Raw genomic sequence first — 72,089 nt, forward strand, 5'->3', positions numbered from 1 at the left:
CAATGCTTGCTTTAAAAGGCGACTAACGGGAGCGGGTTGTCAGGATCGCTGACTTAGTTGATACATGTCATCGATCCAAATTGCGTGGATCGATGCTCATGATATTAATCACTGGATTGTCTGGTCCAGACCGCCGTCACATAACTCGAGTATCTGCTGAGTGCGCCGTTAAACAACAAACTAACCAACCAACCATCATAAAGCTGGAATATTGCTGAGTGCGGCGTTAAACAACAAACCAACCACAACGGTGGAGCTTGGGTAGGAAGAGGCTACAGTAATACCTCGTTGGTATAATTATGATTGTTGCCGCAGTGCTTTCAGCAATGCAGCATTTTGGGCCTTCATCCCGGCGTGTGTGAGGTTGACGTTATCCACATAATGTTCCGGCTTTGGGGTAATGGCGACAACCTGGCCACCCAGCTGCCCCTTGACTAAGTTGGATATGCGGCGGTTGAGCTTCTTGCGTTTGATCTCGATGACGCTAACGTTGTTGGCTCCACGCCATTCAAGCCGCGGCAGCATGCTTGACCATACAATAGTGGCAGCTGGGCAGCGCAGGCGGATGTTTAAGAAGTCCTGATAAGACACTATCAAATAAGTCCTTGGACAGGACTTGACACAGGTCGTTTGAGCCTAGGTGCACTATGATATACGACCTGCATGGGCTCCTCTCGTCGATCAGCTTGTCAATTCGACCCTTTAGGTCCTGCCATCTATAAGGCCGACCACACTACACCACCATCCAGGCCCAGGTTGCTGCGCCAAGGCCCGAGGTAGCTGCGCAGCCTGGCAGCGTAGCTGGACCCGATTATCCAGGCTGGCCCTGTAACCCACAAAGCAGTGATGTCAGGCCTCAAAGTTTGTTTTTTTTCAAAGGAGCCATTTGGCTCCTAATTTTTTTTCAAGAAGTCAAATAGAATTTTAAGGAGCCAAAAGTAATGACTTAACTGAGCTTCTGCATAACAAAACACAAAAAAATCCATTAGTTTGAATAATCAGTTTTATATCATGAACTGTTGTTGAATTTTTTAAGTTTTTCAGACAAACAAGCTTTAGAAACATTGTGTCAGTAACATCATAAGACAAGCTTTAGAACATTACAATACTGGTAATTATGTTATATTTCAACTGTATCTTACAAATCCAGCATTTTTTAATGTTCAAAATAAAAGCTAATCTATAACATCATGTTTCATTCTCCAAACTTATTTACATCAGATTATCAAATGATTTTAATGCATGTTTTCATGAAATTTATGTATTTTTAATTTCAAAGTGCATTTAAAATTTATCAATTTATCTTCCTTTCAATTCAAATAAAGATTTATTTTTAGATTGTGCTCTCATCTGGCCATATTTGAGCCACGAATATTTCAGCCAGTCCTGTTTGAATGTTCGTTTACCAGTGCCAGTGGCAGGTTTTGGTTTATCGAACGAGTCGACAGACGAATTAACACACGAATTGCCGCACTTAAATGTAAAAACTATCTTTTTTAATATCTTATGACAAGAGATATTTATTTAGTCGCCAAACTTAATTAAAGACAAGGAGCCAGTTGGCGACTGACATGAAAATACCTGTAGCAAAATTCTAAACTAGATCGCCATGGTGACCAACTTGGATGGATGTTAGTATTATCTAAGTAGTGGAGGTATTCTGATGTAAGTTTTGAATGCGGCTGATGTCCACCGCCCCAACTGCTGTATATCTGCTGTGGCAGGATACCCTGTAAGGCAGCTGTTGTCGCTGCTCCGATACGGAAGGAATGTGAAGAATTAAGATGAGCATTTATATCGTCTTTAGTTGCCCTTAATGTCTTTCTCAGCGCGGTCTGAAATTAAAATTTTGTTAAAGGCAAAGAGTTTGCATGGAAGAAGAAATATCCACTTGTTGCTAGCCGAACTGTCAAGAAAGATGCCAGGGCTTTCACAGGGCTAAGTGTGGACTGAGGAGCGGCTTGTATAGAAATGCGAGTGCCACGACCTTGCTGGTCCGTCTTCGATGATCTTAGGACAACCTCCATGTATTAAGATAGATCGCTGTCAAAGGACAAGTCGGATAACCAAAATGCCCTTTGTGTTGTGTCTGTTGCTGAGCCAGTCACTACTTCGCTTACCCTGCAAAAGCCAAAGAAGGTTAACAGGTATGCCGACGAGAAAAGTAATGCTTCATAAGAATTGCTACATACCGTGGGGAGGAGCTGCATGATGCGAAGTAATAATTCCACAGTGATAGGTTGTCTTGCGTCAGTGCGCCGAGAGAGCCTGGACATCCTGGCAATGGCCTTCTGCACTAGAAAATGGTTACACATGCCCTGCATAGAATTTAGCCTCTGCACCGATGCCAAGGCTGAGACATAAGAGCGCGCTGTACTAGGTGACCCGTGAAGATCCGGGGTACAATATCCCTTCAGCAACACACGCTTGCCGTAAAAGGCGACTATGCTTGTCAAAAGAGGCGACTAACGGGATCGGGTGGTCAGGCTCGCTGACTTGGTTGATGCATGTCAATTGTCCCAATAGCGTGGATCGATGTTCATGTTGTTAATCACTGGATTGTCTGGTCCAGACTCGATTATTTACACACCGCCGTCATATAGCTGGAATATTGCTGAGTGCGGAGTAAAACAACCAACCATGCAACTAAAATCCACAGACAAGAGATTTAGCAGCATCCTAATTCCAATATCGTTGATCAGCTTTTGCCAGTCAAAAAAAAGTGGGGACACCTGTCGTTCCATCTTGTCTCATCTCGTCTGAGGAACATTCACTCTGGATGTTGACTTGAGTTGTACATACACCTTTCAACATCTGTTATTGTGTGAATCTCTAGATCCGGACTTGAATATTCCAAATGCCAAGTCTGGGCAAACAACATCGTTGTTCCCTTCCATGCAGATTACCTCCAACTCTCAATAAGAAGTAGTCTATTACATAGCTGTTTTGTTTTGCCATGTGTAATTGTCCATGTTGAAAATAGCACTGGTTTCTCAAAGCCCAAAGTTAGCCAAGTGGAAGTATAACATATTCCTGTAGCTGTTACTCTCTCCAGTACATCCGCAATGAGCACGGTGTTACGCGGAACACTACTGATTGAAAGTGCATGATGAAGTGTGTCTCGGTGCTGGTTATTGTAAATGTTGGAATAATTGTCAATGCTGTGGAAGATTTTGTGTTCAGAAATATACATGATGTTGGTTGGTTGGTTGTTAAATGGACCCGTGGAGATTCCGGGGTAATCGAGTTTGGACCAGACAATCCAGTGATTGAAATCATGAGCATCGATCCACGCAATTGGGATCGATGACATGCATCAACCAAATCAGCGAGCCTGACCAACCGATTCCGTTAGTCGCCTTTTACGACAAGCATAGTTACCTTTTACGACAAGCATTGGGTGCTGAAGATCTCTTCTACCCTGGAATCTTCACGGGTCCCACGCTATTGGGATACGATGACATGCATCAATGCCCGTGAAGATCCGGGGTAGAATAGGTCTTCAGCAACCCATACTTGTCGTTAAAGCTGACTATCCAATTGCGTGGATCGATGCTCATGATATCAATCACTGGATTGTCTGGTCCAGACTCGATTATTTTACAGACCGCACGGTCATCTAGCTGTAATATTGCTGAGTGTGGCGTAAAACAACAAACCTAACCAAACCGAACCAAAACATGCATCGACAAGTCAGCGAGCCTGACCAAACGATCCCGTTTACTAACCTCTGTACGACAAGCATGGGTTGTTGAAGAACTATTCTACCTCGGATCTTCACGGGTTCGATGTCACAGGAACTCGATGATAGCGTGTATAACATAATATTATCCTTTTTTATAAAAAAAACCACACCCATCTACATATGTATATAGAGGGTTGTGATATTCTCTCTCTCTGTATATAGAGGGTTGTGATATTCTCTCTCTCTCTCTCTCTCTCTCTCTCTCTATATATATATATATATATATATACATAATAAAATAATAAAGTCCATGTTAGTCCATCATCTTCTTTAAATCAGTTTCAGACATAGTACTATCGCTGTCTCATGACAGCTCTTCAGTGTAACTGACAATGACAGTGGATACAGGATGGATAGGTGAATTACTTAATGATGTTCAAGTAGTCATGTCTGTTGGCATCTTCCTGACTGACACGTTGCCACACAGCTGGAGGATGAACAGTCTGGAAGTGGGGGTTCCTGGCCACATACAGCTCCAGCTCCGACCACTCCACCTGGGCAGACACTGTGTCACATCCACAGGTATGGGGCAGCTGAGCGAAGTGGTGTAGGATCTGTCTCAAGTCTTCATTTCTAGATTGTTAAAGTGAGTGAGTGAGTATTGCTTTACGCCGCTTTTAGCAAAATTCCAGCAATATCACGGCGGGGGACACCAGAAATGGGCTTCACACATTGTACCCATGTCGGGAATCGAACCCGCGTCTTCGGCGTGACGAGCGAACACTTTAACCACGAGGCTACCCGACTGCCCCTGTATTGATAAAGAGCTAAAGACAGAAATATGCATATATTTAAAGATATTTGAAATTAATATTATTCCATTTAAATTAATATATCTGAATGCCCCAAAAAGTTAAAATATATTCTTTCCCTTTTCTTATGAATATTATGATCATTTTATACATCAAAAGAACCCAAAAGATTTGAGGTTTTTGCCATCAACTATTATGTAAAAATACTGTAATTGTGACATATTAATGATTGTTAATTTAGTTTGATTATAAAACATACTGCATGACATGTATCACAAATAGTATTTTATGATGTGTATGATTACCTTACCATTTCCATTGTTAGGTGATGGCCAATTCTTGTGATCGAAGATGTGGCAGGCAGCAAAGGCAGTGAAATCAGCAAGGGCTTTGGAGAACCTCTAATGTATGCAGTCAATCACCTTCTGAAGTATCTGGCGATTCTGTGTCTTCAGGATTTTGATATCCACAACATTGTCCAAAGCGGTGCCTTTATAGACTCCATTAACAAAGAGTCTGTTACATCATGAGAGAATTCCTGAAGCTGAGGTCATCATTGCCTGGAGGGCTGTCTGGGCACATTGCAGCTTGGTCACAGCACTGCTGACATTGATGTTATCCCGTTGAAAAAGCAGGCTCACATTTGACACCTCAGTGAGGGCATCCTTCAGGAAGTAGAGATACCAAATAAGTTTAACTTGTCTTAGCTGAGAGAGTCTTCCTCTGGCCTTGGCCCTGTCTTCTGCCTTGTTGCTGACATCTATATAATCCATATAGTGGATGATGATAAGCACCCAGTTGGGACCCGTGAAGATCCGGGGTAGAATAGGTCTTAAGCAACCTATGCTTGTCGTAAGAGGTGACTAACAGGATCGGGGGTTCAGGCTCGCTGACTTGGTTGATGCATGTCTTCGTATTCCAACATTGGGTGGTCGATGTTCATGATGGCAATCAATGGATTGTCTGGTTCAGACTCGATTATTTACAGACCGCCGTCATATAGTTGGAATATTGCCGAGTGCGGCGTTAAACAACATATACACAAACTTACATATTCCGTGATGTGAATCTATGTAACATTCCCCACTGAACCTACATGTAGCCTTTGAAATCTGAGACATGGACGGTCAGATGGCCATTGTTATGATGACAAGTTGGACCTGGCACCTGGACCTGTAATGATACGGCTGCCAGTGGCCATATTGGAAAATAGAAACAGTCGTTAGTCATCCTCGTAAACATCTACTCTGAAACAACTGGACCAATTGAGCTTACATATAATGAGTGAGTGAGTGCGTGAATTGGGTTTAACGCCGCTTTAACAATATTCCAGTTATATCGCGGCGTGTCAGCTCAATGTGGAGGAAAGCCCGAAGTGATGCAGGTCTCAGACGTTTACCACTTCGGTATAACCCACGAGCACTGGACCCGTGAATATTCCGGGGTAGAATAGGTCTTCAGCAACACATGCTTGCCGTAAAAGGTGACTATGCTTGTCGTAAAAGGCGACCAACGGGATCGGGTGGTCAGGCTCGCTGACTTGGTTGATGCATGTCATCGACTCCAATTGCGTGGATCGATGCGCGTGATATTAATCACTGGATTGTCTGGTCCAGACTCGATTATTTACAGACCGCCGTCATATAGCTTACTACCAAACTGATAATCTTGTTGTTTTACTGCTCTTTGTCGACCTAATTATATATATATTCTAAGTGTATTTATTATTATTGCATCATAGCTATACGGCTGCAATATTGCAGATGCGATGTAAAACGTTATCTCCTTTTCTTATTTGCAAATTGTATTGCCTTTTGTGGTTTCAGACATGAAACTGTTTTTCAATATGCTTCGTTGATTATTCATCAATGTGATGTTATGATGTCATTATATTCGCCGATGCTGGTTTGATTTTGCGAGATCGGCCACTCACTTTTACGCGGAGTCGCTAGCTTTAGCTCACCTTACTGAAATATAGCGTCATTGCCTGTTTATAGTCCGTCGTGGGGGGGCGGTCGGATAGCCTAGTGGTTAAAGCGTTCGCTTGTCACGCCGAAGACCCGGGTTCGATTGCCGACATGGGTACAATGTGTGAAGCCCATTTCTGGTGTCCCCCGCCGTGATATTGCTGGAATATTGCTAAAAGCGGCGTAAAGCCATACTCACTCATTCACTATAGTCCGTCGTGAGTCGTCCGTCGCCGGTCGTGCGTCATAAACTTCTCAGAAAACACTGGACCAAGTAATTGAAACTTCATATACTTGTTCACACCAATGAATGTTTTCCAGATGTTATATTCCGTGGCTGAATAAACATTTTGTTACTAAATGTCATGAATTTTGTTCCTCGTGTAGGCAGTACTGGAGTCAAACACATGTTTTGCCGAATATTTAACGTGATTGATTTGTTTGACCTTTGCAGTTTGACCCTTTTCCTAAATTCACCAACCAGTGATGTAATCTGTATTTGTTTAATAGGTTCGAAATCCGCCGTGGGGGCCTCAAATTCATATAGCAGGAATATTGCTGAGTGCAGTAATAATTGTGACCTATTACGTGGTTAGACAGAGCTTGGTCGGGCGTGACGTACCATACATGATTAAATGTTGTTTGACGCAGGCATGACAGGATTCGACACACGATCTCAACATACACATTGAAATCATTCAACTCTGATTTTACAACCAAATTGTACAAAAAGACAACACACACTGAAGTACCGAAGTATTTAATACAAATGTGAGAAAAAATCCCGAAAACTTACGTACATAGTTGTGCAAGAGAAACACATTCGATGCTGCCTTATTACAAAGTAGTCAGTCCATGCTTGCCGTAAAAGGCGACTATGCTTGTCGTAAGAAGCGACTAACGGGATCGGGTTGACAGGCTCGCTGACTTGGATGATGCATGTCATCGATTCCCATTGCGTGGATCGATGCTCATGATATTAATCACAGGATTTTCTGGTCCAGACTCGATTATTTACAGACCGCCGTCATATAGCTGGAATATTGCTGAGTGCGGCGTTAAACAACAAACCAACATACCAACAAGCAAACCAACCAACAAAGTAGACGACGTATACCGGCATTTGTGCCATAAGGAAGATGACTTGTAAGTTTTTACTTGTTGCACACAAACAAGCCGTTTGAGACATGTTGGTTAATAAAAGAGTAATTTTGTGTCTCTTTGGCATTGGTTCGGTCAGTTTATATACACGAACGTTGATACTACTAAATTTCGTTTATCCGACATACTCGTTAATCCGACACAATTATATGCAACCCTCGATGTCGGATTAACGGGACTTGACTGTATATGGTTAAATGCAATACCTTAAAATATCACTTTTTACAGTGTCAGAAAGAATTCGACTTTATAAACATAGTTTGGTCCCTTCTTATTGGTAATATTTAAAGAGACAAACCAAATGCAATATTACACTTATTTTAACTATAAGAGATTGTCACATCACTGGAAGGTTAATTCAATATGTTAGACATCCAAAACCAATAATCATATTATTTTGCGACATGTATTTCCAAATATCTGTACATCAACTGAAGTATACACACGAACAATGATGCTGTTGTGGCTTCCATTGTGCTGTGTGCGCCTGATTCCGTCACGGTATTACTACCGGGTACCCTGACAGTAACCGCCCGCCCACGTCTTCTCCCGTCAGCCGACCTGGAAACAAGCAATACACACACATTTAATAACAGCTGTAACTGGAGATACAAAGCTGAAATGGTTTTCGAACAGAATTATTCATACAATTATTTGAACCAACTCATTTATTGCTTAGATTAAAATGCAATCAAATGATCTATGTACTGTTTGCATGTTAGAAACTGAATCTACTGTACATTTGTTCTGTGAATGTGAAAAAGTAAAAATATTGTGGAAATCCATATATATATATATATATATATATATATATATAGGAAAATAATAAAGTCCACGTTAGTCCATCATCTTCTTTATATCTGATATCTGAAACTGATATTTTATTATATATAACATGTACACCCGTGAACATTCACCTCATTTTTGTGTGTGTATATATATATATATATATATACATGACCCAGAGTTTATATTATATGGTTGAAAAAATACTAATTACACTATAAATATTAATTGCCAAATATTTAATTTATAAATGCACTCATTACAATATTTAAAAATGTAACAAGTTTTATTCACAATGTATGCTGTATCATTGTCTTTTTGAGAGCCATCGATGTAATTCTCATGCACTTGACCCTGTACAAACATGTATACATTCTTCTGGGTAAATGCTGCATGGATGCGATATGTGTGTCCCTTTTCCCCATAAACACTACAAGACCATTGCTGTTTAAATTATTTTGTATTAAGAAATAACGTAATAGAGGCTTATTCTGTGAACGGTTCCCCGTTACTGTGACATGGACTTAAAAAGAGATAAAAAATAAAATAGTTATGTCAAAATACGTTTACCATTGTTCATTTCCTTCAGCCAGGGTGGCCTCAAATGAATATGTAGCCACGTGGTTTTATTTTTCACGTGTGTATTTGTGAGTGAATGTTGTTAAACGTCGCAGTGAACAATATTCCAGACTTCTGTATATACTCGATTCTGGGCCCGGCACACCAGTGACTGAAAGCTTGAGGGGTGACCTTAACATTCGAAGCGTAATTACACGCCATCGGAAATGTTTCGGGGCCTGCCACTTGATCGATTCTTACGACAAGCGTGGTTACTGGTGTCCGAATCTAACGTGAAACGTGAATCAGCTAAGCAATTCCCGTCAAAGTATTTGCGAGGTTGAGACTGATAACTTAGCCTAGTTAAACGTACTTAGTCACACTGAAGATTTTACGAAATCTCATCAGGACCATGTTGGTACTTTTCTTTTCTCTTTTAAAAAGTCGTAATTACGAGAATAAAGTAATTACGAGAAAAAAGTCGTTATTACGACTTTTACAAATGATGAAAAACCCCGTGACATAATGACAAAGCAATAAATAGAATCTTTTTTTAACTATTTTACGAGTTTTGTAAAGACCTTTTCTCGTAATTACGACTTAATTATGGTTATTACGAGTTTTTAAAAGTCGTTATTACGAATATTTTCTCGTAATTATGAGTTTTTAAAAGTTGTAATTACGACCTTTTCCAATATGGTCCAAATGGGTTTTTGTAGAATTTATATAAAAGGTTTTAGTGAAACATATACCTAAACTCCCATTGGTATGGCGAAAATGTTACCCAACTCACTCATTCGAGGAAGTTGTTACAAACATTCGTGATTAGTCAATCTGTCACATTTTTTTACGTACTTGAGCGATACGAGGACTGTTTGCCCCTGGGCAACTGTCATTTCCGCTGATGCCGTCTGCCAGCTGTTTCCGCCGTCGGTGCTTGTTTCCAAACCTAGGCCAGGGAATGGCGACTTAAGATTTAGTCGACCATTATTATTTCTGAAAACATAAGAATTGACCTATACAGATCGTCAGCATACAAGGGGCCATGGGGACTTACAGTACTCTAGCTGCTGACCAATGTTGGCAAGTTTAGCCAGTGATTTAGAATAAGGACAATTATACTTATTGTGATAAACTCCGGTAGATATTGGGAGCGGCATAACCGTTTGCGTAATCATATTGAGTGAGTGAGTAGCTTTTACGCCGCTTTTTAGCAATATTCAGGCAATATCACGGCGGGGGACACCAGGAATGGGCTTCACACATTGTACCCATGTCGGAAATCGAACCCGGCTTTCAGCGTGACGAGCGAACGCTTTATCCACTAGTCTACCCCATCACCCCTGCATAATCATAAATAATCCATTGACGATTCCAATTATATCATGAGCATGTGTTTATACTGATACCAGGTGTTCGAGAAACACATGCAAAGGCAAGACAGCTGTTCACTTGAACAAATAAGGTATAGGTATAAGCCAGAATAGAACCCTCCCACGTTGTACAACCTTAATTTCTTAAAGACTGTAACACTGATCAAGCAACTGTTGAGAAAGAATCGTTTAATGCTCTTTGCAATCTTCGTAGAAAGCGTATGCCCGATTGTAATTCGATTGTCCTGAACCTTGGAGATAGATATGGTCACCACATTGTGTGACAAATGCCCCATGGATTAGGGAGGGAACATTTTCCTTACGTGTGCCGTGTTTTATATATAGTGGTGAATAAACACGACGTCTCCCATCCGCACTGCGAAGCATGAAACGTGACAACTCCATACTCGGTGACCTTGACACCACCGACGTTACAGCAAGCGATGCAGGTCCGTCAAAATGATACCTTGAACGGGTCGTCTCTCGCGAATACCTTCAGCGCATAAACGGTTTCTCAATGCGTGGGCTGATATCCTCCGCAATCCTGGTTTTGCCGCAGTTGCAGAGGTGGCTTTGGGGGTTCTTTCACGTAGCCGTATGAATATGTCCTTTGCTCTGGTAGTAGTATATGGTCGACCGGATCCACAGTCTTGTAATGGTGCTGGTGCTACGTCGACAAAAACTGGCTACAGCTAAAGATGACACTCCTGTTTGCAGTCGGTCGATAGCGTTGTTGCTTTGGGCTTACGTCAGTCGTGGAATGTTTTCGCCGTTCAATTGCTATAAGATGGTGAGGGCATGCAAATGCAAAGCCAACGTTTTGTATAGCCCAACAAGTGATGTTGCACGTGCACGTCATGGTTGGTGTGTTTATGCGCCAGGCTCTCACATGGTTGTATTTTTGCGATTTTCCCATCTTTTCACCAATTTTCTGCAGTACCTCTTTCTTTCCATACAAATCAATCCCAATCCACGCAGAACTGACCAATTCATTTTTGGTATTAATGTCGGCAACACTCTTACTTTTGCGTTTCATTTGCAGAGTATATAAGGTTTTTTCATTTGATTTATCTACTTTTGTTTTACCTCTGAACTGAAGAATCATGAAATGTAACTAAGCTAAACATTTAATACAGTGAATTTAGAATATCGCTACATTTCAAATTTTAACTGACTGGCTGACTCATTCACTACTCAAATGTAGAACTCTGAAAACAAACCTTGCCCCAGGGGGCGGCACCCGGTAAGTGATGTTAAGTTTATCAAGGGCAGGTAACTCCTGGTATCCTAACGAGTTTGCAAAATTTATCCAATCTTTTCGTTTTTCTTTGTTGCGCGTCTCTGCCTCCATTATGTCCTCCCATGCTGCCTTGTGCCACGCCCTTTCCGCTAGGGCAATTATCCTCGGGAATATCATGTAAAACAGGTTGTCTTGTGTTCGAACCGTCTCGCTCCATAAATGGCCTTGCATTCCTGGAAGGTCAATGAAGTAAATCAATTATATACATTAACCTAATAAATTAACAGGTACTGTAAATCTTGAAATTAATGCAAAAGTGAAATCAATGCGAAAAATGCACGTTGTCTCGCATTCATTCTCACTTTTGTCTCAAATTTGGCTGTTGTCAAGAGAGCCTCCCATCTAGTGGCTGCAGTATATTGGTAAAAAATATTTTTCGAGTATTATGCGCAGAAAAAAATCTCATCCCTTCAGGTGAACAACATGATGAATAAGGAAGAGAATTTATAAGTGCCAACTTCTTTATTATAAGGAACACAACGGGATGTCTTGTGTTGATGAAGGAGTAAGCATGTACTCCGAAACGTTGTCTTTCCTCTTAATAAAGACGTTGATATCCATAAATTCTCTTCCTTATGTGTATCACTTCTAAATGCCATTCAAAGACTTAACATGATAAATATTTCAACACATGCATGTGGGAAAACAAGTATATGGTAGGTGGACCTTCCCAAGAATACAAAAACAAGCAAGGGTTACCAGGTACATTCCCCAACTCAGACCACATATGGGATCTGTACTGCCGTATTATTATATATTTGAACGTACCTCAAGTTTTAAAAAAAGCTCGATTAAAACAATAATGCTTCATTTGAACATTCCGTGAAGATTCGGGGTAGAATTGATCTTCAGCAACCCATGCTTGCCGTATGAGGTGACTATGCTTGTCGTAAGAGGCGACAAACGGGATAGGGTGGTCAGGCTCGCTGACTTGGTTGATGCATGTCATCGATCCCAACTGCGTTGATCGATGCTCATGTTATCATTAACTGCATTGTCTGGTCCAGACTCGATTATTTACAGACCGCCGTCATATATCAGGGATATTGCTGCGTGCGGCGTTAAACAAACAAACAAACAAACATTTGAACATTCCTCCTGCACCTTGCCATGATGACCAACACTACCTAACACATCAAGTATTTTGGCCCGATGGAGTGGAGGAGAGGACCAAGGCGCTACCTCGTTCCCTGGAACATTACAAGACTCACCAAGAACATTTTCCGGTTTTGTAAGTGGAATACACAGGCTGCCGTCCTGGCCACACAGCTCCTCCTTTGTCATGGGGTCGCCATTGCGCCGGACGTCCACGTTCTCGTACACGGTGTCCGGCATGTACCCGAACGTCTTCCAGGTGTCGGTGAAACGGGGGCCCCAGTAGTACCCTCTCTCTTCCGGGTCCGGCTCATACGGGTGGTCAAAATACAGGTGCGTCACGTGAGCCAGAACAACCTGACAAAGCCGGAATAGGTACAATCAAAGATAGAAAAGGAAACAAGAACGGGACTGAGAATTTCATTACCAACCGATCAAAATGCACACTATTGTGTCCCATGATGGTACTTGCTGTTGCCCTGCCTGGAGCTTAGCATTAAGGGGCTGAAACAAGGACGGTCAGCTCGGAGAGGGGTATCCATGTTAAACTGCGGCATGGTATCTCATTTGGCTAGCACTATAAGATCGGCATAAGTCCAAGCAACCACACACGCAAGCACGCAAGCACGCACACACACACACACACACACACACACGCACACACACACACACACACACACACACACACGTGCAGGCACGTCTCTATATAAGTGCAATAATCCTGGACGCAACGTTAAGCCCCATTTCACCTCACCTCACCTATCGGACAGCGACCACGCTTGCTTTGCAATTCGACCCCGGCAGACAACATCAAACGTTTCGGGTGTCATGCGATCACTGTGTTAATTAGGTACACGAATAATAATCATAATCATAATCATAATCACATCATTATATTTAAGTGTGATACACATGATATATCGGAATGTAGTAGACATGTGGTGTTCATTTCAGTCCTCTCTCATTCACCGTCGTATTTACACGCTCCCTGTGTATAACATCCATTTCATCCCAGCCTGAACCACTCATCATATTTACACGCTCCCAGTTTATAACATCCATTTCATCCCCGCCCTGAACCACTCATCATATTTGCACAGTCACAAACGCTGCATACAGAGGATTTCAAACACAAGGCTTATTCGTGCTTTAGATATGTCTGGACTAGGTTTTTCACACATGAATGAACTCAACTTTAGCTTTCATTGCATTGATGTAAATGGCTATTAATGGATATATGTGGCAGGTTACCCTAACCTCTCCGTCAAAACTGTACACAAAACAAGTGCATTATTTGAACCAAACTAAACATACCATTATTCAGTTGATTCAATTATAAAGGACGTTGTCACAGCATAGGTCTGTACAGCACAAAGTATTTTATAAATAAATCGGTGAATCCTTCATAAATCATACTTTTGCCATTTATTTCACATATGCCTCGAAGTGAATTTTGGTCAGTCAACAAGGGATTCAGGAAATCTGGAAAATCGTTTATCCGAACAATATATGAGAAAACAGCCCAGACAGCGAAAGGTCGACGGTTCAATCCCCGGCCGCGTTTCACCAAAAGACGTTAAAAGATGGAACTTAAAGGATGGCTTGGCATTAAGAGGACAAATAAAGGAAGGACTGGTCGGAGCCACTATATTGTCTCCGTGTCGGGTAGCCCTGTTAAACTGTGGCAAGGTATCTCAGTGGTCTAGCACTACAAAGCCGGTATTCGTCCGGGCGAATACTCGAATGCAATTTAGTGGTAGACAGCATAATGAACGATAACTCAGAACAAGATCATCACGCTCTGACACAACTTTGACCGAGGTTCCAAATAGGGAAACCACAGGAGCATAGGGACCCAACCTTTGAAAACCACCTTTGGAAATCAAACATGTGGTTCCACTGGGGGTTTCGGCGAATATTGTCAAAGGGATAGGAACAACTTTCCTTTATTCACTGGAGAATGTTACGAAACGTGGCACTACAAAGAAGTGAAATCAAAATATTATCAGTATCAACAGAACAAGGTTGGCTGGTTGGTTGGTTGGTTGGTTGTTTTACGCCGCACTCGTCAATATTCCAGCTATATGACAGCGGTCTGTAAATAATCGAGTCTGGACCAGACGATCCAGTGATTAATATCATGAGCATCGATCCACACAATTGGGACCGATGACATGTATCAACCAAGTCAGCGAGCCTGACCACCCGATCCAGTTTGTCGCCTTTTACGACAAGCATAGTCGCCTGATACGGCAAGCATGGGTTGCTGAAGACCTATTCTACCCCGGATCTTCACGGATAAGAAGAACAAAGCTTATTCGGAAGGTATGTGATGAGTGAGTAGAGTACTCACCCTGTCGACTACTATTGCTTCTGTTCTGTACGTAATACCTCGAAAAACATACATGTTTGTTTCTTTTGTGTGTTGTTTAACTATATTTTAGCTATATGACCACGGTCAATAAATACTCGAGTGTGGTCCAGACAAACCAGTGATTGATATTATGAGCAACGATTCACGTCTTGGGGGTATACCTACGAGGACACGCAATCTATAGAGTCCCGAGTCTGACCACCCGATCCGTTAACATGTTTTTACATGTACCTCGCACGATAAACATAAGTTGGTGTGGGACTATTCTAACCTCGAATTTCCACGCGGCAGATCTCACACAACTGACATTGTTCGTATTTGACCCCCCTGCCCCCCCTCTCTCTCTCTCTCTCTCTCACACACACACACACCTACACACACACACACACACACCTACACACAGGCCTACACACAGACGCACACACCTGTTTTGATAGTAATCTGACATATTTTCCTTGACCTGTACTGAAGATATCTGGATACATATATGTGTTTCACATTGACATATTATCTTTATAACTTCTCATCCTCACCGACTAACCTTAAATCCTGCGTTGGCAAGTCTGTACGCCCGAGTTGACACACCCCACTCCCATACGTTGTCCCACGCATACGCCAACACGTCCTGACTTCCCAGGAGTTCTTTATTGAAGGGTTCGAACACGGACTCCATGAGACCATCCTCCCATCCTCCGAGATTCAAGTTGTGGAGACTCGTGATGTTGGCAACATTTCTCGTGAAGTGTTCCTTCAGACTGACATTGGCTCTCAACAGCGCCTGACAAGCTGACGAGTTCTTCCACGCGCCACTAGCAACTTCATCACCTCCAAAATGGAAAGTCTTCAGAGGACTGATGTCTTTGTGCATGTCAATAAACATGTCAACTATGTATTTGATAAAACTGTAAGTTGAATTTATACACGGGTTGATGGCGTTGTCCTTGAACATTTGAATTGAGAGATAATCCGATGGGTCTTCAAGGTCGACAAGTCCAAACGAGTCGGCATTGTCAATGTCTCCGATGTCAAGGAGGCGCTGTCGTCTGGCGTGCATGGCGAATATAGCTGCATGCGCATGTCCGGGCGAGTCTACTTCCGGTATGACTTCAATATGACGGGCACTAGCGTATCGCAGAATGTCTTTGTAGTCGTCGACCGTGTAAAATCCTGACCCGGAAGTAGTAGTGTCGGGACCTGATCCAAGTTGGGAAAGGACGCATTTCTCTTCTTCGATGTCATGGCATCTCTTACCTCCAATCTGAGAGCAACATAAATAGAAACATGACAGGATCATGACATGACACGGCAGCACTTAACTAGTGGCCAAGTCTGGATTAGATATAATATCTGGGATATGAATTGCAACTCGAAAACTATTAGAACTGTTAAAAAAAAACAGCTTAAAACGGCACCTATCAGTATCATCTGTGACATATTTGACTCACTGGCTAAATCTCTAAATGACTGACTTCACAAGGCACGGAATGACTGTTCCGGGGTAGAATAGGTCTTCAGCAACACATGCTTGCCGTAAAAGGTGACTATGCTTGTCGTAAAAGGCGACTAACGGGATCGGGTGGTCAGGCTCGCTGACTTGGTTGATGCATGTCATCGATCCCCAATGCGTGGATTGATGCTTATGATATTAATCACTGGATTGTCTGGTTAAGACCGCCGTCATATACATGTAGCTGGAATATTGCTGAGTGGGGCGTTAAACAACAAACGAACCAACCAACTGAATGGCTGGCTGAAACACTGACTGACTTGCTGATTGGTTCACACACTGACTGATCCACTGACATCCTCATGAACTGACTTACAGACTGACTTGGTGATTGCCTGACACGCTTGGTTCACTTACTGACTGATCCACTGACAACCCCATGAACTGACTTACAGACTGACTTGGTGATTGCCTGACTCGCTTGGTTCACTTACTGACTGATCCACTGACAACCCCATGAACTGACTTACAGACTGACTTGGTGATTGCCTGACTCGCTTGGTTCACTTACTGACTGATCCACTGACAACCCCATGGACTGGCTCATTGACTAACGTGGTGATTGAAAGCAATCACTACACCTGGAATCTCGAACCTCAAGTTCTCACTCAATGACTTCATCACTTATTGGAATGAAGCCATCCAGGCCAAGAATTTCCACAATCCAGTCCATCCAGTCATCAATCAATGACTCGATCACGCTAACATCCACTCACCTGATTGAGTTCCTCAAGGCCTCGGCTCTCCACCTTCCAGCAATCACTCACTGAATCGATGTGTCCCTTGAGTCACTCAGTCACTTGAGTGAGCTCCTCCAGACCTAGAATTTCTACCTTCTATAGCCATCATTCAATGGATTGATGGCTACATCACTCACTCACCTGGACGAGGTCCTCCAAGCCTCGAATCACATCCATGTAGCCATTACTTAATGACTCTATCACAATACCACTCACTTACTCACTTGAGTGAGCTCCTCCATGTCTAGAATCACAACCATGTAGCCATGACTTAACGACTCGGTCACTCTACCACTCACTTACGCACCTGAGTGAGCTCCTCCATGTCTAGAATCTCTACCATGTAGCCATCACTTAATGACTCTATCACTCTACCACTCACTTATGCACCTGAGTGAGCTCCTCCATGTCTAGAATCACAACCATGTAGCCATCACTTAACGACTCGGTCACACTACCACTCACTTACGCACCTGAGTGAGCTCCTCCATGTCTAGAATCTCTACCATGTAGCCCCATCCCTTAATGACTCTATCACTCTACCACTCACTTATGCACCTGAGTGAGCTCCTCCATGTCTAGAATATCTACCATGTAGCCATCACTTAACGACTCGGTCACACTACCACTCACTTACGCACCTGAGTAAGCTCCTCCATGCCTAGAATCTCTACCATGTAGCCATCACTTAACGACTCGGTCACTCTACCACTCACTTACGCACCTGAGTAAGCTCCTCCATGCCTAGAATCTCTACCATGTAGCCATCCCTTAATGACTCTGTCAATCTACCACTCACTTACTCACCTGAGTGAGCTCCTTCAGACCTGGAATCTCCACCCTCCAGCCCTCGTCCTCCGTCAGGTGGAAGTGGAACTTGTTTAGTTTGTACATGGCCATGGCGTCCAGCAGTTTCATCACCGACTCCTTCCCATGGAAGTTCCTGCCCACGTCCAAATGCATCCCCCTGTATGCGAACCGGGGTGCGTCCTCTATGGTACTCTTGTACAACTTGCCGTCAGAGCTGGACTTGAGAGCGAGGCTGAGCAGGGTCTGTATACCATAGAAGATGCCGTCAGATGTGTCGGACCAAATTCGGATGACCTCATTGACAGGGTCAACGGTTAGAGAATATGCTTCTGGGGATGAGGCTATTTTTCTGTTTATGATGACATGCGGGTCTCTCTGGAGAAGCTGGATGTAGCCACGTGGTGGTGGCGCTGATGTGCTGACATTGATGGCAGAGTAGCCTCCCTTTGAGAGCTCGTCTGGATGTAAATATGGCATTGCATTACACTCAATAATACAGTCAGTAAAATTAATCTTACATGTTAATCCAAAACGCTGGGTTTGGTGATTGAAATAAAGAATAATTGTATCTTAGTTTTATGCTAAGCTGTCTACAAAAGTCATCGTTATGGCCAAGTAATGAAAAAACATAATAATGCTTTGTTTTGATGACTCAAACGAAGTCAAACGATTATTTCTCTTCCTCAATTCCCTCTCATTCAACAGTTGAAAAAAATATAAATTCTCAAAATTATAATCCATGCAAACACGCCTTAGCATGAATGTGTATCAATTACCTGGTAACCACACCTATCTATGTACTTGAAACTCTTGGTGAAGTGATGACAACTGAGTTTACAAAGCTGTGCATCACGTGCCACTCTCTACATCCTGACCTCAACTGACCTTTGAGGAAGTCGGCGTCAGCTTGGAACAAGGGATCAGTAGTAATGGTTATAATCGCTGACATCATCATCTCAAGGTTATCATCAATTACCATGGTAACTGGAGTAGGAATGACTGGATGTGGGGATGATCCCAGGTCAGTTATGTCCTGGGCCATTCCATATCTTACATCAGGGGTGTACGGGTCGTACCTGAGACATTGGACATACTCACTAGAATATTATTAACAATACCACATAACAATGAAACACACACTTTACAGTATTTTAATCAGGAGGGGTTAATTTACGAAATAAAAATTGAACAAAATTAAAATCCTTCAATTCCTTTTGTTCCTGTTAAAAAGGGAAGGTCTTAGGCTTTTATTTGGCACATTTGTGATTTGGTGCTTTAGGGAACAAAGCTGTACTCCACTTTGAGGAGTTGCAGAGCTATGAATACTATTTCTCAAGAGTACATTAGATGCCTGGAGCAAACAGTTATGGTCCATTGAACATGGTCAGTGTGATTATCGTGGTTTCCATTACATTCCAAAATCATCATTTCATGGGACCTTCAGTTCAGGTAAATATGAAACATCAGCCCCAGAGAACAATTAGTCTCGATCTGCCGAAACAAATTCAATTGGTCGTTAAAACAAAATAGTGTTATATGAATGGATCACGTCATATTCGTACTCAGCATCACGAACATCATAATAATACTTATGCTGTACCCGTCCTTTTGTATTCGTTTGGTGTTGTTGACTGGACGAAACAAGAATTTCAGGGTGTTGACACCCTCACACGAAGAACCTTGTCAGAAAACAGATCCCACCACACTCGCTCTTCCCTCAATCGCTTATATTTACCAATTATAGTTGGAGGGCGTGGTTTGATTAACGTAGAATTATATTGTGCCCATTTCCACACTTTTGTCTGATGATTCTCTTGTGAAGCATGTCAAAACTCATTATGACAATTACCGACTACAAACACTAAAATTAAAACCAGAATAAAAGTATCTCCTAATACAAATAATGTAATTCCTTTACCTGTCTTTCAGATCAGGAGTGTCATACCGCTTCCATTGGTTGACTGTTGTGAAGTCCCCCACGAACTCTAACCCAGGTCCCTTGGTACTGGTGATAGTGCGAGCCTTCAGTCCTTCCGCCCACATATACCAGTTAGGCATCATATCCGTCTTTGACACTGACCAGTTCTGAACCCGGAACTTAAGTGTCCGCACCTCGTTCGACTTCAGTGGTTTAAACTCAGATGTTGGCTCCATCTTGAACAAGCATCCTTTAACGTGTTTGATGGTCATCTGCTCGAGTGTCAGTTCTGGCTGGTCATCAGGTACCATATAGATGCTGCAGTAATAGATGCCCCAGTTGCCTTTGACAACATCTTGCGGACCCGTGTTCTTCAGAGTGACTTCGGCTAGAAACGTGCTAGCGCCATCTTGGAAGTTATCCAAGACCGAGTAAGCGAGGACGATGTTTTCTGCCATGTAGTCAAGGACAGACTGGTCTACCAGCGGCAAAGGTTCGGCTGGAGGTTGAAGAAACAATGCAATTCTTACATGGCAATGTCTGTTACAGTAGTTGCATATGACTCAGATAACATTGGTAAAAAAAATGTCATTTAATTTTTTTAGCCTCTCCAAACAATGAGTTAACTTTTAATATGTATACTCCCAAACTTTGGTGATAATGAAACATCCAACATAGAGGCCCACACTGCTCAATCAAGTACAGTATGGTATAATATGGTACAATTCAGTCTGAATGCAATTGAAAGCATTCAGCAACTGGAAAGGCGTTTGCATTATAATGCAGAAACATGGCTTTACCAAATCATGTGACAGGTGAGGTTACCAACATCAGTCTATATTCATCTTTGATCCCAATTGCTGTAAAATGCAATTCCACTTAGTCATGTGCCTCTAGGGACGCTACAATAAGCTCTTCCCATTTAATGACATCACTTCCAGTTTGGGTGAACCTATGCTCAATGTCTTATCTGTAGCTAAACTTATTTGGAAGGTATTCCAGGTTACCATCCAATTAAATGATATCATTTCTGATTTGGGAAAAGACATATCCAATGCAAGACAGGTGTAAAGCAGAAATCCCCGTGCCTCTAGCTACCATAAACAGAAAAGTAAATGCACTTCCGAGTTGATGACCTTCACATGACATGTAATAACGATAATGTGTTTGTTTGCTACTCAGTAAAAGTAGATCATTGTAATGAATGTGACCTGTCGTTACTTGTCCTACATGTGGATTCAATTAATCCACAACGACATCCAGGTACGGATCCACATGCTGTCAATGAATCCCTTCTGAGAGCTAATGATACGGTCACTTTGATGTATGAAGATGTATTGTCATGCACCTCACTGTCGCATTTGTAGCAGCACATCTATATGATTGAGGAAACCAGTATGTAACGCGCACCGTAAGGCTTGCATTACGCCAGTCTGTTTTGATTTCAGAATGAGCGTGTTTGTGTACAAACAAGCGGAACGTCCGGTAACGTGATACGTATATGCGAAGTCATGATGTTTTTCGAACTATGGCCTTGAGGATGACCTTAACATATCTCAACTACATGTCAAACTTAAATGATACCTGCAGAAAGTGTCATTTTAGGGCGAATGGCAATAAGTTTGGGGATATGACCTTAAGCATGACTTTGAAATTACATATCAATGTGTCAAAAATATTTTCAGGGCTAAAATAGAGATATGTTGTGTCGGCGCCGGTTAAATTCAGACACAATTTTCATGGAGCTGTCTTGTCAACCATGGATATCGAAATTTAGAAATACCCTCACATGGCCAGTATTTCTTTGGGAAACATTCCAGGTTTTTCCGTGCTTTGAAAAGTTTATTTTCCTTTGATGTAAGTATACATCACACGTGTATAACCATGGAGAGATAACCCTCTCATTTCGTAAGAAATTAGTTCAACAGGTAGTGATTTTTGATTGCGAAATCATAGTCTGATAATTATTCCGACAATTAGCTGCATTCAATGTAGTGTTTCGTCTGAAATATACCCAAAAATACCGATAAATATAATTAAAACTTACATCAGGGTATCAAGGTATTTCCCTTTTTAAATGGCGTTCTAGAAATTGAAGAGGGTAATCACAAACTGCAATTTGGTTGACAAAACGTTTAACTTACACCACATACAACTACGTATACTGTTATATGTTGCCATAAGAACAAGTACAGGGTTAGTTTAGATATCAGAGAAAAGAAGACACTAACTTCCATGTAGTATTACAACCCGGCTGAACCTCTGCATGTTGCTGGATCTGAAGCAGAGATATCCAGTGGTCATAGAAGGACTTTCACTGTTGGGATTAACACAGATAATGGACCGACCGTTGATAAGTTTTATGCCCCTCGTACAATGGTTTTGACTGATGAGACAAAAACAATAATCCATGGTGTTTAGTCCAGGAGGTCCAGCATGTCTTTGTTTGTGAGCAAATTACCAAGTTCATTTTCTGGACATATTATTTGTTTAAAAACACATCCAACCCTCAAGAATATCAAATGGTCGATCCCTTAGACGTCAGTTACCAACTGAGTAAAATGACGTCTTAATTTACTTAATCGAAATTTGTCGAATTTATGGCACTGATTGCTGAATCACACCATAGGGTACAATTAGTTAGCACATTTTTTTGTGGATTCAGCCTGCCAAAGTGAAAAGGGTCTGCAATCAAGCTATTAAATGATAGTAGTGTACACTATTGTGTGACACCACCCTACTCGAGATCGTCCATTGTCCAGCTCTATTCACCTAGTCCGGAGATGTAGTGTGTCCCAAGGTTTAACCAGGACGTTGCTGTTGGCGACAAACCACGTGTTGCCGCCGTCCTTGCTGTACTGGACAGTTAGCCCGGGGTATGTGGTGGTCAGCTTCAGGAACCCGTTCTCCTCCCTGTAAATAAAGTCGGCTACATACATGGTGTGCATTGTGTCATTGTGAGTTGTTGTACTGGATATTAAACATGTTTTGCGACTATTACTACCTGTACAATCCCTGACTTACAATGTTCACATTATACCAAATTGTGGTTGACACTGGTATAGAATACTGATCACAGACTACTCAACCATCGAATATCCCAGTGCACACAATAAAATACATTCCGAGTTGAAATCGGTCCCTGCAACTAAGCTCGTTATAAAAACAGCTAATGGATCGGGTTGTCAGGCTCGATGACATGCTTGATGCAGCATGTAAATCATGCCCCGACGACGTGGGACGATGTTCATGATATTAATCAGTGGTTCGTCTTGTTCAGATTCGATCATGTGACCGGTGAAGATCCGGGGTAGAATAGATTTTCAGCAACCAATGCTTACCGTAAAGGGTGACTATGCTTGTCATAAAAGGCGACTAACGGGATCGGGTGGTCAGGCTCGCTGACTTGGTTGATGTATGTCATCGATCCCAAGTGCGTGGATCGATGCTCATGATATTAATCACTGTATTGTCTGGTCCAGACTCGATTATTTACAGACCGCTGTCATATAGCTGGAATACTGCTGAGTGCGGCGTTAAACAACACAACCAACACATCATGTGTTTATCATGTACAGGCGATGAAACAATACAATATAATTCAAATAAATCGAATGTCAACAAATGAAAAGACGGTCATATTTGGTCATTCCATGCTCTTTCCAAAGTTGTTGAGATTGTTTTTCTTCAAATGTAGATATGATGTAGGCATTTCGCTTACCATGACTAGCCCGAATACAACTCCTGATATAAAGAAGTACATGTAGTATATATAGCGAAAAAGCATCTCATGTAACAAACCGTTGGCAACATTCATATTTTGCCGAATTATTTTAACCGGTAGTATTCAGCGATGTTTGAGTTCGTAATGTCCGAAAGTCAAAGCATATGAATCCTCTTGTAATAGAGTGAGTTTTCGTTGTGTTAACACATATTACTTGCGTATCTCCGCGACAAGTAAATCTTGAGTCTTAACAACACAAAACACAACAAAGGTCACACATTGAAAAAATAAATGAAAACATTTTTGATATCCTTCTTGGGGATGCCAGGGAACAGTAGTCGGCACGGTGCTTGCTCTGGATTCCCAACGGGCTTCCAGTGGGAAAGGATGGCAAGACAAGTACACGATAGTGTAATACTTACACAGCTCCTGGTGGGGGAATTCTGTATTTAACACCGTTGGTTTCTAGACGCCGAAGTTCATAACGACCAATCAGTTTAGCGAAGGACTCCCAGTCCTCTCTCATGGCGGTTTTGCCAGCCTCGCTCCCACTTTCGTCTTCCCATTGTGCTTTGTGCCACGCTCGCTCAGCCAATGAGAGCAGTCGAGGGAAAAGGCGTAAGTCCACCTGGTCTTGCGTTCTGGACGTTTCGGTCCATGAACAAGCTTGGAGTCCTAGAATCAAATCGAGTTTTGATTTGGGGATAAAAGAAGAAACTCGGTAATACACGATAACATGAAGGATAAAAGTATGGTTTGCCTATGTAGCGGCCATAAAACCTCCGAGTCCCGTGATGGGATTCGAACCATGGACCTTCTGATCTGAGGTAGGACGCCTTGTGCACATGACCAAAGAGGTTAATCACCGTCAAAAGAAGGCACGTCCCGGGTCGCATTGTTGGATACTGAGGCTTATTTTGCTCATATTTAATATGAACTAGCTCAGCCCCACGTTGGGCGCCAATGTAGCGGCCATAAAATTTCCGAGTCTCGTGGTGGGATTCGAACCACGGACCTTCTGATCAGAGGTCGGACGCCTTGTCCATATGACCAAAGAGGTTAACCCCGTCAGCAAGCTGACAAGGTAAGGATGCCATCTGTGGGATGACTCCACGCCCTGCTACACCTACAAGCGCACACAAGAACGAAGATATTCATTGCGACTTGACGTCCATTTGAACACGTGGCTAGTTCTTGTTTTATGTCGCATATTAACCACGAATTTGGTCACGGATAGGCCTACTTTCCATGATGTCAGTTTTAGCTGTTTATTAGAGACCTATTCTTTTCGGTCACGTCTTCAAAATATACATTTTCATTCTCTGAATGGATGAGACGAACAATTATTTTCTCACAACAATTTCGTTCAGGACATCAAGTATGTCAAACAATTATTTTTGTGGGGCAAGACTTGAGGCAAAACTATTCTTCCAGCGTTTTGAGTATGGTTTTAAGCCGTTTAAGCAATATTCAAGAAGCATCAAAGAAGTTGGGTCCACTCGTTGAACCCTTGTGGGGAGCAGAGCTATGGCCTTTGGTGTGGCCAGTGTCTGGTTTACAGAAATGTGAAAAGGAAAATAACCCCATCGGCATCTGCGTGCACCAATCTATAGGTGAGGTGAGGTGAAATGGGGTTTAATGTCGCGTCCAAGATTATTGCACTCATATAGCGACGTGCATGTTCGTGTGTGTGTGGCTGCTTGTACTAGTCCGGACTGATGCCGATTTATAGTGCTAGCTCACTGAGATATCATGCCGCAGTTTAAGATGAATACCCCACTCAGACACAGTATACTGACTCCGAGCCGACCGGTCCTTGTTATAGCTCCAGACAGGGTAACAAGAGTGTATCATCGTTAAACGTCTTTTGGTATGACGCGACCGGGAATCGAACCCCGGGCCTTCCGCTCTCCGGGCGGATGCTCTACCACTAGACCACGGAGGCGGTCACACCAATCTATAATACCAAATAGTCATAATATTATCTTTAATATCACGCAGTTGCCAATAGTACATTAGCGTTTGAGAATCGTTGGATCCTGACTATTTATAGATGAACATTCAAAGTACAGGATCACTGTTAATAAAAACATGTTAATGTTTAGTTCTTACCGGCAATATTTTCTGGTCTCTGCAAGGGAGGACAACTCTCATCATTCACTCCACACGCTTCCTCCCTCGGGAGTGCAGCCCCTGACCGTCTCACCTCGATTAGAGAGTAGAGATTTTCGGGTGTAAAGCTGAACGTTTTCTTGGCATCGGTAAATCTAGTTGCCCAGTAATAGCCTCTTTCTTCTGGGTCGGGCTCGTCGGGGTGGTCCAAGAAGAGGTGGGAGGCGTGAGCCATTATGACCTGTAGATAACAGGGATATCACAGATCACCATAATTATTACAGAACCCTTTCCCTGTATAATGTTTTATTTCTTACAGTAAATACTGCACATAATCCCTAGGGTCTACTCGATCGAATTGTTATGAATCGATCGAAACATACTCAACAGGAAAATGTTACAATTTATTATCGCAGTCACAATGACATATCAAAGAAGCGATTGAATATGAATTGCGTTCGGATCACTACTTGTTCGTTTCTTGGCCATGATCTGATCTCACTTTGGTGCCTGCAGGTTCTCGACTTGATTGCCATCGGATCGTTATCAAATACCTAACAGAATACTAATCGAGGGAATGCCTTTTATAAAGGATAATACGTTATAACCGTTGTAGGCCATCATATTGAATTGTTAGGACAGTTGAAACTGATCTGCTGTACCCGTAAAGAACCGGGTTAGAATCGGTCTTCAACTACCCATGCTTGTCGTAACAGACGACTAACGGGATCAGGTGATCAGGCTCGCTGACTTGGGTGATGCATGTCATCGTATCCCCATTGCGTAAATAGATGCTCATGATGTCAATCACTGGATTGTCTGATCCAGACTCGACTATTTACAGACCACCGTCATATAGCTGAAATATTGCTGAGTGCGGGGTTAAACAACAAACAAACAAATCGATTTGGTCGCGACAGTTTCGCGACTAGATCGCGACTTGGTAAGAATCCTCATGCACTTTGCTCGTGACATGTTCGCGGCAGGATCGCGGCCGGGTCGGCATCTGCTCCCAATCCTAAACCAACAGAATCACAGCCGAGAATCCTATACCTTATAACCCTTGTTGGCCATGTCGTACGCCCTTCCTCCTGTTCCCCACTCCCAAATGTTGTCCCAGGCGTAGCTGTACACTTCTTCATTCCCCGCCAGGCTTCTGTCAAATACTTCATTTTGCTGCCTCACGAGGCCGTCCTCCCAAGCTGCCATATTTAGATTTCTCGTGACTGTCAGATTTGCCAATCGTGTGAAGAAGTACTCCTTGACCTGTCCAGTAGACACGGTGTTAGAGCCAAACAGGGTCTTGCAGGCTGTGGAATTGACCCATGCCCCGTTCCCAACCTCATCCCCTCCGTAGTGGTAGACTGTCAGTGGCTGAATGTCTTGATGTAACGTCACTACCTCTCCTATCACGTGGTCGATGAACCTAGAACAGACAGTTGACTTAAATAAATAAGGTACATTACTTGGATTATGGATCGACCATAACTTCAATGTAAATTTAGGTGTTACCCTAAAATGTAAATCATATAACAAACACCTGACCCTAGGGGTTTCAGAAAATGCTCAATAAAGAGATCTCATAAGGGTGGTATTGCTACGAAATGATCTTCTAATTGAAACGCAACGATGAACCAGGAAATCGCCGAACTTAATTGTGAAATCAGGAAATGACCCCACAGCTTCAATAAGGACAGCAACACAATGAGTCAAATAAGAGGGAACAGCAATACATGCAACACACCCTATTTTCAGTTTGCAAATAATTGCTGTCTCTGTCGGAAGACTTGTAACAAGCCTGCCTCCGTTCTTGAATCTAAAAGAGTGTTAGAAGAATTCAGTGCTATCCGCTCGTAATCTAATCCACACCGCGCAAGTAGAGTGAGTGAGTGAGTTGGGTTTTACGCCGCTTTTAACAGTATTCCAGTTATATCACGGCGTGTCAGCTTAATGTGGGAGGAAAACCCGAAGTGATGCAGGTCTCAGACGTTTACCACTTCGGTGAAACCCACGAGCACGGGTATGGTGCTGACAAACCTAGAAACATAATTGGGGTGAACCGGGATTCGAACTCACAATCATAGGTTTCTGGCGTGTCCAGGGGACGCAACTCTGCACAGCGAATCGCCGCGCAAGTAGACGAGACACAGGTCAGGTTGATAAAGGCCCCCCCAAAACCCCTCTTGCTGTGCTTATATCGGTACAGCCCTTCTAGAAACAGTCCTTTCTCGAAAAGTCTCGCACGATCAAGCCTGTCGTGTTCGCAAAGAACAATCAGGGGCTGATAGCACTGATCACCCACTGCAGCCGACAATACTCCTAGTTTCCTAGCGTTTCAAACATTTGCTGCCACTGGCAATTATTACAAATAAACAGTCTCTTTTGCCTCATAACTCTATGGCAATCTCGTGTCTCATATATTATCAAATATGTTACCTCAAGGTAACAAATCAGGTATCCAGATGTACAAATTGTTAAAATGATTTCTGATACTGATACTGCGTGGTGAAATTCTATCATTCATTCACTGAAACGACGGCCTCGTGATGTAGTGGATAGAGATCTGTTTGGAGAGGGAGGTTCAATCATCCCCCCCTGGCCCCGCCATACCAAAAGACGTTAAAACTTGACGCCAGTATAATCTGTGTGCGTGGATTATGAATGTTAAACTTCCACATGGTATCTCTGTGGGGTGGTACTATTAAACCCGCGTAAGTCCGGATTTGTACAAGCAGCCAGACACTGGTGCATGCACGTGCCTTTATACGTGAAATAATCTTAAACCCTACGTTATATCCAATTTATCTCATTCCGTGATAAAACGTGATATAAAAAATACTAGTGTAAAACTCATCCTTAGGGGACAGACACAAAATTATATTGGTATAGAGGTACATTAAACGAATATTTACTTAGTTTTATTTAGAATTGTTTGATAGAAATGACACAGTTGCCATACTTACGTGTAGGTCGATTCCAAGCATGGATTAATTGAGTTGTCTGTGAACATTTGTGCCGTGATGTAACTTGAATTGTCCCCTTCTTCAACCAAGAGGTACTTCCGGCCTTCCTCCTCCTCGCCTTGACCTTGAAGAATCTTAAACCTTGCCTCCATTGACTTCACGGCGGCGCGGGAATGTCCCGGCATGTCAAATTCCGGTATGACCTGAATGTGCAATCTGTTCGCTTCCTGTAGAATTTCCCTGTAGTCGGTTGTTGTGTAAAACCCGGAACCGGAAGTGGACGCTGTTGGACCGGAACCAATTTGTGGATACAGGCACGTCATTTCTGTGAGATCGAAGCACCTCTTAGAACCAATCTGCAAATTTAATTTTTATTCTTCGTTTTATTTGTGACGGATCACTCTGTATCCATTTTCAACTTAAATGATATTGTGATCAACCAACATGCTCCGGTTTAAGGAAAAGATGGATCAATAACGGAGATTCCTTGATGTATAATCCAGCTCTGTCGAATGGTTACTGGCTTTTGGGGCGTGTCTAGTGATGTGCATATAAACATCCATCTGACTAATGTCACGCCACAGTATATATTCCTACAGCTGGAATGTTTATCAATCTCGTCATTGTTGTCTGATTTGATATAGAAAGCTGTTCTTGGTTAAACTATTGGAAATAACATATGTTTTAGTTGTCGAATTTAACTATAAGACTTGACTGTTGATTTTTGTTCGGTTCATTGAGGTATGAATCGAAAAAACGATGTGCAAAATGTATGAATCCTCGAATCAATGAACCGAAAAAAATCCACAGTCAATCCTTAAATAAATTGATTATTGCGGATAATGTACGGAGAGAAAAATAATATTATTCTGTGGGGATTGGAGAAAATAATTGGTTCTGGAAGGCACATACCTTTTCTCTGAAAGGTGGCAATTATTTTTCTTTTTACACAAATCGCCGAATTTGTCAAGCGAACAACTTATATTTTTTTGCAGTATTTTCAACAAACAACTTAAAACAACTCCATAATATATCACTATAAACTGATCGGTCCCTCCTAACCTCAGTGAGTTCCCCCAGCCCTGGGATCTCCAGTCTCCAGCCCTCGTCTTCAGACAGGTGAAGGTGGAGCTTGTTCAGTTTGTACATCGCCATGTTACCCAGCAGTCTTAGCACTTCCTCTTTCGAATGGAAGTTCCGTCCAACATCCAAATGGAGACCCCTGTATATCAATAACCAAACATTGGCATTCCTCGACCACAAATCGACATGTGCACTCACACAATTGAGCCGATGGGGTAACATATATCATATCATGTTTGTCAATCCTGTGTCAAAGTCAAGTTTTCCTCTTGCGATTTCAAGTCGACAATCACACATATCGATGGTCCAATCAGAGAACGTTTTACAAATTCAACATCTGGGTCCCCTACGCGTAGTGATGCTTTAGTCACAGCCATCGCCTGTCGAATTTGTCCGCGAATTATTCCGAAAATTAAGCGAAGACAAAGGGGTGTTTTCAACTCAATCGACTCAATGCTTATCTCGGCGACTGAGATATAGCTAGTTTTAGACGACCCTTGTAGTGTGTTTCATGATCCGAACCAATTCTCTGATCTGAACTTCCCGATGCTCGTTAGGAACTTGAAAGTTCCGTTCAACATCCAAATGGGGACCCCTGTCGGTCATATATCCCGACCCACCATAAATCGACTTGGTGCACTCACACCGGTGTCAGCAATATACAGCTACATGACGGTGATCTGATAATAATCGAGTCTGGAATCTGGACAAATGGCTACACACGATCGGGGCACCCAATGACTAACTCTCCGAGCAGGGCCACCCGATCCTCCCGAACAACATGATATCCTAGGAACCTCATCCCCACACATTAGTGGTAATAGAAGCATCAGTAGTAGTAGTAGTAGCAGTAGTAGTAGTAATAATGGTGGTAGTAGTAGTAGTAGTTTTTTTGCTAGTTTGGTTGTTGTTTAACGTCCCACTGAGAAATATTACGGCTATATCACGGCGGCCTGTACACAATCGAACCTGAACCAGACAATCCAGTGAACAAGCCTGACCACCCGATCCATTTTGCCCTCTCTGATGACACACGTATGGTGCTGAGGGCCTTTATTCTTGCCTGGATTCTGTGTTTCGGGCCTGGGGAAGGCGGGGGGACATTCTAACGACCAACGTGATGTACTGAGGACCTATCCCCGAGGACCAAGGCGAAAATGGGTAAGTCGGGGGTAATAAAAACAACTTGGATTGAGGTAGTGTACTAGTGAGATTAGTGAATTCGTTTGACTGGATTGTTTGGTCCAGACTCGATTATTTACAGGCATTCGACATATGATTACATATGTCTGGAATACGGCGGCCTTAAAGTGCGGCCTGAAACAAACAAATCCAATATGGCTTCCCCTCAATGCTGGTCGAGATGACTACTAACTAGGAATAGGAGAGACAATTAAAGGACTAAAGTGAGACGAGTCGTTTTGATGTCTCACCTGTATGAGTATCTCGGCGAGTCGATGATGTCCATCTTGTAGACCATGTTCCCTCTCTGAGACATGAGGCTGAGCAGGGTCTGAGCTCCGTACATCACCCCCGAGGCTCCTTGTCCCGTGATTTCAATCACCCTGTTGGTGACATCCACTGTCAGTCTATACGCGTCGAGGCTGTTCGCGATCCCTCCCTCGGGAACAGCAACGTTGCCAATGCGCATGCGTATGACGTCATTTCCGATGTCTGCTCCACCAATTTCAATATTGGACATCTCTGAAAAGGTTTGTTTTGCGAAGCATTCAATTGCTTTTTTATCTTTATGACAATAAATACACTCGTCAGTGGTTTATGTTCTCAGGATTTGCATATTATATGAATTGACGCCTGTAAATTGCAGAAAGTGGCAACTCATCAAGGACAATCGGGAAGCTAATTCAATTCTAATTGCATGAGTAGTCAAGAGTGGTCCAGTCTTCTGAGCCGCCGTAATTTGATGCTCAGAGTTGCGTTCCTTAGGCATGCCAGGAATCAATGAGTTCGAAATTCAGATTTGCCGTGATCATGCTTCTGCCACATCCAGCAGCTGACACGCTGTGATATAACATACAACCAGCGTTCAACCCAACTCACTCACTCAAGCAGCTGACACGCTGTGATATAACATTCAACCAGCGTTCAACCCAACCCACTCACTCACTCAAGCAGCTGACGCGCTGTGATGTAAAATACAACCAGCGTTAAACCCAACTCACTCACTCACTCAAGCAGCTGACACGCTGTGATATAACATTCAACCAGCGTTCAACCCAACTCACTCACTCACTCAAGTAGCTGACGCGCTGTGATGTAAAATACAACCAGCGTTAAACCCAACTCACTCACTCACTCAAGCAGCTGACACGCTGTGATGTAAAATACAACCAGCGTTAAACCCAACTCAGTCACTCACTCAAGCAGCTGACACGCTGTGATGTAATATACAACCAGCGTTAAACCCAACTCAGTCACTCACTCAAGCAGCTGACACGCTGTGATGTAATATACAACCAGCGTTAAACCCAACTCACTCACTCACTCAAGCAGCTGACACGCTGTGATGTAAAATACAACCAGCGTTAAACCCAACTCACTCACTCACTCAAGCAGCTGACACGCTGTGATGTAATATACAACCAGCGTTAAACCCAACTCACTCACTCACTCAAGCAGCTGACACGCTGTGATGTAAGATACAACCAGCATTAAACCCAACTTACCCACTCGCTTGCTCACCATTGAAATATGTAGGAACTTGTAATATGTTCAAGTATTACTTTTAAAATTACTTTCAATTGAACAGCCTTATTGGTCAAAGTGCCAGTTCATCATATTGAAACCATTAACATCGTTGTCGCATAGGTTCAAATTGAGTGGGGTTATAAGATCTGGTACGTGAAATCCACGAGCGCGGTATGGTGCTGACTCACCAAGATTCATTGTCAGGTCAAATGTTGGGTTCCAACCAACGACCAGCGGGTACTGGCAAGACTAAGGGGTGTACAACCTGCAAAGTGGTTTCCGGCAGCTTAGAGCTACAGAAAATACTTAATGGCATGGGTTAGTTTTACGTACGGGACATGATATTTGAAGACAATTAGGGTTCAAGGTAAAATTTGGATCCATTGAGTATTTTACAGACATTAAATCATTTACAGTGGATATTGATTCTTTTCTTCGGTTAGTAAACCTGTTTCTGACTAATTCATGAGAATCTACGCATTTCCAAATCACTTATAATTGTCTCACAATAATTAACTCAATACCTGTCATCTGTCATGTCAAATGTCAAGGTCGCGTCAAAGGGCAGTCACTCATAAAATGAAATGTAAATAGTTTCAGTCAGGAAACATGGATTAAATGTCATGAAAATTCAGAATTATTCATACAAATTCAAAGGTCAGATGACCAAGGTCGCTTTGAGGGTAATTCATGCATGACTTGTAAATTATTTCATTCAGGAAGTAATGTTAGATGTATAAAATGGATACTTTATATTTGTACCACAAACACAGTTTGCAAGACAAAATGTTATCGCGTGTGAGTGGATGAAATTGAAGTTCAAGGCTGCTGAGTTGTAGATGGTAATCCAAACAGATAGTGTACAAGATAACTGGAGTGTTAATGATTGGAATTTGACGATACTTGGTATGCATGATCTCTTCGGTGGGATCTCGATCGCATCAAATTTCATAACCAGGTTCACATTTCATTGAATTTCAGATTATTTGATGAAATAGCAATCAGAGTGAGTGAGTGAGTGAGTTGGGTTTAACGCCGCTTTTAACAGTATTACAGTTATATTGCGGCGTGTCAGCTTAATGTGGGAGGAAAGCCCGAAGTGATGCAGGTCTCAGACGTTTACCACTTCGGTGAAACCCACGCGCACGGGTGTGGTGCTTACAAACCTAGAAACATAATCGGGGCGAACCGGGTTTCGAACCCACAATCATAGGTTTCTGGGGTGCCCAAGGGACGCAACTCTGCACAGCGAATCGCGGCGCCTTAGACGACTGGGCTACCCGTGCTCCCCGCAATCAGATAAGATGAGCTCAAAGTAACTCACTCAGCATGTAAATATGTACTAGATTGGGCATGCCTGACGTCAACTGCAAACACCTTTCTAGTTAAAGGGACCGACCATTTGATATTCTGTGCGGCGGGGAAAAAAAAACATTTGTCGCAGAAAATGCTTGAAATGAATAAATATGCTTTACGCGTTTAAAAGAACACTATTCAAGGTCATCGTTTTAATTTCAAAAATAAGGTTTTGCAAAGTAGCTGAAAAAATGTCCAGTTTTCACCCAAAATTCCAGTCCACGGGTCGGTCGGTGCATGAACATGATAGTGTCACACCCTTGGGTCTAGTCTTGTGGGTACTTATACACCAATACTAACCATCTTTAACAATAATTCTACTTAGAATGTTGTTTCAGGTGACAATTCGTGATATTCACTGTAGTAGAGTTCACGAATGTGTGATGAGTATGTAAAGGTCTATGAAGAAACACATTTCCGCAAGCTGACAAAAGGCTGCATTGGTTAATTACTCTTGGTTGTCTAAAATTGTACACAATCAACTCCATAACTTTGATATTGGTGATTGTATTTTCCTTCTTTACGCAAGTACGACTATCTTGTGTTGTGGTCTGGATGAAGGGTCCAACTAAAAGTTTCTGATGGCGGGATGGACAAGCAAATGTTTTTTTAACGTCGTGTGGACAATACTCACGCTTGAAATAGTTGGCCTCGTTAGATAGGCTGTCGAGAGCATACACCCTCCATGTATCGGCGTTGATGGTCAAGCTCTCCTCCTTGACCACCGTCATATTTAGGGGCTTGGGGATGATCCTGACCTCTCCGTTGTCGGAGGAGTCGGTCAAGTGATTCCGTCTGTATCTCTCCTGTGGGGTGAAGGGAGCATACTTGTCCGTCGCGTATCGTTTCACCTGCTGCGGTTTAATGAAGTCGTCAACGAAAGATAATTCTTCCCCAACTGTGCTTTCTATTACCTTGGGTGTTAAACCCGGTGCCATGACGTACCAGTTCGGCATTATGCTTGTTTTAGCAACCTCCCAATACTGTACATAAAACTTGATTTTCCTGCTTGTGTTGGACGGTAGGTCAAGGAAAGTGTCTGTCGGTTCAAGGCGAAAATGGGAACCTTGCAAATGGGTAACCTTGACCCCTTGACCCTCCAGGACAACCCCTTCTGGTCGGGGTAGGACATCGGGTTCTATCATTTGGATGCAGTCGAAGTATATATTCCATTGCCCGGTTTTACTCAGAATGTACGACCCGGCATTTGTCAAGGTCACTTCCGCAAAGTATTTGTTGTCAAACTCTATATTGTCCTTGACCTTCCATCTGACCTGCAGAGTCTGGGCGAAGTTGTCCAGCATGTCTTGTGTCCAGACCTGGCAGCTGACCAGTGCTGGAACAGAGTACAGCAGGTGACAACACATTGTCAGGCATGCTTGTGAATTCTATGGATCCTAATATAGTGTTTCTAAAGTAGAACATTTCTTCGGCATAAAACTGTTTGGATCGGTTTTCAATGGGACAATGATCGATACATAATAGCAGTAACGACTATTCACTTCCATTTTGTTTATTGAAAGTGAACTAGAAAGTAATGAGTCTATCTCGAAAACTTAACTGTTGGTATGTTTGTGGGGTCAGCCATTTGTTTTCCAACAGACGTACTTTTTTTAATCTGTAATCCTTAATCAAAGATCACTTTCAATGACAAAAGTAGAGGTAATCGAAAGAGGGAGAGATGGTATCTATATTAAAAATATGTGTGGCAAATCGGAGATGTAGAAGTGCGTTGTAAATCCTACACCGGACATTGACAGACATTTCTAAAGGCCCCCCAGTAGTGCTTGTTTGTTGTTTAACGCCGCACTCAGAATTACTCCAGCTATATGACGGCGGTCTGTAAATAATCGAGTCTTTGATCAGACAATCAAGTGATTGACATCATGAGCATCATCAATCTACGCAATTGAGATACGATGACATGCATCAGCCACGTCAGTGAGCTTGCGACAACGATGGGTTGCTGAAGACCTACTCTAACCCGGATCTCCACGGGTACAACAGATCAGTTTAAATTATCATAACAACTCAATAACATGGCCAACAAGATATAAAATATTAACCTTCATGAAGAACATTCCCTCGATTAGAATTTTGTTCTTTTCGGATAGGGAGTGGATGACGCAATCAAGTCGTGAACCCGCAGCCACCAAAGTGACAACAGATTATGGCCTAGTAACGATCAAGTAGTGAATTGAGATACGATGACATGCACCAACCAAGTCAGCGAGCCTGACCATCCGATACCGATAGTCGCCTCTTACGACAAGCAAAGTCGCCTCTCACGGCAGGCTTGGGTTGTTGAAGACCTATTCTACCCCGGATCTTCACGGGTACCCCCAGTATTTACATTCCGAACACAAAACTGATATTATAGGATAACGGATGGGGGAGTGCGGTAATCTCAGTTGTCCTTGTACATCTCCGCAACATCTTAGGTGACCACCGAAAATCGAGCCTGGAACAAGTGATTGATATCGTGAGCAACATTCATGCCGTCATATATGATTTTCGACCCCTTTGATCTCGTCTCTGTCATGATTGGAAGCGAAATGAACGGCACCGCCCATCATATAATAGACAACAGGCAGTGCCGTACGTATACGCCCCCTCCCCCCCCCTCTGCAGTGCCAGTTCAAATAGTGACGTAAGTAGGTTGAGTAAACAGCGGTCATCAGTTTACCGGAAACGATCCAATATTCTGATAATATAATTGATAACAGCACCCTAACACAATGTTTCTGATAATTGACAAAGTGTGAATAACTCTCACAGCTACTGTGATGTACCCAGTTTACTTTTTTAAGCTTGTCTCTTAATTGACGGATACAGCATCCTGCAAGATGGATATTCCTGTCAGTTCGTAACCTAGGCTTAAAGTAAGAGCCATTGGCTGTTACATTCCTGAATTCCGCGATGTTTCTGGCTATCTAATACATTAACCAAATCAATTATAACATACTGAACAGCAAAAGAAACATCACCCCAAGTAACATTACATAAGTTGTCATTTAAATATCTGGGTATTTTTTGTCAAATGTTCTACAATTTAACATTACCTTGTCCGGGAACAAAGCAGATGACAATAAAATCGATAGCCAAAACGCATCACGGCAACGGCCATGGTAACCCGATGCACGTGAGTTCCGTGCAATTGAAATTCGTTCCCCCATTTTTTGCCCTATAAAAATCAACCCAGATCGGATAACATTCATTTGTTATTGAATTGCTACCACATGCCAAGATTGACAAGGAATCAGCGACACCAAGCCCTTGGACGATTGCAAGCTGGACAAACCGCCCGGCAAGTAGCCAATGATTTCAAGTCCACGTAAGGAATATATACAGGCTCCAGCAACGGTACCAGACCTCCATCACTACAAATGACCGACTACGTAGTGGAAGACCAAGGGTCAATACCCGGCGTCAGGATCGTGAGATTGTGCGACAGCATGTTCAAGATCGATTTGTTGCTGCTGCAGAAACTGCTCGACACACCAGCGACAAATTAGTGCGGACATCGTGCGTCGACGATTGACGAGCCGACACCTCCACTGTCACAGGCCACACTGAAGACCCAACACTCATCTAATAACCCGAGTCATCTAACGTTATAACAATCTTCTATCAACCCGAGTCATCCAACTTTATACCAATCATCTATTTACCTGGGTCATCTAACGTTATAACACTCATCTAATAACCAGAGTCATTTAACGTTATAACAATCATCTATTTATCCGAGTCTTCCAACGTTATAACAGTCATCTAATAACCCGATTCATCTTACGTTATAACACTCATCTATCAACTCCAGTCATCTAACGTAATAACAATCATCTATTTACCAGGGTCATCTAACGTTATAGCAATCATCTATTAACCCGAGTCTTCCAACGTTATAACAATCATCTAATAACCCGAGTCATCTTACTTTATAACACTCATCTATCAACCCCAGTCATCTAACGTTATAACACTCATCTAATAAGTCGAATAATCTGACGTTATAACCATCTAATACACCACACATAATGATTGGACATATTTTATTATTTCATTTCTGAAATATATATTGAGCGAGAAGGATACAGAATCAGATGGATCAGTCGTCACGAGTAGAAGTGTCCATATCATGACCAAAGACGCCAGACTCTCCGCTCGTTCCTCGACAAACGATTGAAAGACGCCTCATTGGTATTACTAGTATTTTCGTCCACGTGACTATCACATGTCCTTCGTACGTTGATGTGGGGAAAAGCAGAGTGAAGTTAAGTCAATATGTGTAGGAGAATCCTTCCATTTACACGTCATAGCAACTCTTGGAAAACATAGCAATCAATGTTTTCAGTGACAAATCCTTTTTTGATTACTAAACTAACATGAATTTATTTGACTTTTTTTCAACAATAACCAAACAAATACCTGTCATAACTACCCATAATATATAAAACATCTATCTAGAGTTTAAACACAATGTCTTTGATGTTTAACACCGCAGTATCAAAGCTATATTATGACACACACAAAATAATTGAGCTTAGATCAATCAAACATGCGACTGATCCTTAAAGGTCATAATGCTTCTTGTATATGTCAATCTGACCTAGTGAGGGGTAGATCAACAGCTCTGTAAACAAGTAATAGTTTTCACATAAACGTGGTAGAAATAGACCACTGTAGAGATCACAAGTGTGTACTCTTCAATAAAATCATGACACCACGTGTGCGATTGTAAATATACGGTGTTTATGTGTTATATAAGTACATACTCGAAGGCATAAAATGAGAAACAGAAAAAATGTAATGATTTCTGTCTGGCCCTGGTTTCCCCACAGGCGTTTATGTCATAATGTGTGAAGCCGAGTTCTGGTGTCCGCCGCCGTGATGTTGCCATCTTCCCAGGGCAAGAGAGTTAACTGACTTTAAAAGTCCAGTTTCCACCTTGCCGAACTAGGCTGGAATTACTGGGCTCGATCGTAGCGCCACCAGTGGCTATTATTAGTTATGTCCCTTCTGAGCCTCTCCTATGGACCAATCAGATTCCACCGCTTGCATTTGCTTCACACAAATGGTGGAGCCCAGTCAGGACGATCTGATCGATAATCAAGATCTATATTGTGATAAAACGGGTCTTACATCGCGTAATGCATCAAATCACGTGAGCACCTTGATTAAAAATATGAAAAGATTTGGGAAATATCTGCTGACAACGAGTTGGCGGTGCACATGCTTTGCAAATCCTGCAATCGACCGAAATCTGCACAATAGTTTACGCACCGGATTTCGATTTCGGTGCGCGAGTTTGATTGGACTATGCATAGACTCGTTAGTCAAGCCAAAATGTTACTCCAGAATACCAGCCTAGTTCGGCAAGGGTGGAAACAGGACTTTTATAGTCAGTTAACTCTCATGCCTCGGGAAGATTTGATGTTGCTGGAATAGTGTCAAAAGCGGCGTAAAAGAAGCCACACTCAGTCATACGGGACGATCCGTACCCCCCAATGTTGACATAGAAAAACTGATATTAAACGAGGAACGGAAGAGGAGATGCGTTGATCGCATCTACATAGAGTAAGTAGAATTTTTACGCCGTTCTAGCAACGTCCTAGCAATACCACGACGGTGGTCATCGATAAGCGGATTCGCACATTGCACCCAAATGAGATTCAAACCCGGGCCTATGAGCTGATTAGCTAACGCTTATCTCACTGCGCTACATACAAAATCACTTCAGTATAAGTATATAAAACCAGCATAAGTCTGACTAGTATAAGCTGCCACACACACGTGTTTTGAACGTGACGTCAAACCCCATTAACCTCAACCCCTGATACATACTTAATGTGTGTGGCAGACGTCTCTTGAATGTAGCTTATGGACATCTGTTAGAAGACTATCATGAAGGTAAGAGACATAAAAAAGGATATTTGAATGGCATGAACAAAACGCGACGTTAAACCATATTCACTGGTACAGTTTTGGTGTTTTTGCAGACATTACTTGTGAGTGAGTGAGTGAGTTGGGTTTAACGCCGCTTTTAACAGTATTCCAGTTATATCGCGGCGTGTCAGCTTAATAACAGAGGAAAGCCGACGCAGGTCTCAGACGCTTACCACTTTGGTGAAACCCACGAGCACGAGTATGGTGCTAACAAACCTAGAAACATAATCGGGGCGAACCGGGATTCGAACCCACAATCATAGGTTTCTGTCGTGCCCAAGGGACACAACACTGCACAGCGAATCGCAGGCGTCTCAGACGACTGTGCCACCCGTGCCCCCTTTTTTGTGTGTAAACGGGAAATATATATATTTAACTATACATCATGAAAGCAACAGAATAGCCTTGTATTTGAATGACGTATAACGAACTGCCAACGACATCACAAGTCCCGAATGGTACAAACAGACACATTCACGCGTGTGTGCACGTTGCAATAGACGTGAAATCATCTTAAACGACCTGTGAAGATCCGGGTTAGCGTAGGTCTTCAGCAACCCATGCTTGCCGTAAAAGGCGACTTTGCTTGTCGTAAGAGGCGACTAACGGGATCGAGGGACCGAGGCTCGCTGACTCGGTTGATGCATGTCATCTTATCCCAATTGCATGGATGATGCTCATGATGTCAATAACTGGACTCGATTATAAACAGACCGCCGTCATATAGCTGGAGTATTGCTGCGTGTGGCGTTAACAAAAAACAAAACAAACAAACATCTTAAACGCGACGTGAAGCACCAGTCACGTGATCACGTCAAATAACGGATAAGTCATACCCTTACATTTGCTTTGTTTATGCGACAGAATTAGGTTGATTGTTCGTGCTGTATATGTTTATTGGCCGACCTGCTAGGGCACCCGTATAGACCCCCGTGCGCCTCAATAGCGTTGTTTACCTGGCTATAATAGCTCATTGTAAATCACTGCTACGACGATACGACCTCATGGAGGCTAGACTTGGTCCTCAGCAACTCATGCTCGTCGTATGAGGTGTGGTGACGGGTTGTCAGGCTCCCTGACTGGGTTGTGCGTGTTATCATACCCCGAAGGCGTATGACGTTGTCCACCATATCAACCACTGGTTTGTATGGACCAGACACGATTATGTACAGTCTGTCGTCATGTATATGGTACATAGGTGAGTTAAGCATTAGGCCGGACTGGTATAAGCGGCCACACACACGTGTTTGCACGTCGCTATATACGTGAAATGGTCTTGAACGCGACGTCAAACCCCGAGTTTGAACTAAACCCCATTAACCTCAATCCCTGATACATACTTAATGTGTGTTGCAGACATCTCGTGACTGTAGCTATGAACATCTGTTAGAAGACTATCTTGAATGCAAGAGATATAACAAAGGATATTTGAATGGTATGAATAAAACGTGACGGTAAACCATATTCAATTATGTGTTTACTTGCAGACATTTCTTGTGTGTACCTGTGGACATATATATCTAACTTTACATCATGAAAGCAACAGATATACAAAAGAATAGTCTAGTATTTGAATGACGTAGAACGAACTGTCAACGACATCACAAGTCCCGACTGCTTCAAACAGACACATTCACGCGTGTTAGCACGTTGCACTACAAGTGAAATCATTTTTAACGACCCGTGAAGATCCGGGTTAGCGTAGATATTAAGCAACCCATGCTTGCTGTGAAAGGCGACTTTGCTTGTCGTAAGAGGCGACAAACAGGATCGAGTGATCGAGGCTCGCTGACTCGGTTGATGCATGGCATCTCATCCCAATTGCGTGGATGATCAATGCTCATCATGTCAATCATTGGATTGTCTGATCCAGACTCGATTATTTACAGACCGTCATATAGCTGGAGTATTGCAGAGTGTAGTGTTAAACAAAAAAACCCAACAAACAAACATCTTAAACGCGACATGAAGCACCAGTCACGTGATCACGTCTCGTAACAGGGCAGTCATACTCAGTCATACGTTTGCTTTGATTGTTCGATAGAATTAGGTTGATTGTTCGAGCTGTATATATTTATTGGCCGACCTGCTAGGGCACCCCAAAAGAGTCTACGCGCCCCAAGAGCGTTGTTTACCTGGCTATCATAGTTCATTGTAAATCACTGCTACGACGATACGACCTCGTGGAGGTGAAACAGGATAAGACTTGGTCCTCAGCAGCCCTTGCTAGTCGTATGAGGTGTGGTAAGGGCTCGCTGACTTGATTTGATTTGTGTGTGTGTTAGTATCATGCCATGAAGGCGTATGACGTTGTCCATCATATCAATCACTGGTTTGTCTGGACCATACTCGATTATGTACAGTCTATCGTCATATATATGTTATGTTGGGGAGTTAACAAATTAAAAAAATATATACAAACTACATGAGAAATTGCTGATGCGAATAACATTGTCACTCCCTCACTCACCTATAACTATTTCATCGAAACTTAACTTTGAATAAGGATTCCAGATTAAAAAAACAACAAGTACACGTTTGAAAAACAAGATGGCGGCCTCCTTTGAGCCAACACTGGTTTGTGTTTTCGATTTGCCATCTTTATTCAAAGTTCACGTTTGATGAAATGAAGTATACGTATTCAGAGGTAAAAGATTAAGGTGAGATGAGGTGAAATGGGGTTTCACGTCGCGTTCAAGATTATTGCACTTATTTAGCGACGTGCATGCACGTGTGTTGATGTGTGTGGCTGCTTGTACGTGCCAGTCCGGACTAACGCCGATTTTATAGTGCTAGCTCACTGAACTACCATACCGCAGATAAATGAGTGAGTGAGGCTTAACGCCGCTTTTAACAGTAATCCAGTTATATCGCGGCGTGTCAGATTTGTGTCGGAGGCAAGCACGATGTGATGCAGGTCTCAGGCGTTTACCACTTCGGTGAAACCCACGAGCACGGGTATGGTGCTGACAAACCTAGGAACATAATTGGGGCGAATCGGGATTCGAACCATCAATCATAGGTTTCTGGCGTGCCCAAGGGACGCAACTCTGCACAGCAAATCGCTGCGCCTTAGACAACTGGGCCACCCGTGCCCCCACGCCGCAGATGAACATGAATACCCCACTCAGACACAATATACTGACTCTGAGCCGACCAGTCCTTGTTTAAACCCCTTAATGCCGAGCGCCAATCAAATATTGCCAAAAGCTGAGTAAAGCCTAGCAATAGCACAACTTGGGGCACAAATATTTGGATTCGCACACTGCAATCGTATGGAATTCAAACCCGGGCCTTCAAACTGATGAGTGAACGCTTATCTCACTGAGCTACCCTGCACCTCACTTCAGTATATATAAAAGCAATTTCTTTTCGCGAATATCTGGCGTCTTCACTGGTTCTCAGTGGTCCATTCACATAACTTTCACAGCTTCTTTGCCCTTCTCGCCAATCTCGACTGGCTATTCTCTTGTATTGACACTATATATTATGTTATTTTACTGATCACACCTGACTGTGTCCCCTGTTGGTACAAGAATACATCAATCCCTGGTACAAATATGTCCAAGAAATACCCAAAAAGCTGATATAAATCAGGTCAAAGTAACCCGAGCACCCCTCAATCCGTGTCAGTCTCCGTCTCTCAACGTCCAAATCCACCACTTGTTCACCCCCGAAAATCTGTGTGTTAACTGTTTCCTTTTCGTGTCCCGAATAATACCGAATACAGTTGAGCTATCTTTTTGCAAGTTCTCTTTGATATCCACACGGAAAAAGAAGGCTCTATTTTAACACACATTCTTTTGTCGACATCGGTGTAAGTACAATAAAACCGGTTTTACCTCAAACACAGGAGTGGGAGTGTGAGGTGTTCGTGGACTCCTACCTGTACAGTGCAACATCGTTAATGAAAAGGGGGCGCGGGTGGCCCAGTCGTCTAAGGCGCCGCGACTCGCTGTGCAGAGTTGCGTCTCTTAGGCACGCCAGAAACCTATGATTGTGGGTTCGAATCCCGGTTCGCCCCGATTATGTTTCTAGGTTTGTCAGCACCATACCCGTGCTCGTGGGTTTCACCGAAGTGGTAAGCGTCTAAGACCTGCATCACTTCGGGCTTCCCTCCCACATTAAGCTGACACGCCGTGATATGACTGGAATACTGTTAAAAGCGGCGTTAAACCAGACTCACTCACGTTAATGAAAATGTAGGTCCGTGTTTGCATTTAAATACTTTATCAGCTGCAACATTTTACAAGGCGATAGGTTCTTTAGGGTACTTAAGTAAGAAACTGAAAACACGTGTTTTACTTTTAAATCAAACTTGGGGTAGGGACTAGGATGACTGTGCGAGTTAGTGAGTGAGTTGAAACGTTTAGCGACGTTCCAGCCATAGCATTACTCTGTTTCACTCGTCCGAAGCATCTTCATCTTGCGGCAAATTGCATCCATGTCGAATCGTACCCAGGTTTTCGGGTCTATTCTAACTGACACGTGAGGCCTACGTTTTAAGTGTTAGATTTTTAGCAACATGAAATAAAATTTCACTTTTTGTTGTTTAACGCCGCGCTCGGCAATATTCCAGCTATATCACGGCGCTACTTCAAGCTACTTGATATCCAACATGTTACCCGTGGATAGGTTATCAAACATGTGGGCACAAGGAATGAGCTTCATACTTGGCGGGAATCGAACCCGGGTCTCCGACGTGACAAGCGAAAGATTTCACCTCTTAGCTTCCAAAATAAGGTGTGCGATAATTCAGCCTGATTTGTCATATCTCAAATCCTCAATGGGAGGCTTTGTTTGCAAGTCGAACGCGATTGTGTTAACAATCCTTTCACAATTAAAACACAATGTCAAGCAAACATTTACCATTTGGAATTCTATATTATTTATCCACCTACCGACTAAAGAATCTAATCTTATTTAACGTTAATATTCCCTTAACGCTTTAGCTCTCTAAGTATTAATCTAACGTTGTCGTGAGTGAACTTGCCAACGCTGGGTCTCACAAAGCAAACTGCTGGTGTTTACTGAAACGAAGATATTGCGTATATATCAACCTCACTTTGTCGGGCCAAATGTTCAGGGTTGGTCCTAATCCTAAGCAAACGGTGTAGGCCAGGATAAGAGAAGGCCGTTATCATTTTGTGTGATATAATAGGTGCGTTTCAATTTGAAATTACCCTTTGCTTCTGGCGAATTAAATATGACTTGTCAACGCACATATTTCCATAAATACCTTCATCCGCCAGCCGGTAGGGGTACGGGTCGGGATGGAGACACTGATTTACTGTTATTCGAGATACGTATGTATCATTTGAACATTGCCAAGTCTTATCCTCTCCGTTGGAGATTCGAATACGATGCAAAAAGCAATTTTTGACGTTTCTGAGTTCCATTTTTCTAATTTCCTTTATTCACATCACTGAACTTGAAATATTGCCTTTGATTTAAAAAAACAAGTGACAGAAATGTAAAAGGTCTTTTGTCAGTCATGCAATGATTTTAACTTCATGGCAATACTGTAGGAGTAGTTCACTCATTGAGATTCAACCAACGTAGCAGCACCCGGACATGCTATTTTTTTCCTGTTTAACTGTGCAGTTTGTATACCAGCCTGTGAACGACAGCGTCTAGACACACAAACCACTGACTTAATTTAATAACATCGCCCTAGCCATCGGGATATGATCTGCTCTGACGACAACAGTGGGGTATAAATGCAGCTGGAGGGGGTGGGTGTGACGGTGGGTGTCAGTTTGTGTGCATTCTATCACGATCCACTATGTCACCTCTTCCAACCAGATTATATTGCCAGGGACCAACCTGCCGGGTAGTAGTAGTAGTAGTAGTAGTAGTAGTAGTAGTAGTAGTAGTAGTAGTAGTTGTGTCAGTGGTCAATTTGTTTGTTTGTTGTTTGACGACGCACTCAGAAATGTTTAAGAAATATGTTTAAGATGTTAGTCGAGTATGGACCGGACAATCCAATGACTGACATCATGAGCATCAATTCACGCAATCGGGATACGATGTCATACATACCGTAGCATAAGTAGTAGTAGTAGTAGTAGTAGTAGTAGTAGTAGTAGTAGTAACTACAACTGCGGTAACAGTAGTGAGTGAATGAGTGAGAGAAAGTGGTATTACATCGATTTTAGCAATATTCCAGCAATATCACGGCGGAGAACACTAAATTGGGCTTCACACATTGTACCCATGTGGAGTCCTCGAACCCGGCCCCTTCGGCGCGACGAGCGAACGCTTTAACCACTAGGATACCCAACCGCCCAGTAGTAGTAGTAGTAGTAGTAGTAGTAGTAGTAGTAGTATTGAGAATTGATAGTAATATTAAATGTGGTAGACGTGGTACAAGCAGTAGTAGCAGTAGTAGCAGTAGCAGTAGTGGCAGCAGTACCCATGTGGAGTCCTCGAACCCGGCCCCTTCGGCGCGACGAGCGAACGCTTTAACCTCTAGGATACCCAACCGCCCAGTAGTAGTAGTAGTAGTAGTAGTAGTAGTAGTAGTAGTAGTAGTAGTTTGAAAATTGATAGTAATATTAAATGTGGTAGACGTGGTACAAGCAGTAGTAGCAGTAGCAGTAGTAGTAGTAGTAGTAGTAGAAGTAGTAGTAGTAGTGGTACTATTAGTAGTAGTAGTGTTAGTGTTGTTGTTGGTGGTGGTGGTAGTAGTAGTAGTGCTAGTGATAGTAGTGGTGGTAGTGATAGAAGTAGTAGTAGCAGTAGTAGCAGAAGTAGGTGTAGTAGGAGTGGTAGTGGTATAGTAGAAGTGGTAGTATTGTTGTTGTTGGCAGTAGTAGTAGTAATAGCAGAAGTAGTATTAGTAAAAGCAATTGTACTCATAGTAGTAGTAATAGTAGTAGTAGTAGTAGTAGTTGGACGAGAAGTAGTAGTAGCAGGATTAGGATTAGTAGTAAAACAGATGTAATAATTATAGTAATACTAGAAGTAGTAGTAGTAATAGTAATAGTAGTAGAAGTAGCAGTAGAAGTAGTAGCGGTAGTGATAGTAGTGGTAGAAGTAGTAGAAGTAGTGGTGGTAGTAGAAGTAGAAGTAGTAGTGGTAGTGGCGGTAGTGAGAGTAGTGGTAGTAGTAGCAGTAGAGGTAGTAGTGGTAGTAGTAGAAGTAGTAGTTGTAGTAGTAGTAGTAGTAGTAGTAGTAGTAGTAGTAGTAGTAGTAAAAGCAGTTGTAAGCTTAGTAGTAGTAGCGGTATTAGTAGTAGCAGCAGTAGAGGCTGCAGCAGTAGTAGTTGTAATTATTTCATTTTAGTAGGGGTAGTATTGTTGTTGTTGGTAGTAGTAGTAGTAGTAGTAGTAGTAGTAGTAGTGGTGGTGGTGGTGGTAGTGATAGTAGTATCGGTAGTGATAGTATTATCAGAAGCAGTAGAATTGGAATTCTGCATTTTAAGTTGGATGTTGTCGATCCTACAGGTAATATGAGCCCCAAATGTTGATACGCCGTGTTGGTTGGGGTGTGTGTGTTCTGCTCGTCTACCCGGGGTACACACTCTGTGTGACCAGTCCTGTGTTACCAGTTCACACGCCGGGCAGGGTGGGGTCAAGCAAACGGTACCCAGCGGACAAGTTTACCTGGCCCACTTGATTGCTTCATATCAAGGGATGCTCTGTTTGAACATCGGATCAAGGCTTACGCTTCATATCAAGGGATGCTTTGTTTGAACATCGGATCAAGGCGAACGCTTTGGCATACCTTTTAAAAATGGGTAATTGACACGTGGCCTTTCAGTAGCCACACAGAGGCACGCCCTTGTTATTTTATATACGTTTTCATTATTGTTTGTCATAGTTATGTATCTAAGTCAGAAGTAAAATAGGTGCAATAAATACAGATATAATGTCACTTTATTGTTTCAACTGATGATTATTTATAACGGATTTGACAGCCTACTGACCTACTTTGTGCAATGCAATTTTTTAGCTCGTGCAAACATTCTAGGCACGTGCATTACGAATGTACTTACTAGAACGATCAAATCTCACAAAAGCACGTGCAGTACGAATATTGTATTTTATCAAGATCACGTGGACCAATCAAATCTCATCATTCCGACATGGAGTATGATAAACATGGAGGATGTTCAAATGCATCACGGATATAGAAGCATGAAATACAAATTATTATGTATTACGAATGGTCTGCATGGAATTTCCGTTCATCATATTTGTGTTGCATTTATTTTCGTTTACTTATAGTTTATTTTAACTATCAGGCTGTATTTAAAATCTAATCACACAGTATTTTGCTACTTTGATTCTGTATTTTAAATCATATTGCGCACTTGCAAATGGTCATTCGTTACAAGAAAATATATTCGAGAGCTTCACTAATAATAATAATGATAATAATAATCACAACAACAATAACAATAATAATAATAATCTATTTATGTACTCTAAGCACCTTAGATTTTATTACCCCGGTAAATGGATCCGTGTGTACTCGATATTCATTTTCAGCTCCCTGGGGAGTATACAACCAAAGCGAATGTCCAGATACGTGTGCATTATCAAAAAAAAAGACGCAACGTGAATAAAAACATTGTAATTGGACTGATGTTGTGCATTGCCTAACGCGCCACCTAAGTCAAGGGACGTAACTCCAAACCTGAAGGTATTCCGAATTCTACACAGATTGACCCGTACTTGTTTTTTGTTAGTTTTTCTATCGTATAAAGGTTTAAAGCGGGGCCAACTAACCGAGAAAATAGTCTGTCCCAGATATAATTTTTCGCAGTTTGTTTATACACAGACTGTTTATTTGGTCTCAATCTCTTAGTAAACAATGTTTAGATTGGCTGGTGAGAACCATGTCCCTCGTTGATGCCATGTCTTCCAGTAGTATAACCACGGAGGCACCGTGCTGTTTGTTTGATGGTCAGAATGAAATCCTGCGTAATCTTACTGGAAAACACTGAAATGTGGAACAAATATTTTCTGATTTCAGAGGCCTGCGTTAGCGAGTGATTTTGTCGTCTTTCAGCACTGACATTAAGTATCATTGGTATTTTGTTAGGGTTTTGTTGCTCGCGCTACTACTACTACTACTACTACTACTACTACTACTACTACCACTACCACTACTACTACTACTACTACTACTACTACTACTACTACCACTACTACTACTTTACTGCTCGCGCTACTACTACTACTACTACTACCACTACTACTACTTTACTGCTCGCGCTACTACTACTACTACTACTACACTGCTCGCGCTACTACTACTACTACTACTTTACTGCTCGCGCTTCTACCACTACTACTACTACACTGCTCGCGCTACTACTACCACCACTACTACTACTACTACTACTACCACCACTACTACTACTACTCCTTCTACTACTACTACTATTACTACTACCACTACTACCACTATACTGCTCGCGCTACTACTACTACTACTACTACTATTACTACCTACTACCACTACTACCACTATACTGCTCGTGCTTTCAGACACTGGCTTGTCTAGCCCAGACTCATACCCAGACGGGGTGGCATCATACCCAGACGGCTAATATCAATCACTGAATTGTCTGGTCCAGACGCGAATATCTTGAATGGCCATCGCCAAGTCGCATAAAATAGCATGTAAAATGTGCGACCCATAAAGATTCGAGTTATAACAGGTCTTCAGCAACCCTCGTGTGTCGTAAGAGGCGACTAACGGGATCGCGTGGTCAGGCTCGCTGATTTGGTTCATGCTTGTCATCGTTTCCCAAATGCGTAGTCGCCATTTACTGGAATCGAACCCGAGTCTATGGCGTGACGATTAAGCGCTTGTAACACCAGGTTACCCAACTGCCCATCCTGCAATCTCTGTGGCCCCGTCGGGATTCTGCGTTGTGGATTTTGCCAACTTGTGCCCCAAATGCATCTCTACGCCTATGCTTAGTGACGTACATATTGTTTGTTCACGAGTACAAATGGCTGTTATATAACCACAGACTTAGCAACACGCATGAAAACACTATTACACTGTAATGTCGTCACGCCCAGTTTCACCTCATACGTCGCGAGGTGACAACTAGCTATAAATCAACGCACACGAGTAGTAGTAGTTAGAGGTAGTAGTAGTAGTAGTAGTAGTAGTAGTAGTAGCAGTAGTAGTAAGAGGTAGTAGTAGTGGTGGTGGTAGTAGTAGTAGAGGTGGTGGTGGTAGTAGTAGTAGTAGGTGGTGGTGGTGGTAGTAGTAGTAGTAGTGGTGGTAGTAGTAGTAGTAGTAGTAGTAGCAGCAGAGGCAGCAGCAGTAGTAGTAGTAATTATTTCATTTTAGTAGTAGTAGTAGTAGTAGTAGTAGTAGTAGTAGTAGCAGCAATTGTAATCATAGTAGAAGTAGTTGGACGAGAAGTAGTAGTAGTAGTAATAGAAGAAGTTGTAGTAGTAGTAATAGTAGTAGTAGTAGTAAAAGGAGTTGTACGCTTGGTAGTAGTAGTAGTAGAAGTTGTAGTAATTATTTCATTTTAGTAGTAGTAGTAGTAGTAGTAGTAGTAGTAGTAGTAGTAGTAGTAGTCCTTTCTCTTGGTAGTAGTAAAAGTAGTGATAGTAATAGTAGTAATAGTGGTAGTGGCAGTAGTAGCAGAAGTAGTTTTTCATTATCACTGATTCCTGGTAATTGAGACTGCGTTGACATATTGTTTTCCGATCAATGCACCTGTACTGATTACTTATGACAGTTGGTCGAGACACGTGAGATCGGGGGTGATGTTTAACAACACTGTAATATTCAAGCAATCTGGGAAGTCCTGCACGTAATGGAATCTGGGCCACGCACACCAGTGTCCCCACCCCCAGGGACGTGCCGTGCTGTTGGGGTATGATGACAGACAGTCAAGTAAATCAACGAGTATGACAACCTGATTCAGTTTCGTAGCCCCTGACCACTTGGAATTAAACTGCCCTCCCCCAACTTCCCCCAGAATGTCCGTGACAACAGGTCATACTGAAAACACCCTGAACTATTCGTTCACTGAACCCAAGGATATTTTTGTGGTAAATTTAATAGTGAATCAAGTCATCATATGTCCAACACGTGTCCGTATGACATACCATTCTCGGGGGTAAGCCCTAGGCGTGGCAACTGGACAGAGTTTCATAATCGAAAGTTAGAAACTATGTGTTTGCTAAAAGGATTAATTTTAAAAAAAGTCTCTGGTTTAGCAGCTGTAGCTGAAACAGAAACTGGTCTCAATACGAAATCCCACACACCATTACCCTAAACAGATAATTCTTATATCTCTTTGGCCTACCTGGGAGTAGAGGAAACAACACTCGCCACATCCTTGCTTCGTCTGACCTCCGAGTGCACGACACACAGTTACAACCGTAACATATATCTTTTAGACCCGAATAATGATTACTTAAAGGGAGATAACCGCTACATATGCTAAAAGTAAGTTTTGTTCTCCCTTAAAGCCCGTTTCAGAGAATAAATGCATGGACGTCAGGTTATGAATTATTTATGACCGTGCGGTTGTTCCCCCTTGTTGATCTAGCCATTCAAGATGTTTTTGAGGAGTGATGACGTGGCAAATTTTAAGCCTTCCTTTGTACTATCACTGGAAGATACCAGCGCTTACAGTCCCAGGTTCTGTTTCAAACACATTTTAAATTTCGAAAAATAAATAAGTAAATGAAATACACAAGAGGAATCTCAGTACACACGTTTGTTTACATACCACTATAACTCACATGGACATTTGTCAGGTCATGCACATGCACGCCAAACACGTGTATTAACAAAATGGCCGCTATTCACAGAGAGCACAACGCGTCCATTCATACAATTCACATCACACATGCGACACATAGAGAGCCGACAATTCACACCGATCACGTGGAAACTTAAATGGCCGCTCTTCAAAGAGAGCATGTTGCACCCATTTTGTCAATTCATACCTCAATGCAACACATACAGGCAAGTTCTCTCACGGGAGGCGATGTATACAGGCACCCAAAGAGAACTCAAAGAGACCACAGCGGTGTACGAAGTTATTAAACGTATTGCCATAAACGAGTCACGAGCATTTAAAGTCTGAGCGAACAACCACGTGTGTTGGCACAAAGTTAACACTGTCTCTCCTTACCCTAACAAAGTGGGAAAAGTAGTGAGACTGACTGACACCATGTTTACCTCACAGGCGGCACAATACATTTGCCTGTTGCCCTCAATTCAAAACTATTGAGCAAGACTACTCCGCCACTGTTCTCTACCACTTGTCAAGTCACCAAGGGAGGCAACACCCCATAAGCCGGAAACTGGCTGTTGTTGCGTGAACATTATGTTAACACAGGACACCCCCCCTCCCCCTTCCCCACACACACACCATCATCCAAAAAAATGGTTTTGTTTGTTTGTTATTTAACGCCACACCCCAGCTATATGACGGGGCGGTCTGGAAATAATTGCGTTTGGACCAGACAATCCAGTGTATCAACAATTGTATTACAAAATTAACTAGGTTAATAAATAAGTACATATTACAACACAGTATAAAAATGTGAGAGAATGATAATCTCCTCGCAGCCACATTAATCAAGCTTCCGAGATAGGCCTAGGCCGGGATCCCGGGGTGATAAGTGATCTTCCCGCGAAAGATGGTCTTGATGTAATGTCAGATGAAATGTGGACAGACACACTCCCGCGCCACTTATATAGGCTAACCTGCTTTGAGCACTTTCCACACAGTGTCAGACCAGTCCAATGTCACAAGAGCATCACAGGATATTCCACATGTTCCTCTAACGCCTGACATCCGACCATGCTATTCCGGAAATTTACAGATAATCTGAGCATAAAGGGATAAATGCCCTCAGCCTTGAAGGAGGCGTGGAGATTCGCTGGAGTCAATGATAATGCGTAGTTTATCAGGCCAAATGACACAAAACGTCTACTTATAAAGCCGGCAGCATGGTCGCGCACGAACTTGTGTTTGAGGTTGTAAACCAAGGCAAAACGGACCCAAAATTCCGACATCCGTATGTTGCAAGGCGTGTAATGTATGTGCTGGCAAGACAAACAGAATAATATGATGTCGACGCGCCCAGTTTATCAATGGTAGAGATACATGGGATCTATGTCCATCGTAAAGAATGAGAATGGGACGGCCAGTAGACGCGGCCACAGTGTGTTGCAGAAAGTGGTGCTCCGTGTAATAACAAAAACTCCCCGCACATTCGTTTTACCTTGAAAACAAAAAATGGCGGTATTGGTGTCCCTACAGTGCTACCACATCCTAGGATAGTAGTGGTATTTGACTTGATTTGGTGACAGCATAGGGAATAGCCAGGTTGGATGACACAATGCAGGGTGGGGTGTGCTGCTCCACTAACCCCTTTTCATCTACGCTATTGATGCGATGTGTTTTCCAAATTCCTGGAAGTAGTGGCCGACTGTCTCCTTTGACGTATCATTGGCGCTTTTTTTTTGTATTTTCAAATCCAGCCAATGCTTGATAAAAATTATAGAACCACTGCATGCAAAATGGCTTGTCTTCTTTGAATCGCTTGCCAAGGTGAATAGCTAATAATATAAATCAGTGGCAAGAGTGGCTACCTCCATACGTGAATAACTGTATCTAAAATCGGCCATGGCATGAGCGTGAAATCTCTCGCCTCCTCAATTGTTAGCAGAGGTTCACAGCCGGATTTCAGGTAGCCTACTCTGATTTCTCCACGGGTGCGATCGCTCAAGGTAGCAAACGGAACAGAGAAAGATAGTGCAGCCTTCCTCACCTACATTCCACCAAGTACACACTGCCTTAGAAGCCATATCTAGTGTCTCGGAAGAATAGTTGCGGTATTTCCCTCTCTCAGTCAGCTGCCCATTCGTCAAAATCTGTAAAATAAAATACCTTACATTTGGGATTTATTTTTACATCGAGCATTTCTCATTTACAAAAAAATAGAAATGGCCCAGCTAACCTACCATACATTAAACAAATTGCGAGCGGCATCACGTGACAAGTCATGTGATTGTTTATAGCTAAGTCGAAACATCGGAATTTTCAACCTATGATTATGTCACAAATTACATTTTTGCAGACTAGAAATGTTGACATTAGTATACACACGTGTAAAATGTAATGTCTACCAATGCTTGTATTTGCTTACCTTGTTGAACTTGAATCGCAGCATATTGTCAGTCGGTTGTCATGATCGACTCGGCGTTAACGTCATATCTCGTCGAGTATCGCGAGAATATCAATTCAAAATTGCTGACCGAAATCAGATTATGAACGAAAACACATAACGGGAGGATAATCTCTTGTTCTGGTCCCAGCAAGGTGCGTATGAAGAAGGCAGGTATGGTTTGGGTTGAAGATAACGTCATTTGGACAAACCAGGACTGGGCTCCAGTACTTACCACTGATAAATCGAGATACTGTCTAAACTTCATAGATCGTCGCGAACGTGCCCGTGTGTGGAGTAGACAAGGATTCCAACGTAGCCGAACATGACCGTCTATCATGATTTGGGGTGGGATCAGTAGAGCTGGAAGAACCCATCTCCATGGCCTAGTTTGGGACATGAGGACAGGTGTTTGCTACAGGGAGGACATTCCGGATGTGTACGTGAGAACTATGCGGGTGCAATCGTCCTCTTCATCCTCTTGGACGATAACGCATGACCTCATTGTGCCAGGGTTATTGATGCCTACCAAGAGCAGGATACCATTGTCCATGGAGTAGCTAGCCCGGTCACGAGACCTCAACCCTATCGAACACAAGTGGAACGAGATGCAGATCGCCCTCTCACCGCGCCCTGCCCTTTCGGCAACTCTACAGGAACTCGGCAATACTCTAACTGAAGAGTGGTACAATTTTCTCTTGGCAACCATCCTTATTGGGAGGGAGAATGAGACGACAATGCCAGTCTGTGGTCACATATGGGTTACTAAAAGCTGCTTTGTTGGACAATGAATTTGTTTTCGTGATATTTTGACACTTTGGTTTTGGTCAGATACATTCGTTACAAACTCGTGTTATACCGGGGCAAGCCGAAGAGCGACTCGTGCCTCTCTCGTGGCCATTTTTTGCGACTAGATTCAGTCTAAGCTCAAACGGGTATAGTTAAAAGAATTGTCAACTTGTTGCACAATAATTAACGTATATATCCCCATGTCATATATATTCCAGATGCTATTAAAACACATCGGGACTTACGGTATTTATACAGTATGAGTACGGAAAGGAGCGATTGGTGAGGAATGGGTCAGATACTCTTATTTTCACGGGTGATCTGATGTCTTTGGCCATTTCACTTACTTGCTTACTTACTTTGTGGAGATTTAACGTGCGCTTTCCGACTGATGCGTATTTCGCACACGGGCCCGGCCATGCCATTTAATGTGTTTCCGAAAGGGGCGAAAGTGGTGTGTGCAACCCAAGAGGGGGCTTTAGGGGTTGCTCATATAGAATTTTGGAATTTTGAAATTTGGAATAGGTGCCGTTGGGGTTGGGGAGGAGAACAACGGCCATTTCAACGGATGCGTAGAATTTAACATGTTACCTTTTAGAGTGGTAATCCTTAGCAAACCTTGAGTAGTATTGTATTTAAGATTTGTTCCTAAAGCCCCTCAATATACTTCTGAATAGTCATCATAAGACGTTAGTGCACGACCCTATAACCCTCCAGTGACGTCATCCTTTACTTGTTTTCCAATGTGATAATACCCCAGGGGTTATATATATCAAATGACAAATGTCTTTTTTGTGTTACTTGTGCCACAGAGTGACAACGCATTGTTAAAAAATTGTAGCTTCTGAACAACATCCCTTTTGTACAATGTTGAGAACATATCATTTAGGAAATCTGGACTATTCAACATGACGTAATCCATGCGTAACAGCGGTCAGTTATACCAGTGCCTTAACACAGCATTTCACATTATGACATATAAAGCCTTAATCCATTTTCTCCTGGGCCGTGACTGTAATCACATCCATAAGCCCCATGTCTAGGGCAACGCTATTGTCTCTTTGTCTGTCTATTGTTGTCCAATAGTGTATATATATGTTTACATCTTTACTGTTAGTCAGTCATGGGCTGACAAATGGGGCTTCTCCCTTAACTCAGAAAAAACAACAGGAATAGTATTCAAACATAAAAACATGAAACCCGCCTCCCCAATCCTCCTGATAAACAATCAAACAATCAAATTTTAAAAACAAACCAAATTCTTAGGACTTATTTTCGATGAACATCTCACCTGGGATGCTCACATCCAAAACCTAACAACTAAATGCAGTAAAGACCTAAACACCCTAAGATGCCTAACTGGCTCTAACTGGGGAGCCTCCAAAGATACGCTCCTCTCTCTCTACATATCACTAATTAGATCAAAACTAGACTACGGCTGCGCCATATACAACACCCTTAATAACTCTCTATCTAAAAAACTTGACTCAAGACAATATCAGGCTCTCAAACTAATTACACGCACCCAACATGGCACCTCCTACACCTCACTTCAGGCCTTAACAGGAGAAATGCCACTAAGTCTACGCAGGGAACAGCTAAGCTTAAATTTCTGGGCCGCGTCCCAATCAAACCCTCTCTTCCAAAACTTAATAAACCAAAACATCAGCCCCCAAAACCAAGCTCTAGCTCGTAAACACCCCTTACTTACCCCAATATCTCAAAGAATAACAAACTACCTAAATGAACACCAAATTAAAAATCTTAAACAAAACTGCAAACAATCAAATATCTTCACCCCTAAACTTAAAATACCCAAAATAGACACACCACTAACTAGCCAAATGAATAAACAAACCGACCCAAACATAGCTAAAACTACCCTACTAGCATACATACACGAAAATTGGCCAAATTGGTGTCACATATACACGGACGGATCCTCAGATCCGACCTCCAAACACACAGGTTTCGGAGTCCATACCACACAACCAACTAAAACCACACAATCCTTTCGACTCCCAAACAACCAAACAATATTCATGGCAGAACTAATGGGCATGGCCTCAGCCCTCCATAATCAAGAATCCAAAAACCACCAAAACATCCTAATACTTACCGACTCCCTAAGTGGACTGCAAGCCCTCCAAAACAGTAATACCAAAAACCGACCTAAATTAAAAAATCAAATACTTAAAAGCTCCAACGACCTAACTAAGGCAGGCAAACAAATAACCTTCTTGTGGATACCCGCCCACGTAGGAATATACGGTAATGAAAACGCCGATAAAGCAGCTAAACTATCCCTCAAACTCCCAGAAATAAGCTTAAACTTACCCATCTCAAAATCAGAAATTAAAAGTGTAAACAAGCAAAAAATCACAAAAATGGCATAATCTATATCTTAACTCAAATAGCCAAATAAAAAAAAGTGCTCAGCAAACCACTAACCAAACCAAAAATTCTCCATCCATCAAAAAAAATCGACAGAGTAATCACTAAACTCCAAACAGGACACACCAACCTAAATAACCACCTAAAAAAATTTAAAAAACACACTACAGGTAACTGCCCACACTGCAAACAACCAGAAACCCCAGAACACTACACACACTACCTAACACATCGAACCGCATTACAAACCACCCTCAATCTAAACAAGGCTCTCACTCTAGAAGCAATACTAAACCCACAAAATAAACTAGAAAACTTCAAGGCCTTAGGCGTATTCTTAATCAAAACGGAACTAATAAAGCGCATCTAAAAACAAAATAACCTACCAAATCAAAATCACATAAACAAACAAAAATCCACCATACCCAGCTCCCATAGTTCTCCTCCCCAACTCCATCGACATCTATTCCAAATCTCAAAATTCCCTCTTGGGTTGCTCAGACCACTTTCGCCCCTTTCGGAAACACGTTAAATGGCCTGGCCGGGCCCGCGTGCGAAATACGCATCAGTCGGAAAGCGCACGTTAAATTTTCAAAGTAAGTAAGTAAGTTAGTAATGTTAGTCAGTCTGGTATTCCGACAGCACCTGTATGTACAACCGCGAGTAGGATACGCCTGCTTGCTGGACTTCACTTGTGGTAGTCGAGTTGGAATCTCCGCTCGACATATTTCTGTTAGTAATTGTATTTATTTTATTGCCGACTAAAGAAGTTTGGACTCAACGTATTCTTCGTCTTCAATCTGAGCTAATTTCCCCGTCAACACATGTGCGTTGACACTTGCAACATTCGTATCTGTTGCCCTTTGATTGAACTACTCAGCTACAGACGCGCGTATGCGCCATCAAGATATATTTTACGTCCGTTTCCTAAGGTTCAAGGACAGATAGAAAGAAACAAAAAATTGTTGATAACTGATGTTTCAGATTTATTTTCGGTTTTAAAAAAACACATCGGTTTTATGTGCGATTTAAAACTCTCGGTTTGGGTTTCAAAATCTCGGTCGTGTTTTATCCTGCACATGTCATGCACAGAATCTTCATATCTACCAATGTTTTAATCGTAAAATATTTTTTTAATTTGGCTAAGCTTGCAAATAATCGCCAGCAGCTAAAGGGATGGTGTAAATCCCGCTAAGATACCATGCAGGTAGCAAAAGTACCGTAAGTGCCCATCGTTTTATGTGCTGAGGCTGTTTCCTAGTCTGTGTTCTGTTCTAATTAGTTTTAAATTCAAAACCGTGATGTAACTTGTTATTTCAGTCCTTTGATGGCATGTATTCATGAAAATATAGCTGCATTACTTTGTTTTACTATATCTGAAATAATGCCGACGTGAAATAAAGCTGACCCGTGAAGATAGGTCTTCAGCAGCCCATGCTTGTCGTAACAGGCGACTAACAGGATCGGGTGGCCAGGCTCGCTGACTTGGTTGATGCATGTCATCGTTCCAAATGGGTGGATCAATCACTGAATTGTCTGGTCCAGACTCGATTATTCACAGACCGCCGTTATATAACTGGAATATTGCTAAGTGCGACGTTAAACAACAAACAAACAAAACACTCACCAAGCTGGTACCACAATGAGTTGTGCAAGTACATTGGTCATCCTATCACCAAACAATCCCCCACAGAGAGTGTTATCCATACATAAATACTCCCATATTCTACTACTTTCATTTCATGGTTCACATATCTCGGTTTGTCTTCAGTATCACTGGGTATTTTCCGCCATAATGGTAGTCATTTATTGACTTTCCATTTACCTGTGACTGTATGTTATCACCTTTGACACTTAACAGAGGGAGATTTTACAAGTCAAGCCCTAGTATTATTAGATAAAGCGGTTCCAAAATTGGCCATACACAACGTAAAGCTGTCACAATTGTGAGATGTATGGATAGTAGGCATTGATAATTCATCTTAAAAGCAACCAAGTTGTAAATATGTAAATATTGTTGCATAACCTTCTCAAGTGTTCTCAAGCATTTAATGGGTGTTTTAACACGGGGCGTCAATTCATCTTGGTTTTTCAGCACACCTGATACTTTGCGTCCTTGAATATTAGTGTTTTCGTTATTATTATTAAACAGCTCCGCTTCTGCAAGACCAGGCCTTGCTTGGATATCTCAGGTATATCATGTTTAGTTGGATTTCAAATATCCAATAACTGATACTGACTCACAATGAATGTAGTGAGGTATAATTCCAACTTCAGCACAAATGAAAATAGATATTTTCAGTTGGAAGCCAGTGTGATTGTCATGTACTTTCTTGGCTACACGTCCGACGAAAGCGAGATGTCGTAGCAGACAAGAGACCGTGTAGAGTTTGAATTAATAATTTACTGCATAGATGGTTTACTGAGGTTCACTTATGAAAGGGCGGTCGGGTAGCCTAGTGGTTAAAGCGTTCGCTCGTCACGCCGAAGACCCGGGTTCCACTCCCGACATGGGTACAATGTGTGAAGCCCATTTCTCGTGTCCCCCGCCGTGATATTGCTGGAATATTGCTAAAAGCGGCGAAAAAACATACTCACTCACTCACTCACTCACTTGTGAAAACATTTGTGCCTAGTTTTAGATTTTTTTTTAAAAAAGCGCTTTTGTTCAAGGTGTAAGCAGTTGTTTTTCTGCTAGAATGGTTATTTCGCCCCTTCTAAGCTCTTCCTGTTTTTGAATTTTGCAAATCCTCAATACCTCAATACCCCTACAAAATGTAAGGTTGACGTGTCCAAACAGCTTATAATGGGATAATTTTATAATTTAACGGAAGTGCACTTATTTTCTTTAAAAAGATTATCATTTGTGATGTCAACAGGCTAAAATGCTATATGCGTTCTCAAAAGGATTGTTCGGATTGTAACCATCCACATGTGATATGGAAATGAGCTGATGATATCACAAATAAAACCTTGGAGCAACTTTAAAGGTAGGGGTTTTCATGTTCTGAAAGGCAGTGATGTCTGGTTATCCGATTACTCTGAAGCACTGGGCCAATGGGACTCAGAAAGAGATTCAGGTGTTATCCCAAAGTGGACTTGATAATATGAAACCAAACGTGCACCAAATGTGTTATGGTGGCTGGGGGTATATATTTGTTTGTTTGTTTGTTGTTTAACGCCGCACTCAGCAGTATTCCAGCTATATGACGGATGTCTGTAAATAATCAAGTCTGGACCAAACAATCCAGTGATTGACATCATGAGCATCGATCCATGCAATTGGGATCGATGACATGCATCAACCAAGTCAGCGAGCCTGACCACCCGATCCCGTTAGTCGCCTCTTACGACAAGCATAGTCGCCTTTTACGGCAAGCATGGGTTGCTGAAGACCTATTCTACCCCTGATCTTAACGGGCCTGGGACCATAGACAATTCAGTTGCATTGAATATGTCATGTATATATGCAATGCATATTGCTTCTTATTTATTACTTTGATAGATAGATGTAAATCATTTCCCAGATCGGAAGGTAAATTGTATCCAACTTGAAATATATGACGGTATGTGGATACACGATAAAAAATCACTTTGAACATTTTTGACTCTACAGTATGGGAAAATAATCCGTATACTACATTTTATCCTTCTTTTGCCCAAACACTACAATAATGAGACACCTAAAAAATATTGATAAATTGCTTTGCGTGATACAAATTATTAATGCTTAAGACATTAGCAGCCTGAATTCTAGACGTCTGTTCAGCTGGCACTTGCTCCTCAAATCAAGAACGTAAATGTCCGCAACATATTATGCTACTCGGAAAATATTTCTAAAGGATGGCGGTGTATGCTAGTCTAGCGCTCTGTGTTGCTTTGGGCCATCATTCCAACTTGCTGTTCATCTGTCATGAACAAGCTAGCTCGTTAGTGAAGTGTGCCGACATCTGTTCGAGGCACCACCCTCTGTCACAAGGCTTTGTGTCTTCTCGTGTCAAAAAAACTGGTTGTTGCTGTCTTAGACGAACCGAGGAGGTAGAAGCACAGACACATCCTCCATTTGACAGAAATGACAGCCTCTGTCTATTTCAAGGTACGTTATTGACAAGCAGCAATATATGTTTGATTAAGCACCTCTTTGAGCACTATCTTGCAATAACACGATACGTAAGCTCACCTGTTATCCGAGGCGACAGTCAAGCGAAAAGGTTGAATATATTTAACAATTTTGTTGAACGCTGGATGTTGGTTTCTGTCACACCATGATCGGGCTGAATCTTGGATTCAAGCCGTTGATGAGCAGATCCATGATCGGGCTGAATCTTGGATTCAAGCCGTTGATGAGCAGATCCTTGCAAGGCATCTGTTGAGGGATGGAAATGGTTTTTTTCCAGATAGCATTATTCCGTTAAATAATGAAGACACATTTGATATACACGTACTCGACAGTTTTATGACAGTCACTTCCCAGGACGTCAAAGATAATGATAAATCTTTTTTGCCAGTTTTACTAAGGACGTGATGTCTTATAAACAGATATGGTCAAACAATACATTTTCCTTCCAGCAAAGGACTTTTATTGTCCTTTAGCCTTTAGCGAATAGTTCCTTCATCGCTGACACTGTTGAGCTTCTGGATTAGGATAATGCTCAAATTACCTCAAACAAGAGGCGTGTTCAGGAGGGCGGGCGACCGTGCGCGACTACAGCGAAGCAATATGACGCCTTTCTGAACGGAAGGCGCACACATTTAATTGCACCACAAGTTTGATGAGTTCATACTTTGATGTTCATGATAACAAAGTGTTTATATTTTTTTATGTTAAATATTTGTTTGTTGTTCAGAATTAACGCAGCATTCGGCAATGTTCCAGCTCTATGCCTGCGGTCTGTAAATAATCAAGCCTGGACCCACAAGACCATATGTGACTAATAAAAATAACAAACAAACTCGCAGACGAGTTTTGAGCGAATTTGTTTATTTTTATTATTAGTTACATGTTCCTGTGCTGGACCAGACAATTCAGCAATTGAAATGAGCGTCGATCTGTGCAATGGGAATGCGATGACATGCATCAACCAAGTCAGCGAGTCTTACCGGCCTATCCTTACGGCAAACATATGAGTTGTGGAAGACCTATTCTCATCCCTGATCATGACGGGTCAATCTATTGAAAATGCAAAAAAAACCACCCTTTTTAATGGAAGATCTAATCTAAAAGATTATTCTTTAACATCGGTTCCATTCTCGCCAAAGGCAAACATTTGTTCAATGTGCGACGCCATTTTGGATAAGGAGTCGAACTACCTCTCGGGCTAGATCGCGAGTACACGCGGTGAGCCGCGTTCAACAGCACGCGCTCGCATAATATCGCGAGCGCCCGCCCTCCTGAACACGCCTCTGTTGTAATATTACTAATGTCAAACTTGGGATATTGGATCTGTTGTAATAGCTGACTAAACGAACAATCAGATGGTCTTGCTGTCTGACCACGTTATTCCCGACTCCCATCCCAGACAACATTGGGGGTATCTACATTAGTCCTGGATTTACTAGTTCCACAGTTTCTCTCACAGGAGTTATCAACGCCGACTGTTCAGATGACGCGGAATGCCTTCTCCCCAACACAACCTGCTTCAAGGGGAGATGCTTGTGTACTCCTGGCTACTTCTACATCCCGGCTCAACATACATGTGTCAGGCGTAAGTCAGATGGATATCATAATGAGTGAGTGAGTTGTTGGTTGGTTGGTTTGTTGTTTAACGCCGCAACTCAGCAATATTCCAGCTATATGACGACGATCTGTAAATAATCGAGTCTGAACCAGACATTCCAGTGATTACTATCATGAGCATCGATACATGCAATTGGGATCGATGACATGCATCAACCAAGTCAGCGAGCCTGACCACCCGATCCCGTTATTCGCCTCTTACGACAAGCATAGTCGCCTTTTACGGCAAGCATGGGTGGACCCCGGATCTTTACGCTGTTTTGAACAGTGTTCCGGTTATATCACGACGTGTCAGATTAATGTTGTAGGAAGCCCGAAGTGATGTAGGTGCAAGATGTTTAACACTTTAGTTGAACCAACGAGCAGGGGTATATAGTGCTGACAAACCTAGGACATAATCGGGGAGAACCGGGGTTCGAACCCACAATTATAGGAATATGAAAGAACTATAAATTCTTTCCTTAATTAATTAACTAAAAAATGGTTCAAAATATAGTGTTATCTAAACGAAACTAGATTTATAATGAAATTCAACCTCCTTCAGCTAAAAGGAGATGGCATCACATTATAAGAAAATAGTTTCATTAACGAAGACTCAAGGTTGTGAATTCATGAAATTTTAAACTATTGAAACTATGATATGAAAGGTTCGTGTGACCTGTACATATATCTTCGGATCACATCCTGCATGGAAATTCACTGTTGTGGACAAACCCAAGAATCATCAATATTTATGTTAGTTCAAGTTGTTTAAAGTCATTTACGGGAATAGGGGATGAGTCCAATGACTTGTATGTTATCGTATTGCTTAAAATTACACACTTTAGTACCCGGGTTCGATTCCCCATAAGGGTACAATGTGTGAAGCCAATTTTCCGGTGTCTCCCACCGTGATATTTCTGGAATATTGCTAAAAGCGGCGTAAAACCATACTCACTCACTCACTCTAAAACAAGAGGAATTAATGCCTATATCAATAAACAGGGGATAAGTCCTTCGTTTGAAAGTGTTTTTGTGAAGATCAATGTCAGCGAACACATGCAGTTGAAATTTACATTACGGAAATATGTGTTTGGTTAAAGAAATGGCACATTCCAACTGTCTTCTACATGAATGATGTCACAATGTCTCTGTCACAGATTGCGAGGTTTACGGAAACACAACATTGGTGTATCGGGACGTGGCCATCAAGGGGCACAATACGCACGCGCTTGTTGTGAGGAACGTGCGTGGGCGCACTCTGTTGGGCCGGTGTATGGAGTACTGCTTCAGCTTCCCACGTTGTCGCTCTGTGGACGTGGGTAGAGAAACGGGTGAATGTTTGGTGCAGTATGTCGGCTACCTGGATGTAACGGAGGAGGAACGATATGTCGCGATACGTGAATGGAGCTTTCTAGCCAGGAACTGTCTTCAGTAGACAAATAGTATTGTCTCAGTGCTAAGGGAGATATGATCGTTTGGAGAAGCTTAGGAGGTGACAGAAACGGATTGATTTATCTGGTCCATGCTAGTTTATTTACAGGCTGTCGTCAAAAATATTGAAATATTGCTGACTGTGGCACTAAACACAGCTCATTTACATTACTGCCGTTAAAATATTTATGATAATACGTTGAAGGAAATTAATGTTGTTCACTTGAACTTATGGTTTGGGACTAGTTCAGAATTCGAATAGGATCGTGGTTATGTTGGCCAGATTTAGAGATACCAATACTGGGATCAATGTAAGGATTTTTGACATTGGGTCCGACATTGGAATTGAGTGTTAATAGGATGCCATGGGAGGGTGTTTAAATACCTGGATATTTACAATCACACAAAAAATCAAGACTTCTTTTTGTTTTGAATTTGGCGTGGCTTTTAAGCGACGGGATGCCTACCTGGAAATACCAACAGTGACAGTGACAAATATGGATATTTTGTTTCTAGGGCCTATTATTGACTACTGCTGCTACAATTGTAACCCATTGTGTTGCCTTTTACGATTGTTTGTTTGTTTGTTTGTTTGTTGTTTAACGCCGCACTCAGCAATATTACAGCTATATGACGGCGGTCTGTAAAATAATCGACTCTGGACTGTATGGATGTAGAACCTTTCTGCGATCTCGGTAGAGTCCGGACTTTATGCCGGATAGTATTGCCATTGAATATTGTACCACTCATTGTTAACTGTCATTGTGATTGCTGTGCAGTTATTTGTGTTGATTTGTAAACCTAGTTAATTTGGTAATACATTTGTTAATTGCATATAACTTGTTGGTTGTTTGTTGGTTTCACACTAAGTTATTTTACCTCCATATTTCTGGGTTAACATAATGTTTCAATTTGGGAATCGACACGTAACACAGGGTTGTTAGATTGAGGGAAGCGTGTCTAGATATGGCATCTAGGGAGTCAGTTGGTATAAGAATGTGGACGACAGGCGTAGCGATGGTATTGGAGGTCAGCCTAAATGTATGAAGCTATTATATTAAGCTATTGTATCTTTATAAACAAGTTTGGAATGTTGTGTGAGGCTTAACGGAAGTGTACTTAGTGGTTCGGTGTGAGATGTGGTTTGAAGCAAGGATGTTTACTTTCCCCTTTGTTGTTAATCATATACATGAACGAACTCATTACTACTTCACATGGATTGGCTATATATGTGAGGATCGACGATAAGAAACTGTGTAACAGCCTTAGTACGTAAAGGGAAAATGAAGCGGACCTAAATGCTCTCTTAGAATGGCTTCATACCTGGTATGCTGTCAACAAAATGTCTGTGAACCGGGAAATATCTAAACGTATTCAGTTGATGGTGATATGGGATGGACTCCTACTACAGTGAAGATCTGTGGGAATATGTTTCGTATATACACAAGACAGAATAGCCTAGACAAGAATAGATCCACATTAGAAAAGGTGAGGTGAAATGGGGTTTAACGTCGCGTCCAAGATTATTGCACTTATATAGCGACGTACATGCACGTGTATGTGTGTGTGTGGCTGCTTGTACTAGTCCGGACTGATGCCGATTTATAGTGCTAGCTCACTGAGATACCATGCCGCAGTTTAACATGAATATCCCACTCAGCCACAGTATACTGACTCCGAGCCGACCAGTCCTTGTTTTAGCCCCTTAATGCCGAGCGCCAGACAGGGTAACAACAAGTGCCATCTTTTAACGTCTTTTTGTATGACGCGGCCGGGAATCGAACCTCGGACCTTCCGCTCTCACATTAGAAAAATCTGTTAAGCTAGTTAATCAGTCAGTTTAGTTAGGATATGTTCTTAAACCCCACATTTTTTCACTCACATTTATATACTTTCACCAACAATGACACGTTTGAAATACTATTCGAAGCGGCTTTAAACCAATCTCACTCGCTATATATCGAATTATATATATATATATCCAAATACTTCTAATGACAAAAAGAACGTATACCATTCGTATGTATTGAGTCCGTTGAATTGACGGAAACAATAGCTTTGCAAAACCACGTCTACTCATAAACCAGGAAATAGAGAGTGAAGGCGCCTAATAATAGGGCCCGTATCAAATTCGTTTTGTGTTGTATTTGCTATACAGTTATATGTTAGAAATTAAATGATTGTGAAATTATATCTGTATAAAGAGACAATGCCTTTCAGAAAGTGCTCAAATATAATATTACATATCTTTTATTTGGGATTACACGTTCTCTGTAAAGTACAAATTCTAATACTTTTGTAGTGGATTCTCAATAAAAAAAGTATATACTTATACTCAATGTACAAATCTACCACCATGTTCTATGAAATCATGGACAGACGAAAGTACGTTGTGGCCATGGTTAAGATCTCTTGTTAAATTCCTGTTACAATACATTCTGTTTTCATATCAAAACTCTTTGTGTAGTAGTACATATTGCTTCTAGTGTGACGATAAGGAGGACAAGTAGGGAGGAAGTCAAGTGGAGACGCCCAATAAAAACCGCTGCAATATTTGAAATACGTCTTTTAAATTGATGACCATTGAGATCACAGCATCCCATTTTTAGCCCCGGGTTCGATTCCCCACAGTTGTACAATGTGTTAAAGCCAATTTCTGGTGTCCCCGCCTTGATATTTCTGTAATATTACAAAAAGCGCCGTGGATCGAACCACCGACCTTACACTCTCCAGGCTGACGCACTATCCACTAGATCACGTTAGGAGATAAACAGATTATATAGCAACGGAGGAGGAATATACCCTATATGCCCTGTGTGAAATAAACCGTATCGTGGAAAACACGTGAGGAATGTGCTGTATTGCCAGACAGCGTTTTACTGTTCAGGTTTTTGAGGGGATTTTGTGACGGGTTGTCTGTTATGCTGTGTTCATTTGCCGCGGGTTGATAAAAACATTTCACCAAAGAACAAATTTATGTATACATACTTAAGCTACATGAAGTAATTGCGAAATTGGCCTCCGTGAAACCACTTACTGTGGACGAATAGTGCGTGAGATATATATCCTTTGTGGAAAACAAGGGGATTCTAGGACAATCCCTGGTATTTTCCTGGTATATCAAATTATAAAGTCATAAATTGCATATATGAATTAATCAATGCGGAAATGGTGTTTGTGATTTAAATTAAACAAGGTTTTGTCTAAAATGATATCCTGTCTCTGGATGACATCTAGCGTTCTTATTGGTCAGTCTCGTTTCGTAGATAACCATACAAGTCAGGGTCTCATCCCACAAAGAGAGGGGCGATGGGTTAGCCTAGTGGTTAAAGCGTTCGCCCGTCACGCTGAAGGCCGGTTTTTATTTCCCACATGGGTACAATTTGTGGAGCCCATTTCTGGTATTCCCCGCCGTGATATTGCTGGCATATTGCTAAAAGCGTCGTAAAACCGTACTCACTCACTCATGAATATAACTACGTACAGGAGAGGCATTAACATAGAAACCTTGGCTTATTTATCAATCCAGATTCATTGAATAAGAAGAATATGTTTAAATCATTTAAAGTAATTAAATGAATGAGTGAATATTGTTTTGAGACACATCCGGTAAAATTCCAAAAATGGATTAACTTCTCATGTTATCGTATATCAAAGACTCCAGCACTCAAGTGTCAAATACTCCGTGGCTCTGAAGACAGGAAAGTTTTCTTGTAATTTGCCACACATGTATAACACGATTCCCGGTCACGTGAGCTGATCAAATGGACGAGACACGTGGCAGTCATCACATAAAGCATTCAAATGTCTTAATTAGTTTCCGTTTGATCAAAAAGGAAATGTTTCAGAAACTAATGCCATTTTATCAAACACAAGAAGTGAGAGAATTTGACCAAAGTGGTAAATGTCTAGACATGTCACTTGACGTGATGTGAAATAGGATTTACTTGTGGCGTTCACGATTATTGCACTTACAAACTTGTATAGCTTTGTGTGTGTGTTTGACAGGACCTGAAATGCCAATAATGAGTTTGTGTTTTATTTGTTTTTGCGTTAATGATTTTAGGTATAATAAAATAATTTTGAATGTTTATGTTGCTATTAGTATAAATCAGAAATCAGACAAAACAAAACAGACACGTCAAGGATATGTACAGGGGAAACTTAAATATCATTTATTTCTCTTACGTAATCTTGAAATCTTGAATGATTACCTATAAGGTCAAAAACGAATCAGTGAAGAAGTATAATTCTTGAGTTGTGTCAATATACAAATATTGTAATAACGTTTGGTGATCATTTAATATGAGTTTCCTCAAGGTAGCTTCGATTTCTATCAACAAACACTGAGCCGACCAGTCATTGTTTTAGCCCCTTAATGCCGAGCGCCGGGCAAGGTAACAATAAGTGCCATCTTTTAACGTCTTTAGGGGATCGAACCACGGACCTTTCGCTCCCCGGGCGGACTCTCTACCACTTGGATACGGAGGCGGTCTGGTTAAAATTGGTAAGCTTGGATTCAACATCTGAAATCAACATTTCATAAAATTAGTTTTAAATAAAAATATCTGAAACTGAAGAGTTCATGGAGAGTGAACGATTTACTGTACACAACGTGTGTCTACTTGTCTAAACCTAGTTGACATGCCCCTTGTGAAAATGTACTGTGAGTGCGATAGTATGGTTTTACGCCGCTTTTAGCAATATTCCAACAATATCAAGTCGGGGAACACCAGAAATGGGCTTCACACATTGTACCCATGTCGTGAATCGAACCCGGGTCTTCGGCGTGACGAGCGAACGCTGTAACCACTAGGCTACCTGACCGCCCCGGTGAATACGGCGAATACCAATTATCCTGTCACAACTTGTCCGGCAAATGTTCAAAGCGGCAATAAATAATTGAAGTCAAGTTATTAACTGGACAAAGTACTAAAACATTGTCTTCAATATCAGTTCTTTATTTACCTTTATCATAACAGATAATCGGCTGTTGTTGCCAAATGTGGACAGAATGATAGAGGTAGACAATTACAGCGGGGTGTGTATAGGGAGAATATAAAGTATCATCAATTTAAAGTTCATGTCTAAGAAAGACTTTATATAAATATTTGCCTAGGTTACATAACTGTTTGGCACTGTTTAAAAAAAAAAAATTCCACTTAAAGGTTGTGTAAGTTTGAAGACATTTCCAATAATATGGTTTGATATCCTTTAATCTAAGACCGGCATAATGAAGACATTCTAACATGAGTGAGTGAGTTGGGTTTAACGCCGCTTTTAACAGTATTCCAGTTATATCGCGGCGTGTCAGCTTAATGTGGGAGGAAAGCCCGAAGCCACGCAGGTCTCAGACGTTTACCACTTCGGTGAAACCCACGAGCACGGGTATGGTGCTGACAAACCTAGAAACATTATCGGGGCGAATGGGATTCGAACCCACAATCATAGGTTTCTGGCGTACCCAAAGGACGCAACTCTAGATCTGCAACGCGAATCGCGGCGCCTTAGACGACTGGGCCACCCGCGGCGTCGAACTGAGTAGACAAGCGTCCTCACATCGACTGCAGGTTTCCGAAGACGACGCCCCAGCTTGTCCCAGAGATGTTCTATGGGTGACAGATCTGGTGATCGAGCTGGCCACGGCAGGACAGTCACGTTGTTGGCGTTGAGGAAGTCTCTAGTAATACAGGCTTTATGGGATGTGGCGTTATCTTGTCGGAACACCGTCCTTTGTTGACGCTGGATGAAAGGAAGAACCAATGGCCGTAAGATATTGTCAATGTAGCGTTGTGCTGTCAGATTGCCTTCGATGATGACAATTTCCGTCTTCTCGTCCCCGCAAATGTCGCCCAAGACCATCACACTTCCGCCCCCGTACGGTTCCACCTCCTGGACACAACAAGGAGCCGTACGTTCACCACGTCGTCGATAAACTCGCGTCCGCCCATCAGGTTTGAAGAGTTGGAACCTGCTCTCGTCACTAAACAGCACTCGCCGCCATACCCTTTGTTGCCATCGCTGAGTTTGCCTGCACCACGTCAATCTGGTACGTCGATGTTGACGGGTCAAGGTCATGCCCTTGAAAGGGCGATAAGCCCGGAGACCATAATGTCGTAGTCGTCTGGTCATTGTTTGTCTGCTGAACGGATGTCCTAAGCTGTTGGCAGCTGATGACATCACAGTAAGAAATCTGTTCCTCAGATGAAGAACCTGTAAAAAGCGGTCATCCTGCGTGGTCGTGACCTTTGGTCTGCCACTCTGTGGTCTGTCTGCGGTTCTGCTAGTCTGTCGGAGACGTACGACCAGTCTGGTAATTGTCATCTTTGAGCAGTTCATGTTAATGGCAACCGCTCTCTGTGTCGCTCCCATCTGCAGCATACCTATGGCTCTCTCCCTCTGGACAGCGGTCAGTCTTGGCATGTTCGTTGGTGTTAGTCATCGCAACCAATGATAGGGAACAGATACGTGCGTAATCTATACCTGTCATTTACACGATAATTTGGGAAAGAATGTATTAAAAAATTGCTTAAAAACACCAATATCTCCCAAAATCCGCAAAGCACGTGCAAAGAATGACAGAGAACATGAAGGCTGTATTCGTGAGATGTGTTCTTTACTGTTTTTGAACAGGTTGGCATCTTTGTTTCAAAGTGGCAAATCAGTTAATGTTGGCAACGTTTCTCTTGGCCCTCAGTTTAGTTACCCATAGTTTACTATATAAAGTTTAAACCAAAAAAATGTATCACCTCTAACTACACAGTAAAATCGATATTAAGTTTGGAAAGCGAAACAGATCGTCAGACATAAAACTCGATTAAAAATAGATTGTCACTGTAAATTGAGCCGTTTACTGAATTTCAATGTAAACAAACGCACGTGTTTGGATTTCAATCTGTCACCGTGCATGGCCTATCAAAATTACCAACTACAATCCATACAACACAATTTTGTTATCTATGCACTTTTTCACGATTTTATAAGATCAAATATAACCATTATTAATTCAAGCAATCTTGATTATTTTTAAGTACCTCAGTCCGCATTCTGACTTGTTTGTCTTTTTTTTCGCACATAACATTGATCGATAGGGTATGAGTCTTCTTGATGCATTCCTTGTCACAGCCCCCTGGCTGTCAAGCACTTATTTGCCGGAATGTGTGGATTCGTCAATTTTGTTAAAATGTTCAAAATATTTCTGATCTTGGTTAGGTGATATGGGCAGGTGATGAAAGGAGTGGTGGAGTACCCCGGTTGTTAATGCCCTCGCTCGTCACGCCGCCGGGTTCGATTCCTGAAATGGGTCTGAATTGTGTGCATCTTGGTGCGTCCGGATTACCGTGGCGCAACATGATACTCAGCTACGCTTTTGTATAGAAATACTATGGATCGAAAAAATGTTTACAACACCCACATTCCGTGGAGACGTGTATTGCATTGTATCAGTATATCATTCTTTTTTCGAAACTTTTAGTTTCCGTATTTACCCATTGCATAGAAGGAGACGACCAAGTCGTACAAGTAGAGGACAATCAAAGGGGAAGTAGGTCCGACTCGGAAGTGTAAAGGAGGAAAATGAGATATGAATATTAGAGGAAGTGCG

The 72,089-nt window shown here is 42.1% G+C and overlaps 1 protein-coding gene across 1 annotated transcript; it reads right to left on the reverse strand.

Moving 5' to 3' along the window:
* Positions 1-7,258: 7,258 nt before the first annotated feature.
* On the reverse strand, positions 7,259-51,358 carry LOC139461059 (uncharacterized). The gene is made up of 18 exons (XM_071242575.1): positions 51,273-51,358; positions 34,668-35,369; positions 31,402-31,672; positions 29,948-30,107; positions 28,886-29,241; positions 26,976-27,348; positions 25,923-26,163; positions 24,233-24,485; positions 22,859-22,999; positions 22,318-22,364; positions 20,087-20,585; positions 19,054-19,244; positions 18,166-18,626; positions 15,653-16,369; positions 12,854-13,094; positions 11,563-11,815; positions 9,825-9,965; positions 7,259-8,186 (listed from the first exon to the last, which is right to left on the reverse strand). The coding sequence occupies exons 1-18, from the start codon at positions 51,301-51,303 to the stop codon at positions 8,018-8,020; spliced, it is 5,247 nt and encodes a 1,748-aa protein (XP_071098676.1). The 5' UTR covers positions 51,304-51,358; the 3' UTR covers positions 7,259-8,017.
* Between the last annotated feature and the right edge of the window lie 20,731 nt (positions 51,359-72,089).

Source organism: Haliotis cracherodii, unplaced genomic scaffold, assembly GCF_022045235.1.
Source record: "Haliotis cracherodii isolate W230 unplaced genomic scaffold, xgHalCrac1.p SCAF_14, whole genome shotgun sequence".
Classification (NCBI taxonomy): Eukaryota; Metazoa; Mollusca; class Gastropoda; order Lepetellida; family Haliotidae; genus Haliotis; species Haliotis cracherodii.

Excerpts from the sequence above, each read along its gene's own strand:
- LOC139461059 (XM_071242575.1), bottom strand. The coding sequence starts at position 51,303 with ATGTGGCGAGTGTTGTTTCCTCTACTCCCAG. Across the intron at positions 20,586-22,317 it reads GGTTGTAATACTACATGGAA|CCGAACCTTTGCCGCTGGTA; the intron begins GTTAGTGTCTTC and ends TTCAACCTCCAG. Across the intron at positions 16,370-18,165 it reads GTCTGAAGGAGCTCACTCAG|ATTGGAGGTAAGAGATGCCA; the intron begins GTGAGTAAGTGA and ends TGTTGCTCTCAG.